Source organism: Chanos chanos, chromosome 2, assembly GCF_902362185.1.
Source record: "Chanos chanos chromosome 2, fChaCha1.1, whole genome shotgun sequence".
Classification (NCBI taxonomy): domain Eukaryota; kingdom Metazoa; phylum Chordata; class Actinopteri; order Gonorynchiformes; family Chanidae; genus Chanos; species Chanos chanos.
In genome coordinates, this window is record NC_044496.1 from 32,315,638 (window position 1) to 32,387,726 (window position 72,089).

General features: G+C 39.5%; 1 protein-coding gene and 1 pseudogene across 1 annotated transcript; both read left to right on the plus strand.

Annotated features, from left to right (window-relative positions):
- The first annotated feature begins 2,521 nt into the window (after positions 1-2,521).
- LOC115804747 (uncharacterized) lies at positions 2,522-9,090 on the plus strand (annotated as a pseudogene).
- Positions 9,091-19,589: 10,499 nt separating this feature from the next.
- Positions 19,590-59,046, plus strand: lipia (lipase, member Ia). The gene is made up of 12 exons (XM_030766404.1): positions 19,590-19,679; positions 33,756-33,923; positions 35,475-35,538; positions 36,587-36,957; positions 37,317-37,425; positions 37,582-37,683; positions 43,426-43,515; positions 44,743-44,910; positions 46,797-46,886; positions 47,149-47,257; positions 58,154-58,327; positions 58,614-59,046. Exons 2-12 carry the CDS (start codon positions 33,864-33,866, stop codon positions 58,696-58,698), a joined length of 1,422 nt encoding a protein of 473 aa, XP_030622264.1. The 5' UTR covers positions 19,590-19,679; positions 33,756-33,863; the 3' UTR covers positions 58,699-59,046.
- The last annotated feature ends 13,043 nt before the right edge of the window (positions 59,047-72,089 follow it).

Sequence of the window (72,089 nt, forward strand, 5' to 3'; positions counted from 1 at the left end):
CTACATCTCTCTCGTTTACCGTATACATGTGTATGTGCATACACATAAACTACGTCCTTGTTCGCATTTGTATATGTACTTTCTATGTAACCAATTGCCGTTATTATCTCTGTCTTGCAGAACCATACATACGTAAACAAACATCTCTATATACACATTATTTGTACATATCTGTACACATAAACACATTTACACACACACCAATTCTATACAGATATCTTTATTCAACAAAAAAATGTTAAACGAACATCTTGCCTTGTGTTCTGACGGTGATGTGCCCTTGGGGCCACACACTGTTTTGAATTTATACAGTCCTGTCTACACACACCATAACACAAACTGTCACCATAATCTGGTTATTCAGAGTAATTGCATTACTGTGTGCATGTTAACATACAGATTGTAGATAATGTGATTAAGTAGTTTATTAGGATTGTCTTAACCTGTATTGTTACAGAACCATGAATAATAAATTCAGAAAATTTGTAAGTTAAAGGAAATTCAGCCTGTTTTCACACTGCACACTTTCACACTGACAATTTTGATTTCAGATCTTAACTTTAGGATCGATTGTCTGTGCTGTATTTGTAGGTTATCAAATTGAAGCTGTATATTCAGATAGAAAATTCATTTTGTGGTAGCCTATATCTACATTTGTTGCTACAGTAATGATGTAGGTGTGCATCTGCTGCTACATTTTCTGGCAATGGCTGTAAGCTGGCAGTATAGGGAGAGCTGGCTGAGAGCTGGAGATGTGATCTTTTGGGGATATACATTATAGCAGTGTCTAGCTGGGGGCCTGAATGGTGCCTAGGTAGTGTCAGTGACACAGGAAAGTGGTATGTCCTACTCTTTCTTGCTTCATCACCATTGGTATTATTTTCCAGCAAAGATGAATTCTTCTAACAACTAGACCAATTTTTAATTTTTGTTTTCTTTCATTTAATTTTTTAATGAATAGCAAAGCATTTTCTGGTTAATAAAAAGCTGATGATTATAAGATGCAAGTACTTTCTAATCCTTGCTAAGAAACAATAATTGTGTAATGTGATAGAAAAAAAGTCTGATTTGTCAGATTGAAATGCATGTCCAGAAATTTTATTTGAATCGCATTTCAAACCACATACAAATGTACATTGGATTGTATTCATACAAATTGGATTTTATGTGGTTTTTCCTGTTAGGAGCTGCAGACCTAAAGATAATCAGACTCCAATATATGCAAAAAGCCTAAAATAGATTTGGGCTGTCAATGTGAGCATAGAGTAGGCCTATGCTGACATTGAATACTATAAAACAAGACTGTCGGTGGTCAACTTGGTTCAGTATGAATAGAAATAGCATTGTTGTTTTGATGTTTTGTAAGAAAAGTTAACACAAATCTGATTGTTAGTATGTTCTAAAAGATTTTTTATTTTTTTGCCTCTCGTATGTCCTGTCTCAAATTTCACCTACCTGCACTTCCAGCTGCACTTCCAAGTGACTAACAAGGTAAGCAAACACACAAGCAAAGTGTTTTTATTTTTTTAGTATAAAATAATTTGCTATCTCAGTTCAACAAATATTAGTGTTGTATACAAACTGAAGCAATGCAAATCCTTTAGGTTGTTTCAGCGACTGACTTCAGTATTCTTGATATTAATTTTTCTAACCATGATGATGCATCCTTTTTAAGAAGAATAGTTAAAGCAATAATGACATTTTAACAAATATTATTTATATATCCAGATGGTTACAAGAAAGACATTATTAGGTATCACTTTCTGAAAGTAGTCCAACTATTGGAATTTAAATAGTTCTGAAACCATGAAGGAGACTGCCCCCTCACTGAATGTGGTATTTGTTCAATTGCTAACAAATCTCCGTAATATGGAGTCATTGTTAGAACATGTTAAAGTTCTTTTTGTATAAAGTTGGATAAACGTTTATTCTGTCATACACTGAACATTGATTTAGTTGAGTAGTGTAATCTAAACAATGTGTTGTCAGTCAACTCGCACAACACTTTGAGTTAGATGTAAGCAGTTTTAAAAATTATGCAATGATGCATAGAAGATTACTAGTTATACTGTGCAATAATTGCATAACATTTCTTAATATATAAAATTCCTGAATTTCTATTGCACTGTATGTACATACATTTAACTGTTTTTTCAGTGTAATTGACTAAAAGATTTTAGAAGAGCTAATTCTGTGTAAATGAAGCCTGTACAAACTTTTTATTACCCAAGAAAAACATTGTTTACCAAAGTATTCCAAATATAATACGTTCAGTCAAGGCTGAATGAGCTATTTGGACATAATTTAAAAAGACACTCAAATTGCTGATAAAGCACTAAACCAGAGAAATGTCTTCAGATGTGCACTATGACTAAGCGTGTCGTTGGTTGCATTTAGACTAATTGATCATTTTTTTCTTAAACAGCACTTGACGTGATTTTATGTCACTGTTTTAACCATAGCAGTTGATTAATAGTAAGGGATGTCTATTGTTCTGTCTGTGTGTGTTTGCATTCCATAGATGCCCCGTACGAAGTCTTTCCGGCGCTCCCAGGTAGCCAAGAGGAGGTGGATAGAGCAGGGGGTCCCGCCCTTGCTGCCGGTGCCGTTGACCGAGGAGGTCAAGAGGGAGGAGTTGCCTCCTCCCAAGAAGCTAAACTTGACTGACAAGGACTCATGGCCTATGGCCCCTGACATGACTGACAATGACCCAACTATGAACCTGTCAAATGACCAGCCAAATAACCTGTCAAATGACCAACCAAATCAGCAGCCTATTGGCCTCTCACGAGGCGCAAACAGCATCAAACAAAGCATAAACAGCATCAAACAAAGCGTAAACAGCGTCAAAACAGCTCCCACATCTGCCAAAAACTCTGCCAATGACTCTGTCGAAAACTGTGCAAATCCTTCTAAAAACGAATACTTAAATACGTCTGTAATGTCATGTCTTAAATTTCCTGAGACTTGTGTCATTCTAGGCTCCTTTCATCAAGGCGATGTTTGCTTTGGAAGGAACAGCAACAGACAATGTGCAGCCAACAGTCTGATGGCAATATTAAAGTGTAAGTTGAAGAACGTGTTGACCTGGACAGTGGCAGACCTGGATGATGTCCTGCTTTGTGGAGACCACTTGTACAGCAGCATGAGGCGTGACGGCAAGATTCGTGATCAGACAGGTCGTGGTTTCGTCTCTGTCAGCGAATTACCTGATGCATATGCACTGTCTTCTCATAACTTGACAAGAAAATACAGTGAATCCTTAAATGGCTTATTTGGTGTTGATTCATATGAGGGTGGTTGGGAGGACATTCTGATGTCAGTCAAGACAGCTATCACAAGAGCACTTGCTGAGTGTGATGCATGTTTATTGAACATTAACCTTAATGTATGTGCAATTGTCAAAGAGGGCTCATGGTATGCACTGATTGACTCTCATTCATGAAGCAACAATGGTACATGTGATGGTGCAGGTAAAAGCTTATTGGCTTACCACTGTAACACTGAGTCGTTGTTAGAACACATTACACATTTAGGACTGTCATTACAGGCACAATGACAGGAGTTTGAAGTCACTAGAGTCAAAGCAAGTGTAAGTAGCAGTATCACATTGCTGCAGCAACTTGAAGAAAGAGGTGAGACAAGTGTAATCCTTCCATGTGACACAACATCACCACAAGCTGGCGCTGCTAGTCAACCAGCTCATAGCGTAGCGCTGCAAGGTAAGCGTAAAGTATGCACAAAGTATGCCGAAGCTGTTGAGGTGCAAATGAGTATGAGCGTAAAGAACAGACAACTTGAAGATAGCAATGTACGTAAGAAGACAAGCGATGGCAACGTAAGAGACGACGTCATAGTTGGAGATCTCATCAATCCAGGGTTACATTTTAACCCTTTAACTCATACGGAGCAAACTAATTTATGCTCACGTTTACAGTTGATTAATGAAAACGGTGATGTTGATCGAACCACACGATTTGGTCCAATGGGATATCCCTGTAAGAGTATTCAACCGGATGGCAATTGCTTTTTCAGATCATTGGCTCATGCAATTTGTGGAAATGAACAAAAGCATTTGAAATTTCGACGCACTGTAGTGCAATATCTCATAAAGAACAGCACAAGATTTGAGACGTATTTGAGAGATGGTTATACATCAGTGCAGCAGTACGTAACATCGTCAAAAATGAAATTCGTAGGATCATGGGCAACAGAGGTTGAAATCTGGGAAGCTGCTGACCTGCTACAGACGATTATTATGACTTTCAATGGTGACAGATGGAATGCATACTCGTGTTATCGTATACCAGGTAATGCACAGGCACCTGAAAAGATGAATCCTGCAATTTACTTAAACCACTGCAATTCCAACCACTATGAAGTTGTAACATATGTTAGAAAAAGAGGCCACGACGTTTGCGCAGGAACATGTGATACAATATGTGATGACGACATAAAAATGCACTTGAGGAAAAAATGCAAAGTTAGCGATAAATTGGAGAACTTAAAGAAGGTTAAAGCCGACAAAAGGAGAGAGAAATATTACAATGACAGCAATTACCAGAAACAGCAACAAAGTATTGCACTGAAGTTCTTTAAAGGTAAATATGAGTCAGATCTGGAATTTCGCCGATCTGTGCGTGAATATTCCAAGACCAAATATCATGAAGATGCAACGTTTCAGCGATCTGTGTGTGAATATTCCAAGACCAAATATCAAGCAGATCAAGAATTTCAGCAGTCTGTGCGTGAATATTCCAAGACCAAATATCATGAAGATGCAGCGTTTCAGCGATCTGTGTGTGACTATTCTAAAACCAAATATCAGACAGATCAAGAATTTCAGCAGTCTGTGCGTGAATATTCTAAAACCAAATATCATGAAAATGCAGCGTTTCAGCGATCTGTGCGTGAAAATTCCAAGACAAAATTTAAAACAGATCCAGAGTTTCGGAAATGTTTGCGTGAATATACTAATCAGAAATACAAAAATAATGCAGTGTTTCGGGAATCTACTCGTCAGCGCAAATCAAAAAGATACCACGAATATGTAGAAGTTAAAGCTGCAAAAAACCAAAACAATTGTGAGGCCTATGTAACAAAACAGAAAAGAAGGGAAAATACTGATTTTGCAATTGATTGTTTTCGTAGAGAAATAAGTGCTGGTCCTGAATATGTTTGTGCTGTGTGTCATCCTTTACTATTCAGAAAGCAAGTTATTGAATGTAAAACGAGTTGCTATGAAACCAAAGGAAACAATATTGCTGTCCTGGCCAAAAAATGTATTACATTTACATACTTGCATAAATGTGATAGTGTTTTGTGTGAACGTGTATGCCATTTATCCGAAACACCATCATCCAAGTTATGGATTTGCTTCTCTTGTCATAGGAATGCCAGAGGAGAGTGTTACAAATAACATGCATTTAGAAAAAAATCCTGAACAACTTAAATGTCTCAATTCTTTAGAACAACATTTCATTGCCCTCCATATTCCATTCATGAAATTGCTATGTCTTCCACATGGTAAACAAACTGGCTGTCATGGACCTGTTGTGTGCGTTCCAGTAAACACCAGAGATGTTACATCTGTTCTTCCCAGAAATTAATCTGATGATAAGATGTTAAAAATGAAACTGAAACGAAAGCTCACTTACAAAGGTCATTACGAATATCAGTATGTTCAAACTGATCATGTTAGAAATGCACTTAATTATCTGATGAAGCATAATAGTTGGTATAAAGATGTTCACTTCAATGAAGAGTGGGTCAACACTTTAAATGAAACAAACAAAATGAACGAAGACTCAGACAACGCTGATGCAATGCAGGAGCAAGATATCACTGAAGTGAATTTAACACACAATGATGACAACGAAGACAAAACAGAAGAAGATTTAACATACATCAAAGAAAAGCATAGTTTGTTTTTGGACACAGCATTACAACCTGTTAACATTGCTTCAGAAATACTGAATCAACATTTTGACAGCATAATTTCTGTTGCCCCAGCCGAAGGTAATAGTCCTGTTACAATGCTGTCAGATAAAACGAACGAAGCCAAATGTTTTCCTGTACTATATCCTGCTGGTGTCCCAACCTTTCATGATAACAGAAAAGAAAAAATAATACTGTCACGCTATTTAAATGTACGAATACTCAATGCCGATGGAAGATTTGCCAAAAATACCGATTTTATATTTTATGCTCAGTACATATCAGAGCTTGATCAAATTGTATCTAATGTTTCAATTGCATTGCGAAAAGGATCTGACAAAACATCGCTTAAAGAAGTAACATCTGACATGTTGACAGACTCTGAGTCCTTGCAGAAGATATTAAATTATGATAAAGGTTACAAGTTTTTAAAACCTATTCGTGGAACACCACCGTTTTGGCAATCTGCACAGAAAGATCTTTTTGCACTTATTAGACAGCTATCAATACCAACATTTTTAGCATCATTTAGTTCTGCAGACCTCACATGGCCAGAAATGATCAAATCTGTAATAAGACAAGAGACAAAACATGTTAACGTGGATGAACTTGACTGGTCTGAAAGGTGTGGCCTTCTCAAGCAAAATCCTGTCACAGCAGCAAGAATGTTTGATCATAGGTGGCATTGTTTTTTGAAAGAGGTAATCATGTCTCCAGCTGAACCTATTGGGAAAATAAAAGACTACTTATCGTGTTGAGTTTCAACATGGTGGTTCGCCGCATGTCCACTGCCTTTTCTGGGTTGAGAATGCCCCACAGATTGATAAGCAAAGTGATGAAGAAGTTGCTGATTTCATTGACACCTACATTACATGTGAGTTACCATCAGAAAATGATGAGGAACTTCATGAAATTGTCAGTAGTGTTCAAAAGCACAGCACCAGATATTCAAAGACATGCAGGAAGAAGAAAACTGTTTGTCGATTTAATTTCCCATGACCGCCATCCAGTCGTACTTTTGTGACAAGAGCTTGTAGTTCAGAAGACTTGAGTGGCAAAGATGACAATACCACTGCAACGGTAATTCTGGAGAAAGTCAAACAAGCATTATCAAAGTCTGAAGAGAATTTTGATTCAACTGATGCATTTTTTGCCTCTATTGGGTTATCACAAGATTTTTTTGAAAAAGCTTACAACAGATGTTCTAGGAAAAAAAGCATTGTTTTAAAGAAAAATCCAAACGCCATTTGGGTCAACCAATACAATAAAGATTTACTGCGTGCATGACAGGCAAATATGGACATTCAGTTTGTTACTGATGCCTTTTCTGTAGTAGTGTACATCCTCACTTATATCACAAAAGCAGAGCAAGAAATGGGATTGTTGCTTGAGCGTGCGCAAAAGGAAGGCATGAATGGAAATCTTGAAGCAAAAAAAGCTTTTAAAAAGCTTGGGAGTATTTATCTACACAACAGAGAAGTCTCAGCTCAAGAGGCAGTATATCGACTAACAAATATGCACCTGAAAGAATGGTCTCGTAAAGTTCAGTTTATCCCCATTGGACAAAATCCAGTTAAGATGAGTTTACCTTTGAATGTACTGCAAAAGAAAGCTCAGTATGATGAAACTGCAGACGAAGCAAATTTTTTGGATGACTAGTATAGTTGACAGGTGCAAGAGTCCACCAAAAACAAAGGAATTTCAAAATGTATGTCTTGCAAGCTTTTGTTCTCAGTACAGAGTACTGTCAAAGTCAAACATCTTCACAAAAACAGATCTTTCCAAAAATGGAATAATAAAATTGAACAACAACTGTGGCTTTGTAAAACGAAGGACACGAACACAACCTGCTGTGCTGAGATATCCAAGATTTTCACCCACAAAAGACCCAGAAAAGTACCATCACTCATTGCTTCAGCTTTTCCTGCCCTATTATGAAGACAGTCAACTAAAGCCTTTGCAGTTTGAGTCATATGAGGATTTTTACAAGTATGGTGTAGTGAGATGTGGTGTGGATGATGTAGAAACTGTGAAATCAATTGTTAATTCCAACAGAGCGATATGTGAAAGAGAAAGTGAAGAAATAGACAAGGCTCAAAAAATTTTGGAAGACAATATTGAATTGGAGGATGCCTGGGCTAAAATTTGTCCTGAGTCAGAAAAAGAACGCCTTGAATGTGTAGAATTGATGAAAGAGAACATTGTGACAAATGAAGATGACACTGTGGAAAATATTCCCGATCTCATAGCAAAACCTCAGACTGCTCACACTATTGAAAGTAATAATGTTTTAATGCCAAGAGAAGAAGCATTACATTTACTGAGGTCATGAATGAAAAACAATCAGCAGTATTCTATAAAGTGCATAACTGGTGTCTGGGAAAACTTCTTGAAGAAAACCCTGAACCATTCAGATTATTTGTGACTGGTGGAGCAGGTACAGGGAAAACTCATTTAATTAAAGCAATACATTATGAATCAACCAGGCTTTTATCTCAAATATCAAGCAATCCTGATGAAATAACCGTGCTTTTGACAGCTCCAACTGGAGCTGCAACAATTCACAACACATTTTCAATCAAAGCAAATGCCAAATTGCCGTATCAACCTCTCAGTGAAGAGAGAATCAATACCCTAAGAGCAAAAATGAGCAATTTACAGATACTAATCATAGATGAAATATCCATGGTTGATCATCGCCTTTTAGCTTACATTCATGGAAGACTGAGACAAATTAAACAGACCGGTGACTATTCACTATTTGGAAAAGTGAGCATTCTTGCAGTTGGAGATTTCTATCAATTGCCACCTGTCAAAGGGACACCTCTATATGCTAATGCAAAAGGAGTGAATTTATGGCAGGATCATTTTGCAATTGCAGAATTAACTGAAATTGTCAGACAACAAAATGCAACCTTTGCCGAAATATTGAATCACTTGAGGGTTCGTAAAAAAGATGAGAATATCTGTGCAAGTGATATTGAAATGTTAAAAAAGTGTGAAACGGGAGAAAAAGCTGCAGCAATTCACATATTTGCTACTAACAGTGAAGTTGACCAACATAATATAATAATTTTTGGTCTGTCTCCAGTCGATTTTGTAGCACCGCACAAAGGGCAGACAACTCTGTGCTACGGGCTGGAGGCCGGATGACCCACACTGGCCTCCCATCCAAGACGGCGTCCTCCTCTTCAGACATCAATTCTACTGTTGCTGTCTTCCATGTGGCAGCCTCTTCCTCAGTTTGAATAACACTGGCTCTGGCCTTGTGCAGCTGCAAAACAGGGAAAACAGAAATTAGACCACTGAAAACATCTAATGTGGAAAAAGTCCAAGAACTACCGGGGAAATTATTATGCTTTGACTTACTCTCCTCCTCCTTTGCTTCAAGCGAGCAGTGATTCTGCCCTCCTCTTTCTTGTCTAAATTCTCATCTTGATTTGTCTTATAACTTTTTCGAATAGTTTCATAGTAGGTCTTGCAGGATGCTAGAGAGAGCAAAAAAGTTGTTTATTACTAAATGCAACCTATACAGTGGAACAGTACATTGTAAATTTATTGTTCTAAGGACATTAGACATCCTGCCTAACAAGGATAGGACTAACTATCTGGACATTGTGACTCACCATTTACAACTTCAGGATCCATGTCTGGAAAAGCCATTGACACCTCTTTCAAAAGATATGTTGTTACCTCCTGGTTGTGTGGGGAAGATACACTGTGTAGAAGAAAGGAAGGTTGATTAAAGGCTCATTTCGAATTCCAGGTACTATTATGAAACAATGAAACTGTGATGATACACCAACAAAACACGTTAGTATACCTTGTCTGTGGATCATATTTGTGTGTGTTGCTTTCCGCATTGTGCATTCTCCGCACAGCTTCCTGTAAGATGAAGAATTTGTACAAGGGTTAAATTCAACCACACCAAGGCATAAAGCAGAAAAAGAAATATGAACACATCAGAATGTGCGGCAGTCATACAAAAACCGGCACACTACAGAAAAAAGCTTACCGCAACAGAGTTATTTCCCGCTCTTCTTTTCTTTTTTGGGGCGCACTCCTCTTGTACGTCTCTGAGCTCTCCGCAGAGTCATATCCTCCATGAACGTTTCCATCTTCTTAAAAAATGCGTTTAACATGAACACCACTTGCTTGCTTTCGTTCAGAGTCGGACTCGGTGTTGGAATAATTGGATATTCCCGGCGAATAGGGGTAGCCTCCCTAGTCCGCTGTTCGTTTGAAAACTGGACCGTTCTTTTGCAAGCCATCTTCAAACTATACAGTACAAGCCAGTACAAGCCACTACAAACAGGATATGGTGTAAAACTTCTGCAGCTGTAGCTTGCTTGATATAAAGGTTACCCCCCCAGCAAATTTCGCGCCGCAGTTGTGTACGCAATGCTATTGGTTGCTTTCACATACATCATGCACGCACACAAGACTGATTGGATAGGACTCAACCTTACATTCTGAGTGGGCGGTTTGAAAACTGGGGCGCATCTTTAAGTTCAAAACAAACAAGCAAAAAAACCCTCCTGTATCTTGTAAACTTTTATGGTTTGCAGAAGCAAAACAAAGAGAGAAGCCGCCGTTCGCGTTTCAGTAGCCATGGAAGGAACAAGGAAAAGGAAAAGACGCTTTTGTGGTCATTGCGACGACGTTGTTTCACATACTCTGTTTTATTTACACATGAAAACGTATTTTCGCAATTGAATTTGGATGAAAGATACTGCCGATGCTCCGCAGTTTCCAGCAAGTGTGTTTTGCGCGCAACCAAGGGACAAAGAGCATCAGCGACAACACCCAGAGAATGATGAGGACAATGCTCTGCAAGGTGAGACAAGGTGAGAAGGTGAGTCTGATATTATGTTACGAAGTTTTAAAAAACGCTCGTGCCTTGATAACTAGGCTACCAGACTGGTTTATAGACCGTGTAGTGATGATTAAGCTCCCGGAGAAATTTGCTAGAAACGTATCTAACATAATTATGACATAATCATAGGCCAGTAGTTCCCAAATTTTTCATACAGGCTCCCATTGACTATAGAAAAAATGAGCTGAAAACCCACCTCTTTAGAACCCACCTGTCCCCCACTGCCTAACCTCCCTTTCCTTAAAAAAAAATAAAAAACCTTGTCTTGTATCTGTGTTGGTCAAAGTATTCCAGGGTCACAATACGAAGAGGTAAATTGACGCTCAGTCTTATTGTGATCTCTGCTTATGAGGTATTAGAAATCCGACTGATGCACTGATTGTAAGTCGCTTTGGCTAAAAGCGTCTGCCAAATAACAAAATTGTAAATCGTAAAACTGTAAGCATTGCAGCCCCCACACCCCACCCCACTCCTCTCTGGTGACCTAATACTGCTAACCAAAGGTGGGGGCTACTTCATGACTGCTCCCAAAATAGTTTATTATTTTATATATGTTGTGGTTGTGTTTTCGTGTGAGAGTAAAATGGATCTTGTATTTGTGTTACAGATAACAGTGATGATGACAATCTCAAGCTTTATGTGGGTGCCACAGAGTCTTCAGATACTGCCAATGCTCTGCAGTTTCCATCAAGTCTGTTTTGTACTCAACAAGGGGACAAAGAGCATGAGCAACAACACCAAGAAAATTATGAGGACGGCACTCTGCAAGGTAAGATTGTCAGCCTGGTATTATGTTACAAAGTTTTTAAAAAGCTTATAGCTTTCTTACTACTAGACTAGTTTAGAAACTGTTGTGGTGCTAAAGCTCCCAGAGAAAGATGTGGGCAACTTCATGAGTTTTTCCACTTTAGTTTGACTTTAAGATTACTTTATATTCTCGTTATTTTGGGTGTTCTGTTTGTGTTACAGATAACACTGATGACGAAGTTTCTCTGAAACTTTCTGTGAGTGCCAGTGACACAGAGTCTTCAGATGATGATAGCTACTATGATCAGGAGGAATATTTTGTGGAAGAGGATCTGCTTGAAGATACTGACATTGTAGGAGAGGAATATACAGATGCAGATGGGGTCACTGAAGACAACTCTGGACATTTGATGGTGAAACTGCTTGCAGTTATGCTTTTGGCATGGCAAGCTGCTTTAAAATATCAGATTGTGCAGTCTTTGCACTCTTGCATTGTATTAGACAATTCATTTGGCTCATGGAACAGATTCTGTGCGTGAACACACTCAGTGAGCTGGCTGGGAGGATCCCCAAGACTTTATATTCACCCAGGAAATGGACTGACATCAGCAGAGACAGCTTTTGTCAGTATGTAGTATGCCCCAAGTGTATGGCAACATACACACTTGAAGAATCGTACACCATCACCAGAACTGGCTCAAAAATCAGCAGCACATGTGGTTTTATTCCTTGCCACAAACACACACAGAAGAAATTAAGAAAAAAATATGGGACTCCTTTGATGAAGAAGCTAATTTCCTCAAGTGGTAAAGAATACCTGTATCCCCTACGAGTCTACTGTTACAAGAAGGTCACTCAGTCTTTGGGGACTTTTGTGAGAAGGTCTGGATTTTTGGAGAAGTGTGAGCAATGGAGACACCGGAACATGCCCGACTCTGTTATGGGGGATGTGTATGACGGGAAAATCTGGCAGGACTTTCAGTATGTTAATGGACAACCGTTTCTTGCAGAACCTAATAATTTTGCACTGATGATGAATGTTGACTGGTACCAACCCTTAAAACATTCCCCATATTCAGTCGGTGTCATATATCTTGTTGTTTTAAATTTGTCAAGAGAGGAATGGTTCAAAGATGAAAATATGATTTTAGTTGGAGTGATACCAGGACCTAAAGAACCAAGAATCCACATTAATGCATACCTTGAGCCCTTGGTTGATGACCTCCGAGAACTGTGGGAAGGAGTTCTCATGATGGACTCTTCACCCTTGGGGTGCCAGGTTTACAGAGCAGCTCTACTCTGCCTCTCATCTGATATCCAAGCTTCCCGCAAGTGTGGTGGTTTTGTTGGCCATGGAGCACTAAGAGGTAAGCTGTGATCTATTATGTTATTTTTCATACTCATATTGTTCAGAGTTTCCTATTATATGAAATGAATCAACCATTCAAGCCCACCTGATTTTCTTCTCAGGATGTAACAAGTGTCTGAAGACATTTAAGAAGACATCATTTGGGGGGAAAACAGACTTCTCTGGATTTGATAGATCAACCTGGACTTTTCGTACCTCTGAAGAACACAAAAGATTTGCTAAGATGACAGAGAAGGCTACAACAAAGGCAGCCCAGAAGAAACTGGAAGTGCAGTATGGTGCCAGATGGTCTGAACTTTTCTACCTGCCATACTGTGATGCCATCCGATTTGTTGTCATAGATCCCATGCACAATTTACTCCTCGGAACCGCTAAACATGTTTTCAAACTGTGGATTGAGCTTGGTGTATTGAGTATCCAGAAGCTTGAGGAACTCCAAAGAAGAATGGACTCTCTCAAGGTGCCACAGGATGTTGGAAGGATTCCCCACAGAAGTGTTCCAACCCTTAATTCAAGCTTTGAAGAGCCTGTCCTTGATCCAACTGCAGAGTTGCGTCCTGGAATTGTGAAGCAATTTCTTGTCATTTCTGTAAAAACGCATGCCTCTATAATTCAACATGTAGTTGCAAAAATGATGTGGCTGCACCCTCACCGAGACAAGCATTTCTTTGGAAAGCCTGTGGAGGTTTGGGGTATTCAGGGGATAGAAACTGACACTGCACCATCATACCTGCCTGTTGAACGCATTGCAAGCAGGTGTGTACTCAGTACCACAACTGTGCAGTTAAGCCATACTAAGGAGAGGGTATCTGTGGTAATTCCACTGTGCACAGTGGTAGAGATTTAAGAAGTCTACTTAATGTTATCTTTATATTTTCCTTTGTTAAGGCTACATTTGCTTCACTGTGTTTATTTTTGTAGATTGTATATCTTTTCAGTTCATTTTGCAATAAACTGTTTAATAACATATTAACTAGTGTTTCTCCTTTGTTGTAAAAAAAAAAGCCAGAGAACACCCAGATGTCTCTGCTGTCAGAGTTTTTTTGCTAGGCCATTCACATTCTCTTTAACTTGACTTGACTTTAACTGTCACTTCTGGTCAACAACATACAGTGTGTGCAAAAGCAGTTCATGTGATACTACTTTTAAACAATTGTACTGATTCAAAATAAAGAAGTGTCAGTCAGATACAAGAATAGAAGTAGTTCTAAAGCACATTTTGATCATCAACACCTACTTCCCTGAACTACTAATGGTGGTGGGACAATGGAAGGGGGGCAGGCCTCAGTACCCAGACAATGGACTGTCATTAGCATTTGAAAGGCCAAGCCATCAGCTAACGACTGTGTTTAGGCGGATTCCCGAAAACCTCTGTCTAACAGCTGTATTCGGACATTTGCGGCTGTTTTCAGGTCCGCATAACAAAGTTCTGTCCTTTGAGAGTGGCAAAATCCACCTAGGGCTTCTCTGGCCTGCCATACACAATAGAAACAATGATACTAAGATGATTGAAAAATAAAATGGCCTACATATAGAGCTCATAACTTCTCAGCAAAGATTCTTCACTGTGACAACGCACAAGATGTTTGGCAGAAATATCTGCTTTCTTCCTGAAATAACAGGCATTTCAATACATTTTTTTGTATTTTTCTGGTACAGTGCCCCCATGTAACTAAATTTCATAAAACTTGGTATGTGCCCAAGATTATCAATGTCTATCAAGTGTACCAAGCTAGGCATCAGTCCAACCAAGGATTGCTGTAATATGCTCACTTGCTGTTTTGAAGCCATTGAAATTCATTGGACAACAAAGACTATATCTTTAGACCTAGCAGAAATCTTTTGGCACCATGTAGACAAACAATCAGAACCACACTGGAACAAGACACCAGCCCATCACAGTGTAGGCAAACTGAACCCCACTCTTGGGGCATTCCCATTGGCTGCCATAGAAAACCTGGGGAAGAAAGAATAATACCAGGATGGCTATAGAACAAAATGGAAAACACAGAGTTCATAATTTCTCAACTAGGGTCCTTTACTGTGATAACTCAGCAGAATATCTATATATATATATATATATATATATATATATATATATATATATCGAGAGTTATAAGAGTCATAAATTAATATTACATAATGTGCAAAATGACGATAATTTAATAACTATGAAGCGCATTTTTGTTTCATGTAGGCCTACATGGGCGTATCAGTTGTCACTGATTTTTGCACTAGCTAACTTGAACCGTGCGTAATTAGTCATCACATGACTGATAGTTCGTGTGTAGACTATGGTAAGCGTTATTCTCATGTCATGACATTACATTATTTTAGAGCTGCAAAAATAATTTACAGTATTAAAATGCAAATGTTTTGTAAAGCGGATAAACGTATAATAAACGCATTTTTGTTTCACGTACAGGGACGTAACTAATTATTATATGACTTAGATAGTGAGCAGGAATTTTGCAAATGCTAATTCATTCAATATAATAACACCCTATGCAAGAGAAGGCACAGTATGGGTTGAACAAACTGCTGGCAACCCTCGGGGTAGAGCGCGAGAGTGCAATATCATGAGAGAAACCCCAGGGCCCATGTGTTATGCCAAGGACAATATTACAGGTCCATTGAGCAGTTTAGTGTGTTTGACTGAGACAGAAATGTGGCCAAAGATTCAGAAATCCTCTGAAGCAGAAACTGATCGAAATGATGCTGATAAGTTCAAACTGCGGGTCTCCTTTATTTGGGAGGGATTACGGGCGGTAAAAGCATGAGCCCGGACGACTACTGGTCCACTGACGTGGGAAATCCCATTTTCAGAGATGGATGTCTCAACAGAGATTCCACGATATCATGTGCTATCTGCGCTTTGATGACAAGAATGCAAGGGCTGCCCACCTTGTGACAGATAAATTAGATTTTCGATAAAGTATTGCTTCTTACACACCTAGTGAGAACATAACTGTAGATGAACAACTGTTTTCTATCAAGTTGTTACTGTGTCGTTTCACTTAGAACATGGCCATTAAACTAATTTGCTATTAAATTCTGGGTGGCCGCTGACGTTGAAACAAAATACATGTTGAACGCAATTCTCTATCTAGAGAAAGATGACAGTAGGCCGGCAGTAGGCCGAAAATTTCTTCACCTCGTTGGCACTGGCAAACAATCTTTTGGTTTACGTTGAAGGGAACTTCTGAGTTGGTTGACCAAGTGATTCATGACGCGGTCGTTAGAAGGGGGTTGGGATCACACCTAGGCTATTGTTCTATCTAGGCTGTCGGTCGAATATCTGTCCACTTGAATTGGGAACACAAAACAGCGAGGTACAACATTCCCTACTTTGACAGGCTGTGTAAAAGTGGTTACAGCATCCCGACACACAGGATACTAAATAGCTCGAAAAAGTACTTTATCTATTTCTAGTACTTTATCATTTCACTGTATACACTATCGTGTGTATCTATTGTGTGAAATGTATATTTCATTCTCTCTTAAGTATTTACTGTAAATAAACTACACAGCTGTCGATTTACCAAAAAGAAGGGCTTTTTTTCGTGCTGTAATTTAGTTTCAATAAATGGTAAAAATTCGGCCATCTTATGCTACGTTATTTACTCTAAAAGCCTACACACCTGACACAGCTTTGTTTACAAAAATCCATTGCGACATACATATTTTGTAAAAACAACATCCATGCATATTTATTCATTTCCAAGCGGTGCCTACATTTTCTATTACATGTGTGGAATTAGATTTAGCTGAGACTCATGATAGACAGTGGTAGGCTACTCGTGGTATGAACAAGTTTTGGCCAAATCATTCTAGTGCAGGAGACTAACAATAGACCATGGCACTTTATTGGGAGGGGGTTGGGAGGTGTTACTCGTAGGTTACTTGGCAGGCTAGGTGTTAGGCTACTCATAGCCCACTGAATGCCTTGAAAAGTCGTAGCGTTTGCTTCTATCATGACATAAAATGATCTGTTAGTTGTGGTAGATAATTAATTTATTAAAATGCAAGTGTAAAGCTTGATATGCTCGGCCGGGCTTACTATGTGGTATAAGTGATAATTTCACGGAGACAGATGAGTTCGGAACTGAAACGCTTTTGTCTACTCCTCCAGCGCCACGCAAAGCAGTCTCACACTCTAAAGTTTTGATTTACGCGCATTCTAATTCTCAACCAATTACTGCCTGTCTTGTCATTCCGATAGGTTGTTCTACTGAGTAAGCATAAAGTCCAGTTTATAGCTTACTCCGTCACCCGACATGTCACCCGACAATTAGAATGTTCAAATCTGTAATCGCTCCCTACAATAGTTAATTTACAATCACAATTGTCTCTGATTTTTGCACTATCTGGACCCTGCCATTACAATAAAATTAATCACTAGGGGCGACGATGTGATCATTGTCAGTCGACAACTGAATGTTGATAAAGTCGGGCTACGCATTTACAGACCAACCGCAGTCTAACTCGCAACGTGTGTGACGTCCCTTATAATAAACTAATTCTCCAAGGTAGAAGATTAAATGTTAAAAAACAAATACTATGAAAAAGTTGCCAGAACTAGTCTTGTTCAGATGGTTTTCTCAGTCAAATTTGATCAAGACTTCTTCCGGAATTTATGCCTTTGAAAACACGGTTGCCACAAATAAATAATCAAAACATTATGTTGAATGATGGAAGGGCTGGACAACAAACGTTCGAATGAAATAATAACCGACTATTAACACTGAAATGAATGATACATTGGCCGAACGCGAGTTGATCTTGTAAGCAAACTATTTGCTTCGTGCAAGAAGCACCATCTAGCGATCATTATGTGTCAGTAACAGTGTCCTTGTCTAATGACTTGGTGGTCTTTTGACCGCCTAGCCGCGCTTTAAGTAGGTAAAACCAGCACGGCGCTCCTAGTAGGTAGTCACAGCGGTCAAATGACCGGCATTCGGCGCTTCTAGGTATAAGTAGGTCAAACCGGCATAGCGTTTCTAGTGTTAATAGTGGAATAATAGTGGAACTTACTAACAATTACAATAGGATTCCAGCAGCCTCAATTGCTTGGACCCTAATAATAATAGTGGAACTTAATAAAAATTACAACAGGTGCCTGCAGCTTTGCTGCTTGAACCCCTAATAATAGTGAAGAATGCTAACAATTAGAGTAGGGTTCCCTTAATAATGTAACAGTATTAGACAGTGCTGTTAGGTCTCACAACAACGTAATAGTACTAGACAAAAATTTTATATTACTATACAATACTGTAATACTGTTAGGTCTCTGAAGCTCTGCTCTAATTGAGGAGTCAGACTGTAACATGAGCCATGTAATTTCTGCCGAGAAGGTTCTTCAGGCTGTTAGAGAAGTCCATTGCCAGGAGCGTGTTAACAGAACCAGGAATGGGCAGAAAATACACCAAATAAAAACAGAAAAAAAAAACAGTAAGCCAGCCTTGTTCACCACTTTCATGGCATGAGGCCTACTGATGCAACCACCACAAGTGTAGTTCTGACTGTAATGGTACTCTCAGGGTGTCTACAATTTCACACCCCACTTCAGATGCAACAGGGGCTGTTTCTGCCCAGAATTAGAAAAGAGTTCCCCAGACACATGGCAGATCCCACTGACAAACTGTGTGTGAATAATGGTCAATGTGACACTGGAATGGCTGCACGGGACAGAGCATGATCACTGTGGTGACAGCGGCAGTCAGTTTTTTCTTCCGGTCATTCACTGTGTGCCATTACAGTACGGGTTTTGTCATATTACATTAGCTCTCATTCCACACAGTAGAGCCCTTTTCCTCACAACCCAAGGGCAGTGGATTTACCATGTAGAAGGACAGTCTATGACACTGATAAGCGTCCACTTTCATGGGAAACAGCTTAGACACCACAGGAATTTTTTACTTTTTCTTGTTTCTTTTTCTAAAATATTTCCTTATCTAATTCTGACCTGATTAACATTTGAAAGAAAGTGTGCACATTTACAGCGAGTATCCTAAACCACAAGAGAACATACATACAAAACATAAAAACATGTAGGTAGCATGGTGGCACACTGGGTAGTGCTGTCACCTGTGTGCACAAATATGTAGATGACTGCAGATGACCCCTAAAATGTTGGATTTTCCCTTGTTGAATCAACATTGTGATGTGTTCTTTTGTAAATAATGAGATGTGATATTGGAATGACAATGGGATCCTGGATGATTCTTTTGCTGTAGAATGAGTTATTATTTTAGGGTTTAGCTGTCATTAGCATTACCACTAACACTACAGCTGTGACACAGATGTGTAATGACAGACAAGATGGTGCCATGCCTGTAAGGAAGCAGTGATTTTTAATTTTTAAGTTAGTTTGGTTTCAGTAAGTTTAAGTGAAGGTTCTCTTTAATATTAAAAATATGTACAAATTCTTTAACTTGAATTATTATTAAAATCAGCAGTTTGCTTTCCTAATCGACACTGAAAAGTTAGTTGATTGTTTATCCGATCCAGATGAAATGAATATAATTGTTCGGGCACTGGCAATTATTGTTTCGGTTGTTTTGGTGACCCCTGCTGGTTCTTTCCAAAAATGTCACTGTGACACAAAGTGTGTAATAGGAAGGTTGTGTCAGGAAGTGAGAGTGTCCAGGAAGTGAGTGCAGTAGGAGCAGTGGTAGAGCATGTTATGGTCTGTATCCAGGGAAAATCCTTTGAAGTCCTCAATTGTTATTCCTTTAGAAGGCATTCCCTGTGAGTAAATCATTTTCTTATTATCCATCTTTAGTTTGAGTACATCTTAATAGTGAAATGATTAGTTGTGTTGTTATATTTGATAGCAATCGGTCGGGCTCTGTTGAATGCATGTATATTGCTTTATGCTTTTACAGTATTTTCAAGTTGTTTTTACAAACAGTTAATTTCCAAATACTTACCTGTATACTCACCTTTATAGAATGCCATTTCACTGTGCTTTGTCCTCTTGACCTATAAGGTAGTTACAGCAGTAGCTGTACCTGTAATGTTACCATACTTAACTGGCATGTATGTATGCGGTACTCAGTGTATGTATTTGCATTTTCAGTTTCACACCATTCATATGATAAAAACACACTCAACATTGCATTGTGGACCCAAGAGTCATTGTATGGAGGTGTTTAGCTTGTGGGATAAGTGAATAGGAGATTCATTGAGGCCAGTACAATAATACTGCCCTCGGTGGTCTTACTAATGCTAATCTCAGTAACCTACAGCTTACAGTAACAAAGCAATCTGCTCAAAGCAGTACCACCAACAGGTGGGCTTTTTTAGATTAACCATTTCCTCTGTACACAACGCAGGCATAAATGCTCAGGCTTAAATGCATAGTGCAAACCCTTGCTTATAAAAGTGGCTAAATTATTATGTAGAATTATTTTACATTTCCCACCTACACCAAAAAAAAAAACAAAACAAAATATGACGAACCCACTGGCTGAGGTATTGGCGAACAAACGCAAATTTTACTGTTAAATTAATGTTCACGTGTGTCTTTAGACAATACAGACATCAGTGCCATGACTATAAATACAACTATAAAAAAAGAAAAACCGTTTCACATTTAAATGTCATTATGCTCAGTGACTGCATAAACTAACATCTTCACACAACACCTGTTTTTGCAACCTGCACTAGTACCACGACCCCTTTTGTGTGCAGTGTAAATATGCATCTCACAAATTTTCTTTAGTTCCATGAGTGATCCTGAATTGCATGTAATATCTCATTTTCAGAAATTGCCTTTACTTAACATGTGTGTGTTAAAAAAAGAGTTTTTAGCATTGGAAGTATCAATTTTTGTATATGAAGTACAAGGACAGTTTTGGCAAGTAAGTAATAATGCTGAAACTGTAAACATTTTGTGCAGTTTAACCTTCATGAGCAAGTGTGTAATGAACTACCACACCCTTCTTGTGCTCCATGTCACACTACATGCAACATTTAAGATTGTAAAGTTCTGGGCACGTTTGCAATATGGTCAAAATCACTGTGAATAACAGGCTTTTATTTGCTGCACTGTATGTTCAACGTCATCAAAAATTAATTGATCAAGAGAAAATTGAAAATGAACATTGTAAATGCATAGGCTTAAACGCATAGTGAAATGCATTGGCAGAGATAACTCCACTATCTGAACTGTCTTGGGACAGTTCATTAACCTTCATACCTGACAATCACAAAATTAACATAACACCACAGTTAACCGAGGTAACAAAATACGATGTCTGCTTCTCTTAAAAGCCCATTCTGAGCTCGTTCCTAGTAAGCATGTGAAATGCCTCCCGACATGGGTTAGTTTGCAACACTGTGTCTCGAAGCTCAGTTTGCTTATGTCTCATCAAATATTTTCATATCGGGACTGCTCGTCAACCGTCATCCCTGTCTTAATCACCAAATTAGCACAACACCACAATTAAAAGAGTTTGTTTATCACTAAGTATGCAAAATGCCTCCTGATATCAGTGAATTAGCAACACCGCTACCATGCTCTAAACACATAAACAAACATGTCGCCGACCCGTGACCTCTAGACCAACCCCCACTCTACAACTCATTCATTTGATTGGTTAAACATCCTGTCACTCATCAGACTGGCAAAGCAACCCAAAAATCTGTTCAGAGGAGCCCAAATTCAACCTTTCCCCATGGCTACACTGTTCAACATATCAAAAATTCCTTCAGAATACATAAAATCAGGACACCCGTGATTGCATGTACACCAAATCTGACATGAATCCGATGAACCATCTAGAAGCACTATAGCCAAGATGGGTCAAATAGCCACTCTCTCTGTTGCTAGATGGTGGTGCTATACCAGAGTGTCACTCTGGGCATGTGGATATCATCATAACCATCATAACCAAGATGTGCAACATCTTGACATCATATATAGCAAATCGGACCTGAATCCAATGAGCTGTATAGGAGGAGAAAGTCAAAATGTAACACGTGTCAAAATGCACAAAATCCAAAATAACTCACTTCCTGTTGGGAATGGCTAATACAATGGAATTGCAAATTTGCTCATCTTGGGGAGACCCACATGGCTACAAAATCTGGTGTGTGTAGGTGAAACTACATATCAGGCACAAGACTCAGTGCCACATTGGGGGGGGGGGGGGGGGGGGGGGTTATGAAAAAATAAAATAGTAATAAAAAGACCATGTGATAAAAACAAAGATAAACCACACAATCCAAGGGGCATAAAACAGGGAAGATCATCTAAGTTAAAGAATAAAGCAGTTATAGGAAAGATAATCCAAAGAATGGATAAAAAGAAGAAAAAACAATGAACAAAGAGAGCACCCAGATAGCAAACTGACTCCGCACCGGATCCGTCCCGGAGGTTTCATAGGCTCTGGAACAGATCCACAAAACAGTACCATATCGGTCCACTTGCACGGCGGGACGGATCCAGAACAGATGAGGATCACAGATCCAGACCAGATTTGGCCCAGACCCTACCCGTATCCGCTCGTGAAGCAGCGGTCCGGCCCAGATCCGATTTGGACCTGCTCACAAAGTGGCTCATTAGATTCGGACCCATTCCGGATCCCTTATTCAAATGGAATATCTGGTCAAAACTAGCAAAACTGCCCGTTACATATACACATAGCTCAGGTTTTAAACTAGATAACTTTACGTAACTATTAGCTACGACACCAAAAAGAAATAAAAGTCAGGCAGGGAGCAGGCCAGACTCCTGCAGCAGTACGCAAAAGAGGCATGACACACAGTTACCACGTATGTGAACCGCAAGAAGTACTTATCAAGAATTGAATTTATATCAAGCAAATACAGAAAACGTGGCATATAAATATTTACTAATATATTAGTATATTAATAATATATTAGTGCACAACACTCATGCTGGTTAGTTAGCATTTGCAATGTTGCACCAGCTAATTAGTATCCCACCGCACCTGCTGCACTGCTAGTAACGCAACGTGTGAAAGAAAAAAAGATTAAAAAGAAACATTAAAAATATACAGCTGTGCAGTTAGTGAAACATACATTAACCAGTGATACAGAAGATTAAAATATAAATCAGGGGGATTACTGTCACTCAAGCATATGACATGAACACTAAAAAGGTTTAAAAACGGGAGCATTCCTCAGCGTGACAGTCGCAAAAGAGGTAGAGCAGTGGGTATCAAGACTTAGGGGGTCCCTAGCGTGGGAACTAAATTATGCCACGTCCCCTGCCCCCTATTACTGTACCTCAGATATACAGGGGTGTGTGAAAACATGAGTACAAACAAAAGTTGCAGGAACTTAGGGGGGAAATATATTTCAGTACTCAAATCTGGGTTAGCTAATGCTAATGTGCTGTAATGATGCTAATATGCTGTATGAGCAAGCTTGCCACAACCGCACATTTCAGAATTAAATCAGCAAACAGAGCAGTTAACTAACTTACGTTATGACCATAATTTTACTGGCTAGGCAAATAAATAAATACATACGAATTTGTACAAATAAAGTATATTTTTACATACTTACCGTGTTCATGTCCTCAGACGTGACGCTCTTCCACTCCAAATACTCTCTGATCATCAGCGACGTTTAACTGAAAAAATCTGCGCCTTCGATGTGCGAATCCACTGATGTCTGCACAGAGTCCGCTGTATCCTGCGCCATAGACGAAATGAGTGAGACAGTTGGGCGGATCTGCCGACTTGAGGACGGATCCGCCCCTGAGTGCACAGCTATCTGGGCATGCAATCCAAGGGGCATAAAACAGGGAAGATCATATAAGTTAAAGAATAAAACAATTTAAAGAAAAATAATCAAAAGAATGCATAAAATGAATAAAAAACAATAAAAACAGAGAAAACTGCTGATCATAAGCTAGACTGAAAAGGTATGTTTTTAGTTGCCATTTAAAAATGTCCACTGAGCCCGCCTCTATAATACTTTTTGGCAGGGTGTTCCACAGTTTAGGTGCATAGTGGATGAAAGCAGCTTCCCCAGTTTTATTTTTGGGGACTTTTGGAATGTTTAAAAGGCCTGTTATAGAGGACCTAAGGGCTCGTGAAGGGACATAAAACATCAGAAAATTGTGGTAAAAAAAAACGGTGATGTAAGAGGGCACTTAACCATTAAGGGCTTTGTAAACAAGTAGAAGGACTTTAAAATAGGGATGTCCTGATCCAGTCTCAAAGATCGGTATCGGCAGATCAAGGCATGTTTAACTGATCGGTATCGGCTTTACTGAGCACCACCCTAAGCCCGATCCTTTGTTTTATGTCAGCTGTCACGCAGGTGTCGAGAGCATAATATGTGGCAGGACACGGCTAAAAATGTCTGCAGTGTGGAAATGTTTTAAATTTGGAAACGAAAGCAGTCCAACAGCCACTTGTAATGTTTGCAATGAGACAATTTTGTGAGGCGGTAGTAACACAGAGCTGTGTTCCGTAGGCTACTACCACTTTAATAGGCTCCTAAAAAATAAACACTCAGCGGAATACAATGAGTTCACTCAGGTAACACAGGCAAAGGCTGCTCGGAAGCAACACACATTGGAGGATATACCTTTAAAAAGAAAGAGAAGTTTGGTCGAGACAGCGACAAGGCCAAAAAGATTACCAACATATATTTTCTGATACAACTCCCACAGTATGCCTTAACCCTCTCCACACTTCATTTCAGACACTGCATTACAAGAAGGTTTACTTTTTTATTTTGTAGAATAAAAAAAGTAATAACATTTCTTTTCTTAATTCATTTGCAACTCAGTTGTCAAGCATATACGTTGTATTGATTTTAATAAATTTTAATGTACTTGAAATGTGCACTGTTCAACTGTATTACCTAGGAAAATACAAATATTGGATCGGGACTTGGTATCGGCAGATACTCAATATTAAATGACTCGGGTCGGGATCGGGGCAGAAAAAATTGATTGGGACATCCCTACTTTAAAATCAATTCTAAAAGATACTGGGAGCCAATGCAGTGTAGCCAAAAGAGGAGTAATATGCTCTCTCTTCCTTGTTTTTGTTAAAAGTCTAGCATCAGAGATCTGAATTAGCTATAGTTTCTCAAGTGACTTTTTTGGAAGACCAGTAAAGAGAGCATTACAGTAGTCCAGTCTACTTGAAATAAAAGCATGAATGAGCTTCTCAGCTGCTGAGAAGCTCATCCTGTTGAGTTAAAAATGGGTATACTTTGGCAATATTTCTTAGGTGGAAGACAGCTGTTTTGATTACCTTGCTTATGTGGGATTTGAAACTTAAATCTTAATCTAAAATTATGCTTATTCTTGAAATTTACAGTTTATTTTGATGACCTAAATATCCTAGCCTGGTAGAACTAGCCTGCATCTCTTTTGGCTTTGGGGCCAGCTCATAGTATTCCTGTCTCATCTTCGTTCAACTTTAAAAAATTATTACTCATCCATTGAGTGATTGCGGACAGGCAGGTAGTCAGGGAACATAATGCATTTATGTCATTTGGCTCGACGGAAATACGTAATTACGTATCATCAGCATAGTTATGAAGGTTAACATTTCGTTCCCTGATGTTGTTATCTAGCGGTAGCATATTTAAAGAAGAAAGAAGGGGACCAAGACAGCTTCCTTGTGCAACACCAAAACATATGTCATATTTCTTCGATAAATGATCTGCAAGACTAACATAAAATTGACTCGCTGTAATGTATGTTCGAAACCAGTTAAGAGCACATTCAGAGAGACCAACTTAGTTTTTAAGATGATTGATTAGAATGCAGTTGTCAATCGTGTCAAATGCAGAGGTGCGTTCAAATTTGGCGAACAGAGGCGAACGTTCGAGGTGAACGGGTTTTCTTTAAACTTTTAAATTTGAACGGTTTTGTGTGAACATTCCAAACTGTTAGGGTTAAACCATTAAAGATGGCGACGAACAAGGTAATTGTATTAGCTGCAGCCTCTGTTATTACTGATGATTTAACGGAGGAAAACACGCTAGATATCGTCGATTTGATGCAGAGTGTACTGAAACGGAAACCAATAGATGCAAGGAGAATAGAGGGCTACGGAACCGAAGACGTACCGACCTACGACGATTTCACATTCAGGTCGCACTTTCGGATGCGTAGGACTACAGTTGAAGTAAGGATTTAGACATAGGCCTGTATTAAAATGTTTAAAATCTTTAAGCCTAATTGTAGATGCTGAAGTTAAGAACAGGTGACTGATAGTTGAAAATACTGTTACTCTTTTTGAGTTACTTTACTTCAGTGCAATATAATACAAGGATGCATTAAAATGCATTACGCTAGCTACAGCCTTTGGTTTATTTCAGAAACTTTATCAAGAGATAGCACCACATCTCAACCAACACACTGAACCCACCATTGAAATGCGAATTCTTTCAACACTCTGGTTGCTGGCAAACAAAAAGTCCTTTCGAGGGGTGGCTGATCGGTTTGGGGTCAGAAAAGGCAGTTTGCACCACTATTTCATTCAGATAGTTGAAAACCTTACTGCACTGATCCCAAAATACATCTGCTGGCCATCACCTGAGCAGTACCCACTTGTAGCAGAGAGGTTTGAAAGAAAGGGCGGCTTCCCAGGCGTCATTGGATGTATTGATGGCACCTATATACCCATCAAAGGTCCACCAGCACACAGGGATGCTTTTATTAACAGAAAGGGACATGCGAGTATTCAACTGCAGGCAGTGTGCGACAGCCAGTTGTGCTTCACACACATTCATACTGGCACCACTGGATCAGTGCATGACTTGCGCGTGTACAGAAACAGCGACCTAAAGGCAATGCTGAATGCCTACCCTCTCCCTGCCCAGTGCCATCTATTAGGTGATTCAGCCTACCCTCTAGAGACCAACCTGCTTGTCCCTTACGGGGACAATGGTCATCTGACAGAGCGCCAAAAGAGATTAAACAATGTACATAGCTCAACAAGAGTCCACATTGAGTGTGCATTTGGGCTCTTAAAATGCAAGTGGAGACGACTGCACTTCCTTGATATGGCACTACTAAAAACTATTCCAAAAGTCATAGCCAGAACGTGCGTCCTACACAGTTTTATTCTGATCAGTGAGGGAGATGAAGATAATGTCGACCTAACAGCTGATGTGAGCGCTGACCCTGCAGATGTTGCCGTTCCCACTGAAGATAACACTAGGGTAGCACAGAGGAGAGCAGCAGAGCAAAAGAGAGAAGAAATTGCTGCAGTTGTATAAAATAAACGTTGTAATGCCAAGAATACTCACTAGTTACAACAATGCATAAATAAATAAATAATAAATATATAATAACTGTTACTATGAATTTATAAAAATAGCTCAGCCTATTAATACATTAATAGATGATACATTTAACTAAACTAAATGATTGCAATAAAACGTTTTATTTTTCAGCCATGCATGCAAGTGCAGCAGTGAACTGTCTTAAAATGTCATTTCTTTCTTTTTGAATCTCTGTTGTTTGTTTCTGAAGTTTTATAATTTCATCTAATCTTTCAGTGTTTTTTTCACAGCATCTTCTTTGAGCCCTGTCCTTATCAACTTCCATTATGTGACTTGTTGGGTCAGAGGGTGACTGCACCCAGGGCTGGATTAACATGGTCAGGGGCCCCTAGGCTACAAGCTGCTGTGGGCCCCCAACCCCCCCCCCCCCAACACCCCCGTTCCCGGTCCCCCGTCTGCCCGTCCCTCGTCCGCCCACCTTAGGCTACATCTATTTCATCTAGCTAGATAGATAGATAGATAGATAGATAGATAGATAGATAGCCCTAGATAGATAGATAGGCCTAGATAGATAGATAGATAGATAGATATTTTTTGTTTTGTTTTTTGTTGTTTTTGTGTGTTTTTTTGTTGTTTTTATTTTATTTTATTTTTTTTTATATTATTATTTTTTTTTTTTCAAACTATTTTAAACTATTAAACTCTGGTCTTTTGGGCCAGTGAAACAGAACAGCTAAAACTCAAGGAATTGACAACTTATCACACCTAATGCAACTGAATATTTGAATGTACATGTATGATATATGTAGGCCAGATATAATGAAAGATATTGAAGACAGGGTAAAGAAAACTAATGATCAACAACAACCAGTGAGCCTATAATTCTTAAAAGTTTGCCCTCCTAGCTTTTCTTGCAGAAAAGTCATCAATTAGACTTGAAAAATCTAATGAACGCAGAATGTCACTCTCAAGAGACATGAGTGTCAGGTGATTCAATCTGCATTGGCCCATGGTGGATCTCAGTCTACTTTTAACCAACCCCAGTTTAGAAAAAGACCGCTCTCCACTGGCATTAGTCACGGGCAAAGTGAGATAGAGCCGTAGGGCAATGTCAACATTTGGGAACACCGGCAGCAAGTTCCTTGCTCTCAAAACCTGGAGTAGAGCTCGAGCTGAGGTACCCTGGTTTGGCATGTCAGTAACTAACATTCTGAACTGCACAAGCTCTTCCACCAGATCTGCTTCAAGATCACCAGAATATAGTTTCTGGAGCTCACAGGCATCCCTGCGAAGATCTGCCAAGGGCATCGACACGATATTATTCAAAAACCCGAATGTTTGGTTCATGGCTTTGTATGCCGCATATCTCCGATCTAATTCTGCAACAAGACGGTCTACTATTGCAAGGAACACCCTTGTTCTGAACGCGTCACGACCCGATATCTCTTGCTCGGGCTCAGTGGATTCGTCGTATTGTCTCTTCCTTTTTCTCTGCCTATGTGTTTTGTAATCTTGAGAGACGGTTGGAGACATGTTTTTTGCATCCCTCTCCAATTGATCAAAATCATCTCGTAGGCTGGCCACATAACCTCTCAATGAGCAGACCAGCTCAACAGCATTGCATAAATCCAATTCCACTGACTGCAAAGCAACACTCGTTTTGTTGAAACGTTGCAAAATGTTGTTCCACAGATTACACAGAAACGCATTCTCCAATTCATCCATCTTCGAATTGTATGTTGCAGCTTCACGCTGTGTTGTTACATTTTGACAAGGGTCTGTACTCAATTTCAACAGGGACTCCTGAATGTTGCCGTAATTTTGGTGAAGCGCTTTGGTTGCCGATGCGTGTGCAGACCATCTCGTATCGGAGAGACTTTTAAGAGTCTTGATCCGAGCGTTGTCATTAGGTGCCAGACCAGCTGTTATTGTCTGCCAACGAGATGTGGATTTGGACGCAAAGTTAAAAAGTGTCTGAACTAAAGAGAAAAAAGCATCTGTCTCAAAGCAGCTGTTGACACTGTTGATCCCAACTAAATTCAAAGTGTGGGCGGCACAAGGTACCCATTCAGCCAGAGGGTTAATCTGTCGGATTCGTGCTTGGAGGCCACTGTATGTGCCAGACATATTTGCAGCATTGTCATAACACTGGCCTCTACAGTTATTAATGTCAAGCTGCATGTCAGTCAACACGCCAAGAACAGCTTGGAAAAGTGATTCTCCGGAGTGAGACTGAATTGGAAGAAATTTCACGAATCGCTCTGCAATACGCCCATCCGTTGACACATAGCATATAATGAATGTCAGCTGATCTGTGTGCGCAACATCTGGAGTTGAATCAACACTGATCGAGAAGTACTTAGCCCCTTTTATTTGGCTGATAATTTCCTTAAGAACTCTCTCTCCCATCAGTTCGATAAACTCCAGACACGTTGTTGACGAAAGGTAAGATGGTACACCCCTGCCAGCATTGCCATATTTTTCGATGTGCATTTTCAGAAAGGGGTCGAATTCGCTAACCACTTCCAGCGTTCCCATAAAGTTGCCATTGTCCAACCTGCCAAAGATTTCACTATCCCCTCTGAAAGGCAGTCCACGCTCCGCTAAATGTCTGACAACCACGACCACTCTCCTCAAAACTTCCCTCCAGTACTCGCACTCACTGTCGAACTGGGTTCTCAGCTCATGGTCAATGCACCCAACATTAGCAGACCGTTTAAGATAAACCATCATTGCGTCTCTGTGGCACTTTGACCCTTCATGTTCAGACAAGCGCAAGTAAGCATTTTTCCAATCGCTGTACCCATACGTCAGCGGACAGTTTGTACCGAATAACTTGCACGCAAAACAGAAAATTGTACCCTTTGACGGAGAGTAGAGGAGCCACTCTCTCTGCACAAATTCCCCATTGCTAAGCTTACGTGAGAATAACGATTTGGAAAAATACCTCTTCTGCTGTTTGTGGATCCTCTCTGATGCAGCATTATTAGCGTCTTTGTTACGGCACTTATCAGGTCCCATTCGTAACCAGTATTTCCTAGCACACTCATCTATTTCACCCCAAAAGCCAGGATCTGAATTTAAGTTAGCATCAACTTGGCTCTGTCCCGCCGGCACATCACAGGCAGCCGCCTGATCAGATACGCTAGCGTTGCACGAGTTCGAATCAAAGGGGGGATCCACATGTTGCATTTCGGTGGAATTAGATGCTTGAGTGATACTTTCGGGATCGGGAATATCAGTGTCGTCGTCTCTGTGTGTGTGTGTGCTTGTGTTTGGGTAACTAGTTGCTGGGGCATCCAGGAATAGGACGGGGTGGTCAGAAAGGGATGGTCCCTCGCCCTCATCAGAGCTAGCCTCAGCTGCTAAAGATGAGCATGGCTCCAGTGCATCCACGCTAGCTAGCGTGGATGCACTGGAGCCATGCTCACTTGCCGACTGGCATTTACTCGGTTTAAAAAATCCGGTCAGTTTCGGCATATTGCTCAAGAGAGCTTGGCCTCGTTGGGCTTTTTGCCGCTGCGCTTTGCGCTTTTGGGCACCGCTTTCGTATTTTCTTTCGCTCATAAGTACTGTCGCTGTTCAACTACAGACTGACACAGTACGTGACGCCTAACGTTTATATATGAAAGGCGGATTCCCCATAACCAATCAGTGTCCGGTTATTTAAATATTCATTTTGCGTCAATGAATAATACGTTTTTGTTTCTTTTGACCAATTGGGGGCCCCCTATGCGGCGGGGGCGTGATTTTGAGCTAATGAATATGATATATATTTTTTTCTTTTGACCAATCGGGGGCCCCCTCCGAGGCGCGGGGGCGTGGGGGCCCCTAGGCTTAAGCCATATGAAGCCTGTGCGGTGATCCGGGCGTGACTGCACCACACTTAAAACAGGTGTGCATGACACTGGTCGTTGCTGCGGATTCACAACACCAGATTGATTGGCAATGCCATGGGATGTTGCTGAGGGGGTCACGGATGGGGTTGCCAGGGAAGTGTGGCTAGATGTAGTTGCCTGATTTTGGGGGGCTGTGAGTGGTGGCAGTGAGGAGACAACAGCAATGGGTGTCATGGCTGGATCCCCTGCAAAAAGTTCATCCAGGAGCTGGAAGAACTCCCACTTCTGCCGACCCTGTCCCGTCCTCTGGTGACCATCAAGGATGGTTTTATATCTATACATTAACAAAAAAATGCACACAAAACAATGCAGGGGCATAACTAAGAATCATTCCCAATTAAGCTTATGACCAATCCACTCAATTTTAATTACACACATCCTATTATGAAATTGGACAGCTCCATGTGTTGTACAGAACTTGCATTCATCTGCTTACCTGTGCTTGAGATTCCTCCACTTATTGTCACACATCTGCCAAGTAATGTTGTAACCCTTGCCCCTCAGGATCTCAGCCACCATCTATCAGATTTGCTTCCGCCTTATGACCGGGCTCTCAAATTTCTCTCTTAGAGATCTCCAAGATTCAGTTAAAAGTAGCACTGCAGCATGGGACCAATTATCTACATTACACAGTAAACAAATGATAAGGCAGCATAATGGATAACTTACAACTTATTGATGATCTCGAATAGGCTGACATTAATAAGAGCTAGCAAATGTTTACTTACTAATAGCATTTGACTCATCTACTGCAACTATGTTGCCCATCACCACGTCCTCTGGCTGGCTGAAGTCCTCTAAAGTTACAGGGAAAAAAATTAGTAACTGTGATGTGTACTGTGTAGTTATCCTGTTGCTGTATGTTGTTACAGTATAACGTTAACTTGTACTGAGTTGCTAGCGAGCGTTGTGTAGGTCAGCATATATGGGTATACACAGACGACATTAATCATCTAGGTTACTAATAACAACCATTTCAAAATCATTTCAAAATTTATATACTTAACGCTTTAGCTGTATGTGAGTTAGCCTAAATTAACAACCAGAGAGAGCAATCGCTTGGCTAATGCTAAGGATTGATAACGATAGCATACAATCATTGATCGCTGTTTAGGTACATTAAGCCACGTTAAGCGTTTTTCATGTTAGAATGTCCCCAAAAAAGAGGCTTTCAGAAAGAGTATCAACGTAACTGACAGTTAGACAAGTTAACCACTTGTATTATTGTAAGAGGATTAAATAAAATCGAACACTTACGGATATTTTCCGTGATAACTCCCATCTGGGCACACATCTCTCTTAGTCCAGCGTCCATTTCTATTCGCCGAGAACTACCTCTTCAAACTGTTTGTGTGTGTTCGCAAACGTTCACAGTGAACTCAAAGTAAACGGAAAACCGTTCAAAAATGTTCACAATCATTTGCCTCTGTTTGCCGAATTTGAAAGCACCTCAGGTCTCAAATCTAAGAGAATAAGAACTGAGACCTTGTTTGCAGCAGCACTGAGTCTAAGATCATTGACTATTTTTGTTAGAGTGGTCTCTGCACTGTAATTAGATCTAAAAGCTGACTGGAACTTCCCTAAAATATTGTTATTTAAAAACAGCTTTAAGTGATTAAAAACGACTTTTTTTAAAAGTATCTTCCTCATGAAGGTTAAGTTGGATATAGGCATGTAATTACTTAGTACACTATGGTCTAGATTTGGTTTCTTCAACAGCGGTTTCACAACATAAGTTTTAAATGTGTTGGGAAATATACCAAGATAGAGATACTATTAAAGACATTTTTTAAGAATTTAGTGGGAACAGGGTCAAGACAGCAAGTTGATGGTTTACACTATCTTACAGACTTCTGCTTCATCTGCTTCAGTGATGCTACTAAAGTTCCTCATAATTGCTTATTGCAGAGCAGATCATATGGGTAGAAGTAGTGTCAGTAGTAGCGGTAGTAGTATTAGAACACTTTTTGTCAAAGTTTCTGCATAGATAGATAGATAGATAGATATAGATATTATAACTATGAGAGTATAGTATACTGTGTCATAGATATCGCCCCAAAAGCTTTGGCCTTGTGTCCCAAAGCAATGTCATTTAATGTCAGTTAATTATTAAGATTTAAATGAATACACCAGGGAACACATTTTATTTTGTGGAAATGACATGAACATTGTGGGGAAATTGGTAACTTACGAGATGTGAGTACAATGATTTGTCGCTAGATGGCACCAGTTCTCTGAGGACTGACAGGTTGCCTCACAACAGGAAAAAGAGAACTATACACGTTCTCTCTCGACAGCGCTGGATATAACAATTGCTTTCAAACTTCCAGTTGTCCTGTGTCTGAGCAAAAGACAGGTGTGCCAGAAAGTACAAAATAAATCTAAAGAAGGACAGTGCTAAAGAAAATACAGGGCAGATCCTCTCTGGCATTGCTATCACTCCAGCTACACCCCTCTAATTTTACTGAGTGCAGATGAAATTTGCACCTTCTTTCTGTAGAATTCTTTTCTGAGAAATTAGGTAATGTCACCCTGTTACAGATCAGTAATGACACAAGCAACATGCCGGGCCAGGATTTCAGCAGCATGACAGCCAGAGATACTTGTCCAAGTGACAAGACTAGGACCTGTTAAATTTCTGTCAGTAACAGGTAATGGAGTAAAGATCAGATTACGTGTGTTTGCTCACTCACAGGTTGGCCCTGAGGGAAAGAGGAGTGGCTGGACTCACCACAAACAAGGAGGTGCTCTGCTGGACGATCCATTGTCGTTCCTCCATCCACTTCCTGAAGTTTTTTCAAGCATGAACTTTGTACGTAGCAGAGATTTTCACAGCTGGAAATCTGTATGTGCAACCATGATGGTAAGACGCCATTTGTCTGTTTCTGTCTCCCTTGTTCTCTGTTCTCTGCTTCTCACTGTATCTTCCTAATTCATATATTTCAGATGTTCCTTTCTGTCACCGTTCATGCTTTTCTGATGTGAACTACTGCTGGTGGAGTATGGTGGGGGAATTTTGCTGGGTCTAGTTTAAAAATAATGCAGCTTGAAAGGGTTTCATTTAGGTTTATTTTTTTAAACATATTTACTTGTTTATTTTTTGGGTGATGGCTAGATTGAGATATTGACAGAGGTATGTGTGTGGCGTTACTGAGTGTATGCAGCTGGCCTTTGCTACACGCAATTCACATTACAGTTTCTGTTGTTGTGGGTGGAATGCTGCTGGGAATCATGTTCTGCTAAATAGAGAGATCAAGCCCAGGAACCAGTCTGTCCTCCTGCAGTGTCAGTCATGCACCAACCTGTCAAAACACTTCACACTTCACACTTCAATGTTTCTGCCAACCCATTCTCACATACACACACTGAAATTAGTATAACGAAGAGGGTTAATAGTACGGAAAAGAAGGTTTAAAACACTGAGTAAAATAAATTTAAATTGCATATCCACAAAAGTAATTTCTGCATATTAATAATTTTTGTTATACAGGACTTAAATGCAATTTTTGCAAGGTATTTGGTATCAGGAAGACTGGTGGGCCAACTGTGCACTGACATCAAATGGGCCACTGTATTTTTAACACATTTGCCTCAAATTAATTGGTGTTGTGGTTTTAAAACACAGATGACATTTCTTTTTCATATTCAATTCCAGTTGAGCTCTTTATTATAAGGTCATTTTATGTCATTAATTACAAACCTCCACATTTTTTGTTCAACAAAAATGCCCCATCAAAAGAAAAAAATTGTGCAATGCAGTATGAGTTGTATATGCTCTACGTCATTAAGGTAAAGTCACATATTATATATATATGAATATGAAAGTACAATTACATTTCCGACTATTTTTTAAGTTTTAGTTGTTAGCTTCGCTACTCAGTGATATTTTTTTGTCAGTTCCTTCATTTTCATACATGGCTTTGGTGCGGCAGTTCTCTTTTTGTGCTTCATGAAAGCATCTGCTAAAACAATTTTAAGAACAAAATAAGAACAAAGGATAAGTTTTAGTGTAGTGCAGGAACTTGAACAAAAACATGAAATGATGTTGTTGGTCATGGAACCAACATTTCCAAACTTGACAACTGCCAAATTGTTCATTGTATGCAGGAGACTTACTGACGTTGGTACACAGGGGCACTCTAGGTTCTCTCTCAAAGGGATATAGGGTTTGTTTGGAGTCATGCGATACTGAATGGCTTTAGGTTCTCTCTCAAGGGGATATAGGATTTGTTTGGGATTATGTGATATTGAATGACTTTGTTCCTGTCAGTGATACCACTGGACATTTGGAGAATTTGATTTTTTTTTTTTTTTTTGAGTTTTCAGGTGGTATTATGACATAGTTTTCATAGAAAACTACTTCACTCATTTTCTCTTTTAGTGTGTGTGATTTAGTCCTGTTATTTCATTGCAGGAATGTGGGCAATTGCTATGGTGGCTCCTTGGTACGACGCTTCTGTCTTTGGAACTATGCAGAGGTAAAGGTGGCCATACAACCATCTCTCTCACTCTCTCTCTCTCTCTCTCTCTCTCTCTCTCACTCTCTCTCTCTTCTGCATTATGGGGTGTATAATGTTCTTCTTTTTTTTTTTAATCGCTTTGTGTATAATGTGGTACAAAGATGATCTGTGACTATGGCTAAAACAAGTCTACCTAGAATTCAAATCCACAGCAGCAGCGCTGCAGCACTGGCTCAGTAATAGCAGGAACACTGCAGTTCCCATCATTTGAGTTTGATTCTTGAATGTGATGTTTGACACATGGTGTTACCTTGAACAAGACTGTAGAGGCAGATATGAATGTTTTGGGTATGACCGTTAAGTAACCACAGAAACATAAACTAACTCAGGTGATAAAAGAGGGGAAGAACTTAACTACTCTGCATTGCAGCCCATCGTAATGTTGGAAATTCTTATTATTTCTGCTTTTCATGAGTCAGACTTTTCCTCAGAAGTTTCATTTCTCTGTGTGTGTATATGTGTGTGTGTGTGTGTGTGTGTGTGTATGTGTGCGCATTTGATTAACATTGCAAGTCATCATATAAAACCCCCACATGATCACAAGATGAACGTTAAATATTACTTTCCCAGAGCCCAAACCACTGTCTTCCTCTTTTTGTACAGTTTCCACCGTCTGAAGACAAAAAAAAACATTTCCACTGAGGAAAGTTTATAAGATGAAGGGTATAATAAAGGGAATGGACTGTTATAAGGTGATAAGAGAGAATCTGGTGACATACACAACCAGCATGTTGCAGGCATGTTGTCATCAGTGCCAAAATGGCTTTTTCAGTCTGTCTGAATATTGCTTTGCAGCTTGTTTCATAAAAGCTATGCTTAGCTAACACTGGCAAACTTGCATAGTGAACATGATGACTGGAAGCCTTCAGTTAGATCACATTTAATTTGTTTGGTATGTTACAGTCTTAGCTGACTGTACTCATGAAATCCTTCACAAAAACATTGACTTTCTCTCTCTCCCTCTCTTTCTCTTTCTCTTTTGTCTTATTCTGCTTCTTTCCCACAGCTCAGATGTGTGATGACTTCACAGAGCTGAGCATCCATCACTCCATCATAGGGACGAAACTACAGGTGAAGTTGCTGCTGTATACACGTGCTAATGGGAGCTGTGGTCAAGCCCTTTCCCACAATGATCCATCAATCCACCACCAGCTCAACACGAGCAGGCCAACCACTTTCATTGTCCACGGATATCGACCCACCGGGTCCCCTCCTGTGTGGATGACTGAATTTGTAGAACTACTGCTAGCACGTGGGGACATGAATGTTATTGTTGTGGACTGGAACCATGGAGCTACAACCATCAACTACCTTAAAGCTGTGGAAAACACACGTTTAGCTGCTAAAAACATCACGGCTTTCATCCAAAAATTGCAGGTATGAACACTATATAGCTCACCTGACCCCATCTGTATGGCACTACTGGACATGGATGTGGACAACAGAGGGTCTACACTGTTGTCTGGAGAGAGGGTATATGTTGTTGTCTGGAGAGAGTGTGTATGTTGTTTTCTAGAAAAATTCTTTACCACATTACAATTATTCTTTGCTGCTTTGAACAGTCTTATAAAATTTTGGCAGCTGTAATGCTAGTTTCATGTTTAACAGGACACAGGGAGATTGTAGCCCAGAGACATAATTGTCTTCTCATTTCCATCTTGTTGTTTGTTGTTTGTCTTCTGTTTGACCCTCTATGTCATAATGTCATAATGTGTGTGTGTGTGTCTCCAATGTAGAAGCTTGGGGCTTCTCTCAGCTCCATTCATATGATTGGAATCAGCCTTGGAGCTCACATTTCTGGTTTTGTAGGAGCCAGTCTTAACGGAGACATTGGCAGAATTACTGGTAGAGTTCATTCAGCTACTCCTTTAAACATAACAATGAACCATTTCTGGATGGGTTATTGTGGATATTACTGTTGTATATGTGAAATGGAATGAACAAACGTACCTTTTCTCTGATGAATATAAATATTAAGAAGTTGTTGCTCTTATGATTTAGCACTGGACCCAGCGGGACCCCAGTTCAGAGATGCGCCTATTGATGAGCGACTGGACTCTGGTGATGCTCAATTTGTGGATGTCCTACACACTGATGTGGATGGTAAGTGCTGATTGGTCACAATTGGATTCTATGAAACATTGTGATTTTCTGCATGTGACAATGGGCCTCATCCACCAATATCTTCCTAAGTTTTTTCTTAAATTTGTTCTTGAAAGAGGTCCTAAGAAAAAGTCTATGTCAGATTCACGACATGTTCCTAAACCACAGAATTGTTTGCACCTTTGTTCTTATAATGATTAATCCCATTGTCCTCGTAAGTTGAAAGCACATGCAAGTTGTTCCTAATTAGCATGGGTAAACACCCCATCAATCCCCATAAAAGGGCATAAGACTGCAGGACCGTGTGCACACACAGAATTCTATGGAGGCCCATTTCAGCAACATTAAAAAAAAAAAAAAAGTTTGCTTAATTGCGACTTTATTTCTCAAAACTCCGACTTTTTATCGCAATTTCGAATTTTTATCTATAAATTCCGACATTATTTCTCACAATTCTGACTTTTTTTCTGTGAATTCTGGCTTTATCTCTTGTGATTCTAAGTTCTTTTCTAACAACCGACAAGTACCTGGAGTTATCATTTCTGCTCCTGCTTTAATGGTTCAATGCAATGCACATACAACAGCAGACAGGAGCAAAGGCTCCAATGGCTGCGTCCATTCTGTCCATGAATTTTAATATTTATCTATATGAATAAAAGTAAAACTGACTGATTGTCACACACCCGCTTTTCAACCTGTCTGGTTTCAGATGGGATAACCCATAAGTAGTGTATGTAAAACTGTTCACTTATAAGTCTCCATCAACTGTTATATTCTCATATTGCTTTTTTGTTCATTGCACAAAAGTATGAATAACTAGAAGGGCACTCGTAGAGCGCAGACCTCCACCAAGACCAACAGTCCAGTCTTTTAGTTGTGGCTCGGCACACCATTCTTTGTAATTACAAAGGGTTCGCCCATGCGCGACAATCTCAGTTCATTTTGCCATAACACCCTTGTTACGAAAGTGGAAAATAATATGTGGACCCACCCTGTGACTCGGATCCGCTCCAAAATTTATTGGGTTCTTTCATGGCCCACGCTACATCATTCCACCCAGTTTCATGAAAATCGGCTGACAGTTTTTCCGTAATCCTGCTGACAAATGGACAGACAAACCAACAAACCAACTACCTGCACAGAAAACATCCTTGGCAGAGGTAAATATGCACTACATTCTGGAGTGTTGCATGACGTATTAGTGTTCATTTATTTTAAAAGACTGCTTTTTAAAATAATGAAAATAATAACTGAAAATATTATAAATGATAAATATTATTGTAATTTAAATCCTATAACATATATAACAAGTAGAACTGAAGAAAACGCAATAAACAATTATTTTGCACAAACATGTCAGCACGCAAATGTGCATAAGAGTGCTCTTCAGTATGCGTAGATTCTGTTCTTACCTAAGAACAAATCCCAGATAAGAGAACATTGGTGAATGTCAGAAAACTGCATAAGTAGTGTAGGTTCCAATGAATGTAGCCTTAGTTTGACGCTCTACCGTCTCCGTTCGTCCATGTGAACATCCAATAATTTATCCACTAGACCACTCAGTATTGTTTAACTGTTTACTTCGACATACACACAAAAAAAAAAATATTTTACAGACCATTGTTCATTGCAAGGTTATCGAAACCAATGGACAAGATTCAAAAGAGCAAAATTAATGAGAAAAAGAGACCGAGAGAGGTCAAAAAACTGTGTGGCTCCATTCTGTCTTGCCTGACGCCCCCCCTCTCTCGAGAGTAACAAACCGCAATTAAAGGTACATGTGATTACCACAACGAAGGGATCAATAGCCTATTCCCCAAATATCACAAATGAAGTCTTGTGCATTTGAATCAGTCATATGCCTGTTAAGTGCAAAAAATCAAACAATTAACTTATTGGACTGCTGTAAATATAAAATGTAAATAAATCAGCTTGTAAATAATGCCAATATTGTAAATAGCCCTTCCAATTTCTACTAAATCAATGAACTAAATAAATCATTACTGTCTCAAATATTAACTTAAATTATTGTATGCTAATTAATCAGATATTCATATTTTGTCCAAAAACTGCATTTAGGCTCCTACAAGTAGGTTTGAAGAACAAATTTCTTCGTAAGAATGGTTTGTGAATGAGGCCCAATGTTCTTTTAAAGGGTTTAAGTGATGGGGTCAATGTCTAGGTCTTGTTTTCCTTTCTTCATTTTTTTCATGGCACTGACTACTAACCAAGAAAATATATGAATGGAGAGAACTGGCTGTGAATGCAGAGAGATGGGTAGTATATTAATGCTGGGAAAATATGTTGGATTGGTTGCTGTAATGCAAAGATATGGGTTGTACATTAACCATACAATAGATGAATTGGTCATAATAATGCAGAGAGATGGGTAATATGTCAATGCCAGTATAGGCTTTTGGATATGTTGCTATAATGCACAGAGATAGGTACTATGCTGATCCTGTGAAAGCTGTTAAGTCAGTTGTCGACATGTAGCACGATGAGTAATATGTTAATATGCCAAAATGCTGCTGAACTGGTAATTGTGGGATTGGTTGCTATTATCTAGACAGATGATATGTCCATGTTGATAAAAACTGTGTTATGGGATTGGATTGGACTGGACTGCAGTGCAAAAAGATGGTTAATATGGTAATGATAGTAAAAGCGCCCAGGTGCATTAAATTAATTCAGGAAAATGGGTAATATATTAAAGGTTGTAAAAACATCTGGATTGGTGGTTAATACAATGCAGAAATATGGGTAATAATGGTATAAGCTATTAGACTGTTTAGTACAAAGCAGAGAGATAGGTGAGATACTAAAGGTGGTGAAAGGTGCTGGACTGGTTGATACTTGGTTGGTTTTTATGATGTTGAGAGATTGGTAATATGTTAATGATGGTGGAGGTTATTGAGAGGAACAAAACATTAATGTGGGAAAAAGCTATAGGATTGGTTTATATTGGACGTGTGAGGTTTTGACAGACCAAGACCCAATTACAGACCCACTGGGTAGAATTAAGTTTATTCAAAAGAATCAAGAGGCAATCTCAAAACAGTGTCCAGTCCAAGGTCTAATCCAGAAAGCAAACAAATCCAAATCATTAGGCAAATGATTGGTCAAAAACAGGGTACAAACAAGGTCAAAGCCAGAGATCTACAGGGCAACCAAATGCAAAACGTTAGGCAAAACAGGTCCAGGTAAACACGGTCAAACTTACGAATCACAGAAGGCAAAACTCACACAGACAGGCAGAAGGAACAAAAGGTCACAATCTGACAAGGAACAGGTACAAACACAGGACTTAAATGCACAGAACAATTAACGGCAGAGACAGACTATTGGAGGAAACAAACCAGGTAATAATAGGGATCAGGTGGGGGGGCGGGGACAGGAGTACACAGGGACAAACAGAAGCACATGGCAATACCAAAATAAACAAAAGCACAAGGCATGACAATACACAGAATGGCCAGCAGAGCGGCCAAATTCCCCAATCCTGGCAGATGTACTGACAGACGTAGTACTTGTAGTACATAAAGCTGGATAATATGGTAATGATGGTAAAAGTTCTTGGATTGGCTAATGTTAGGTTGGGTTCTGTAATGCCTGTACTATGTTAATAATGGTCCAGACTACTGGACTGTGTAGCGACCTCGCCTCGTCCCTCGCCGGTTTCAGCCATTCCACGCTCAGCATTGCCGGTTTACTAAACACCGGTCTGATCACCCTCATTTTGCACACCTGCAGGCACTTTAGTTCTCTCTGATGCCTTTCACTATTTAAACCCCTCCACTGGATCAGTCAATGTGAAGTCTACACTTCCCATGTGTTTTCTGAGCCATGGTTTTGAGTAGTCGTGGTCCATAGTGTTTTGGCTGTCTGTTACCCTATTTTGTCAATCCTTCCTTGGACCCCTGATAACCTAGTTTTTGTTCTGCCTGCTGTTATTGTAATTTCTACATTTGTCATTAAAACGCCTGTGCAACCGCACTTGTGTCCAGCAATGTGATTCTCTCTGACAGACTGGTTGTGGAGATGCAGAGATTTTGGTAACATTGTAATGACAGAGTGAGTTATTGGATTTTTCTGCTGTACTACCCTGGAAAAAAAAAATTGAGCTTGCTCTACTAAAAAAAAATGAGGCAACTATTTGCATCAGCTTTGTAAGTAATCCTGATTTTTTTGTTGTTTTTGTTTGTGATATACTCAAATTTTTCTGTTTATCATTTAACCAGATCAGTAGAGCCAACTTGATTTGATCCTTTATCAACTGGCCATACTTGAAACTACTTGATTTTCCTATTCCAGGAATTTAATTCTTAAGTGTGGTTTACTTAATTCTAATTGTCAGTGACATATTCTATACAAGTTTGCTCTAGGCATGTTATTCAAGTTTAAAAATTATTTATTCAGTTAAAGCCTACTTAGATAAAATCGGAATGCAACTAGTTGCTTAACTTACATTTAATACACCTGGCTCAATACTGTGGTGAGCTGGGTTTTCTTTTGCAGTGATCACACTGCTTTTGCTCTCTTTAGCAATAACCCTTCCATTTAGCAACCGGGAAGTAACACATGTAACTTCCTGACAGGGGACTACCTCACTCATGAAGACAATTACATTCATGATACACAGACAAAATGAAACTATCACAAGAATTAACACAACACAAAGACTACTTCATGAACAATGCACATACACTTCTAAAAGACATAAAGGGAAACACAAACTGAACAATAAAGAGCTGGGGCAGAACAACAGTCCATCGCTCCAAGGCGTGCTAGGAAGCTCTGGCCATCCACCCCCCAACACGCTACAATACTTTCTTCCATACATCAGCTATTAAAAAGTACACAGTATGAAATCCACAAATTTATGCTTTATTGTGTACCATCATTGTTTTACATCAACCAGAGATGGTGCAACAGAAAACATTCTAATTTTACTGAGTACTTTTTGCTTTCAACAAAGACACTTCATCAACAACAAAAAAATCTATAATCTGCCTTGTATATAATTAAAACAAAAAAAAAAAGACAACATATTTATTTCTCAAATAACTGCTCAGGATTTTAACAGGCTACATGAATGGGCACCATTGAATGCACTCAAGATTAAACTTCAGTCCTCCTCACAAAGGTGGCTGTTCTGTTGAGTGCTCTGAGCATCACAGTTATATTTAAGTAAATGCAACATAATGGATATGAGTGGAAGAATACAACAATATAATTATGCTGAATTTATGTAGCTTCGTTTGTTCAGAGCAATATTCTCTAAATCATGTAAGGTAAACAAATGAAATTCACCCTTGATAATACAATAATAATGTAGAGTAGGAAATATAGATTTTTTTGTTCAAATCGAAGGGTTTTCTTTTTTGAATTTACTAACCCTTTGCATCATTTTTGTCAGTGTACAGAGAGAAAGGCGATATGTTAATGTTGGTAAAAGCTGCTGGATTGGTTGATGTTGGATTGGCTGATGTTGGATTGGTTAATGTTGGATTGGCTGATGTTGGATTAGTTAATGTTGGATTGGTTACTGTAATGTTCAGAGATGGGTAATATGTTACTGTTGGTAAAAGCTGTTGGATTTGTATGCAGAATCTCATTTCCCAGCTCAGTATTACATGTTAACTGAGTAGGACTGGCACCATCCTGTGACATTTGTATAATTTGGTCCAAGATGTGGGATGATACGGACAAACTTTTCTCACTGACTCTTTTCTGTCACAGCCCTGGGATATAGGGAGCCCATTGGTCACATTGATTTCTATGCCAATGGAGGAGCTGACCAGCCTGGCTGTCCACAGACGATCTTATCGGGTCAGTCACTTTTATCTCACCATCTTATTAAGAAACAGAGGGGTTTTGTCAACTTTTGATGGTTGCACACTTGCAACGTGCATGTAGAAGTTTAATTTGTCTGGTACAAACAATGAAGAAAAATTATAAATAAGTATGTATATCATTTTTCTTCATTGTTTGTACCAGACAAATTAAACTTATACATGGCCAACACAGAAATCTCAAGTTCACAGCTTTGCACAATGATGTGATTTATTGTTTTACTCAAAGTCAAAGTGATGGGCACCTTTTCCAAAAATACAGTGCACATGCAATTCACTGCCCATACTCATGATCATGATCCACAGAAACTGACTGATTGTAGACAACATAAAACAAAATAGAAATATGTTGGTCACCTTATATAAATATAAAATGGATATTAAATATGGTTTTCACAAGATGAAATGTTGACCTCTTGAATTGTTGATGCATAAATATACACGTATAGAAGTGTTTATATGCATGTATATACATATATGCACACACACAAAATATATATGCAAATTATATGTTCTACCAGTGACTGTCAGTTTCTTGGGTATGGTGCTCAAGGCTTAAGACTTGAAGGCTTGTCAGTAACTCTCAGTAGTAAAGGTTTGTCATGTACTCCTATAATTCACGTGCCATGAGTGATTACTCAGCTATTCCAACAAATGGTTTCATATTTTTTCCTGTGCCATTGTCATACTGTAAACTCAGTGCTCCATAGGAAACAGGCATGCAGCATATTACCTAATGATTGCATACATGACCTATAGATCAGTATCATAACTGTAGTTATCATTTGATTCTGTAATGTGTTTTCACTTTAAATAATTTAGAATGGACCAATTGTAATAAGGTGACCACTGTTAGTGATTTTTTTTTTGGCAATTTTTGTGATACAATTTTAGGCTGATGGTACAAAGTATGATATTTTTCAAACATGTTTCTGTTTAGATTGCTTTATTAACTGCTTTAAAAATGTCTGTTGTGAGAGATGCATTCCAGCAATGGAGAAAAACTGTCAACTTCTTCAAGCAACTTCAACTCATTAAGCTATTAAGGACTTTGCAGGCAAACTAACATTATAGCTTTTGAAAGTAATGTAAAAAATCAAGTTAATGAATGTGATGTACACATATGTAGTGACAAACTATCAATTCATTCCTCAGTGACCTGTCTTTTAATGTTTGCCTCATTCTTACATCTTGGCAATTGCAGGGACAGAATATTTTAAGTGTGACCACCAGAGGTCAGTGTTTCTTTATCTCAGCTCCTTGAACAAGACTTGCCCACTCATTTCCTACCCCTGTTCATCATATGTGGATTTTCTGAATGCCAAGTGCTTGGCCTGTGAGCACTTTAAACCATCTGGATGTCCTGTATTTGGTAAGTCCACACAGCCTACAAGGAGAGTCAGCTGCAGTTCTCCTTTCTCAGGGGCCCCCATGCCATTGATGCAAGGCAGCCCCATGCTAGTCAATATTCTGTTGTATGTCTGTAAGTGCCTGCATTCCTGGAATGCAAAGAGACTTTTCAGGGTGGTGCAGAGGGCCAAGACAGTTGTTGGCTACCCTCTGGACTGACAGTAAGGACGGATCCTGAATGGAGGACTGGCAGTAACGATAGAGGCAGATACTAAAATGGATGACTGGCAGTAATGACAGATACTAGAATGGATGACTGGCAGCAATGAGGACTGGCAGTATTGACTGGTTATCAGCTCTCTGAGACATCGGCACCTCATTGAAACATGACCAGTTATTTAACAAAGATGGTGCACCAGCACTGACCCTACAATTTACCATATTCCATTGGATTAGATAATCTAAAATTTGTAATACAGCATAGTAAACCTGCAAGGACTAATGTTTCATATGTTAATCTGGGATTCTACTTAAATGGAATACAGCCTCTCCCCTACTTACCACCTATGCGACTTACAACCATCCGTACATACGATCGGGAAAAAAGCCTGTATAAATTTTAAAAAAGAAAAGAAAGAAAAAACATATGTAAATATAAAAATTACGCTTAGTTGTATGTCCGCCAGTGCTAATGGCTGAGTGCGTATGATAGTGACTGTCAGACGATATCACGGCATTGTGTACATCACAGCTGTAAATTATTGCGATGGAGGCTTTATTTAGCTTTTGCTGGATTTAATGAATCACCATTAGGCAGCACACCAACATACATGTACCCCTCCCCAGAACTCCTGAGGTCATGTTGCCCCTATGTTTTCTGTCTTACTGTATATCACACAGTATATGTGCATTAGACTACCATATATGACAACAGCATCTCTCTCAGTTGCCATATGTATACGACTTCTATATGCCATGCTAACATATGTCCGACTTGCGTCTATTTTGAGATCCGACTGGTTGGTCCGAACTTAACTCGGACGCATGTCGGGGAATGGCTGTATTTATAATTTGTATAAAGTGAACTGTGTTACGCTCAGCCTAGGGGTTACTGAGCATAACATAAATGTGACTCCCCTCTTCCTACTCCCAATGATGACCTGTGCCAACGAATACAGTCCAAAATCTAAAGTGATTTATTTACAGAAGGTGGTAGGGATTAGCGTTGGGTGAGCGTGGCAAAAATAACAAACAAAACAATCTATAATATACAAACTAAATAACCAACTTCTTAAAAATAAAAGAAAAAGAAAATACAGAATTCTTCCCCAACATAAAAACAAGGGGAAAAAAAAGAACCAACAAAAACAGCCTCACACCCCTACAACTACCCGGACTGCTCACACAAAGACTATTTACAATATACACAATGAAAAATCAGCCAGATACTATGTACGACGAATATCAACCAAACAAACACACAGACTTACAACAGACTTAACATTGAATGTTAATCGGAAAATACATACAACGAGTTATCAAAAACACAGCAAGAGAGCACAATTAAATTGGGCCAAGAAAAACGGGGGCAACTGGCATTTGGAGCAGCGTCTTTTTAAAAACAACACCATCAGGCTCTGGGCCAATCCCTGACTGCCACCTGCAATTGAACACATAAAAGGAATAGAGAGACACACAGGGAAAACACACCAGACAGGAGAGGAAACCACATGCAGGCAGGGGGATACAAACAGCAGCACACAAAAAAGTAACACACACTTATGATTCAGGGTCATAACAACTGACATTGGTGTTGGGTTTATAATCTATTGAATTTGATTTGAGAATTTTTTTTACTGAGACAGGCAAGGAGAATCAGACACTGCCTCACTGCACTGCTTTCCGCAGGTTATGATGTCATCGCTTGGAAAGACACACTACCAAAACTTGGGCAGACAAAGGCATTTTTTACAACAAACGAAGCGTCTCCGTTCTGCAGTGAGTTGGATGTTAATTTTGTCAAGTTAAATTGCACATGACACTAAATACACTCTTAGTCTTGTTAGACTGGTCTTGTGTCTGGTTGACTACTCAAAAATGAAAGTTGATTAGAATGAGAACAAATAAGTTACCTCTGATTCAAGATGAAGCACTTCCCTAAACATTTCATGGAGTAATGATAATTACAGTCTAATTAATGTATAAATGATGTCCATGTTATAACAGTGTCATTAATAAGTGAGCCTCTCTCTTCATATAGAATTCATGTACAAAGTTGACATTTTGACCTGGAACCAGGAAACATGCTGGGGTTACATCACAGTCAAACTACACAGCAATGGACGACACACTGAAGCAAAAATTAACCAGTGAGTCTGTGAAATTTCTCTCCTCTTCTCTCACTCATCACTATAGACAAGTGGGATTGTTCTCCTGACGGTGAATGCAATAAGACAGGGGTTTTCAACTAGGGGTTTGTGAACCTCTGTGGGGGTCTTGGCGGAATCAAAGGGGGTTTGTGAAATTTGGAAACATCAATATCCAATTGAATACACTTATTTAAAATCTCAAGGGGGAGCTTGAGAAAAATCAGTGGAGTTGAAGCGACTCAGTTGAAAAAAAAGGTCAGGAACCCCCGCAATAAGTTATGGCCTTGTCCGTCGAGGTCATGTGGTTTTGTAGAGGTTTATTGAGCGGCTTTTGGTGGAAATCGTGTGGTTTAGTAGAGGTTTATTGAGAGGCTGTTGGTAGAAATTGTGGGGTTTAGTAGGAGATTATCGAGTGGCTGATGGTGGAAATCGTATGGTTTAGTGGAGGCTTATTGAGAGGCTGTTGGTAGGTCATTTGACATAGAAGAAATGATGAAGAAGATATGGGCTATAGGATTTCCTCAGGTTGCTGATACTCCATGATTCAAGAGATGATGATTTTACTTACATGCTTTAACCTGTCAACTATAACAGATTTTGCACAGGTTTTATACTGTCATGTGTTCTGTATAGGTTTTAGACAGTAATTAGTTCCACACAGGTTTTAGATCATTTGCGGCATTGAAAAGATTGGGTGCAAGGTTGCCACCATGTTCGACTGTGATTGGAAGTCCCACTTTGTGGTATAGTGTAACTGTCAAAGTGTTCTGATGAACATGTCAGTACTGTAGAGTGTGGGGTTTACAATGAAATACTGGCAGCTGTGGTTGCCAGTACTTCACCATGTTTTTACAGTGTCACTACCGTGATTTATTTCCACAGTTCATTATTCCATTCATTTTCTAAGCCGCTTGTCCTATTTGGGGTCGCGGGGGTGCTGGAGCCTATCCCAGCGCTCATTGGGCGAAAGGCGGTGAAACACCCTGGACAGATTGCCAGTGCATTGCAGGGCGGACACACAGACAAACACACTCACCCCTAGGGACAATTTAGTATCTCTAATTCACCTGACTTACATGTCTTTGCACTATGGGAGGAAACTGAAGCTCCCAGAGGAATCGAACCCAGGACAACTTACTTCCAGAGCTCTGCTCTAGTAGTGAGCAGTTTGATTCATTTTAGTGAACTGATTCTTTCAAACAGCTCGAGAAACTGAACCGGGTTTTTCTGGGTTTTCGAGTTTTGGTTCTTTTGCACTTCGGTATGTTTTTTCACTCGTTTCTTCAGCTTATGGCACTTGCTGAAGCTTTATGTGAATGCAAATTCCGGGTACAAATCTAGTGTTGTTAAAATAATTACTCAAACTCAATCTTCTTTGATAATGTTCCCTTTATATTTAAATTCATGTAAATTTACATACTCACATATATTTATTCAACAAGTCAGTTCAATGTACATGTCCTTAAAACTCTTTTTATTTATTTATTTTGAACGAACAGTGCTATTGTTTAATTGTTGAAAAAAAGTTTCTAATATCAAATTTTTAATATGGTAACATAAACCAATACGTTGCATTTATTAACTACACAAAAGTCTCTATTTCATTGCACAAAAGCCAGTCCCTCCAGGATGTCGCGATCACAACAATTAACGCAAATTCAACCAATCCCTGTGAATTCTGCGCGCCCCTGCAATTTTGTCCAACCACTGCAACTTCTCTGCAAATTTGACCAATCATTGTAGTTTTCCGTGAATTTCACCAACCATAGCAGTCCCTCGCGCAAAATGCTGAGCCATACATTACTTAACTCACTTACTTGTTTTATGTTGTGAAGATGCAGACAGGTGTGACAGGAACGTTTCACATTTACCAACAAAAATAAATGCTAAAGATACAGTGACCACATGCCCCTGGTTTATCCGGGATCGTCCCGGTTTCAAGCTGGGTGTCCCGAGGGCCAGCAAATATTTTCAAAACACAAAAAGGTCCCGGATTTCAACGTTCACTACCAAATTGTCCTGGTTTTCACCACAATTAAGATAAAGATTATAATACAAAACTTGTTTTCAGCGCTTACATAGACATTTATCATGTTCTGTCCCACTCCTTATTACCTGACCCAAATAAAAACACAAACAACAATGCACCATGTGTCTGAATTCAGCAGTAATTTGTCTGTATGTGTGTCAGTCAATCAATGTGTCGTTGTCAAAGTTGTTATTATGACACTTGTGGCTCTGTCTGACAGAATCTAGTGGTGGGCAAAGCGAACACACTGAAGCGTTCGAAGCAATTGTGCCGGAAATTTTGAAACAGTTTTGAAACAATTTGACACCCATCTCCATGGCCACTTTTGCTGTTGTCACATCTTGACAATGCTACTCTGTGAAACAATGCCTCAGACAAGCGTTGAAGTTCTAAACTACTTGTTGTTGTGTTGGGTTATGCCAGGCTATCAATACAAATGATCAATGCATATTTCAGAGAAATCACCATACAACAAAATCAAGAGCTTTAAGATTGTCAGAAACAGCACATTGGGACTGTTATGAATAGCGTTTAAATAATTCTTTTCTGTTATGTTTATTAACAATCGATACGCATTTTATAGCCAAAAATGGTTCAACAGACTCAGTGGACTTCCATTTGCTTAGATTTAAATTGTTTAGCCTATGTGCTACACCTTGTAAACGGAGCTGGAGAAGGAAGCGGGACAAAAGAGCTGGAGCACTGGTCAGGCAGAGACAACAGAAACAACGAGAAAACCGTCGCCCTCCTTGAAGTATCCTTCTAACAAATAATGTTCATCGTAATGAATATCATCATGTTAAGACTAACATGACTATGTATATAGCTAGTAGTGACATTTTTCCCATTAGTGTACTTTCATACCCACGTAGCTCATGTCGGTCTAGAGTCAAACAGACCATATTTCGTAGCAATTTAGTTCCAATTCCACTGACTCCCTCCTCCGATATGATTACTGTAAGCCCGGTCACGCTGAAGTTTTATCAATATCAGATCGCTTTCACCTAAGGCGTTGCTTGTTAGCGACCTGATCAGTGATCTTAGCCTTGGCATGATGGGTTTGTATGAAACTTGGTTAAAGCCAGACGTTTTTCTCCCTTTAAATGAAGCTTCACCCCCTAATTATTCCTTTTCCTGTACTGCTAGGTCAGCAAAGAAAGGTGGGGGTGTAGCTGTAATCTATAATGCTAAATTTACTCCTAACACCCTTAGTTTAATTTTGACTCCTTTGAGTTGCTCTCCGTGAAGCAATATGGTACTGCCTCAACTTTTCTCATAGCAGTGCTCTATCGTCCCCCGGGGCCCTATAGTCAATTTCTAGATGAGTTTTCTGAATTTATCTCTGTTATTCTTACTAGAGTGGATAAAATCCTGATCCTGGGGGACTTTAATATTCACATCAATAACAATTCTGATTCACTTAATAAAGCTTTTACAGCTATCATAGACACATTTTGCTTTAACCAATATGTCCATGAACCAACTCATTTCAGTGGCAACACTTTAGCTCGCAGACTAGATATCTCTCACGTTGTCGTCTCTCCTTACTCCGCTGCCCTCTCAGACCTCAGCCCTCTCTTATTACTTTCCAAGTAACTCTTCCGTTCACGCCAGTTGTCTCTACCGCGGTTCGTCGCTGCGGTCGCGTTAATGCTTCCACCACTGCTGCGTTCGCTGATCTGCTTCCGACTGCTCTCAACTCTTTCAGTGATCAGCAAAGATCTTTGAACGACTTGATGGACAGCATAAATTCTACCCTTAGTAATGTACTAGATGGTAGCACCATTAACTATAAAAAATAGACGTAAACACTTAACACCTTGGTTTAATGATGAAACCCGCGCGCTGAAGCAGGTGTGTAGGAATTTGGAACGAAACTGGCGGGCAACCAAACCAGAGGTTTTCCGCCTTGCATGGCACGACAGCCTGATAGATTATAAAGGTGCTCTCTACACAGCCAAATTCGCGTATTACTCGAAAATAATTAATGTTACCAAAAATAACCCCTGGTTCCTTTTTGATACAATATCTAAACTTACCCAGAATCACTCCCCTCAATCTAGCCCTTTTACTGCAAACGAATTTGTTGAATTTTTCTCGCAAAAAATAGACTTAATTCGTTGCAATATTCAAATTAATTTATCAGATCAGACTGCCTGCAAGCTCTCTGTTACTGCGCCTAAGATTAGTCAGGATGTGCACTCTTTAACTCAGTTTAACCATATCTCTCTAGACACGCTGTCCAAATTGGTGCACTCTGCTAAACCAGCTTCTTGCCTCCTTGATCCCCTACCTGCTAAACTTTACATAGAGCTTTTCTCGGTTCTCAGCCCAATAATCGTAAACACTCCAAATATGTCACTTAAATCTGGTATTGTACCCTCCGCTTTTAAAACAGCCGTGATCAGGCCTTTACTTAAAAAAACGAACCTTGACCCTGAAGCCTTAAATAATCATAGGCCGATCTCTAATCTCCCGTTTCTTTCAAAAATACTTCAAAAAATTGTAGCTGCTCAGCTGATAGCCCATATGTCCTCCAACAGTCTGTTTGAAATATTTCAGTCAGGCTTCAGGTGTTTTCACTCTACTGAAACCGCGCTTACTAGAGTAACTAATGATCTTTTATTAGCCATGGACGCTGGTGCTACTTTAAAGCGCCTGGAAAACCAAATTGGCATTCGTGGCCTGGCGCTCTTTTGGTTTAAGAGAGAAAGCAGTGTGTCCACTGTAATAATGTGACCTCTGAATACCCTAAGCTTAACTATGGTGTTCCTCAGGGATCAGTCCTTGGCCCTCTTCTATTCTGTATTTACATGCTCCCTTTGGGTGACATTATTTGTAATTACAACATTAATTTCCATTGTTATGCTGACAATACTCCGATTTTCTTACCTATCCAGCACAATGATCGCTCTGAATTGGCTAACTTTGAGGCATGTCTTTGAGCTATTAAGGGTTGGATGTCTTCAAATTTCCTGATGCTTAATGCAGGCAAGACTGAAATGCTGGTCATTGGTCCCCTTACGCATAAGCATCTTTTTAGTGATCTTTCCCTAAATTTTGACAACTGCAACATCTCTCAAAACCCTTCAGCTAAAAACCTTCGTGTGATTTTTGACTCAAGTCTCTCGCTAGTCACTCATACCAAGAACACAACCAAAACTGCCTTTTATCACCTCCTTAACATTGCTAAACCTAGGCCCTTTCTAAGTATGGCTGATGCAGAAACCATTGTTCACGCATTCGTCACGTCTCGCCTCGATTACTGCAATGTTCTTTACTCTGGCCTGCCTGCCTCTAGTACCAATAGTCTTCAGCTGGTCCAGAATGCTGCTGCTAGAATTCTGACCAGAACGAAGAAGTCTGATCACATTAGCCCTGTCCTGGCTTCCCTTCATTGGCTCCCAATTCATGCAAGGGCAGATTTTAAGGTCCTCTTATTAACATATAAAATTTTACATTGGCTTGCACCTTCCTACCTGTCTGACTTAATTACACGCTATAACCCACCTCGCACCCTGCGCTCTCAAGATTCTGGACTATTAGTCATTCCAAGAGTTAGAAAGAAGTCCGTTGGCAACCGAGCCTTTTCCTACCATTCTCCCTTCCTCTGGAATGGTTTACCTAAAGAAGTTAGAGATGCAAACTCTCTCAATGCCTTTAAACGAAACTAAAGACTTATATATTTTCTCGATTTTATGCATGATATAGTTTTGATTTGACTTTGTTATAGACATGTAAAGCCCTTTGAGACTATAAATAGTGATGTTGGGCTCTAAATAAATATTATTATTATTATTATTATTATTATTATTATTATTATTATTATTATTATTAACATCTGTGAGGCTATTTCAATTTCTTCATATTTCAGTTTCATGTGTAAGACATGACATTTAGGAAGACAATCTGTTGACAAAAGGCTGCTATTTTATTGGGATAAATAACCACATGGGTTTTGTGGGTTTGAGTGTACTTTGCAGCCTATGAAGTCAAGGCCACTTTAATGTGCTTTCTTTGTGGAACATGTTTTTTAGTGTTCCCGTGCCGTGTGTCGAAACACCAAGTTAAACCGTTGCCAATGAAGAGTCATAGTAAGATTGACCGGTTGCTTTGACATTTCCTTGTACACGCTGCATACAGTAAAAACTGTACATAATAATAAAAACAATACAAAAATATACAATTTTCTTAACTAAACATTACTGTAAAATGAACATAGCTGTAAAATGAATATACATTGCCGTTTTGTACCGTAGGTAGCAGTTACTGTGGCTACTAACATGTCATTTACTTATGTAGCAAACAGGTTTCTACTAAGATAACTTATCAAACATCGTTTTGAACTAAATTGTTATTATACGTTCAGACAACATGTCAGATCAACTTACGGCATTGCCTCTAAGATGCTTCACAGTAACTTATATTTCAATTGCTTATCTGCCGAAATGGTAACGGCTTAACAGCCAGTGACTGAACCAAGTGACATTTTCAGAAACACAAGCAAGTAATGAATATCAACGCTTACAAATGAACTCACAAAACTGCAAAGCAATTATCATCTTCTTATATTCAATTAGAAAAAATGAACTTATTATTATTATTATTATTATTATTATTGTTGTTATTATTATTATCATTATTATTTTAAAGTAGAAATTTGAAACAAATAAGATAAATAAATGCCTTAATGGCAACACATGTTTTATCTACTGCGGAATGAAGTTTGAGTGAATATAGCTAATGATGCTTATGGAAAATGAAGATCAGTAAGGGAAGATTAAGGAACAGTGTCTCACATTTTTTATATGTCAAGAATTTTATTCAAAACTATTAGTTCTGCTGTTTTTGGGCTGTGTTGGCTTGGCTTTTTTTTTTTTTTTTTTACAAATTACCTCCCCAGCCTTGGAAAAAAATTGTTTGGGAGTTTGCGGTTGAGACAGATGTGTAATCAGCAATCAAACATAGGAGGAGCCTGGAGGCTATGCCACCTTTCTAAACAGGGGTGAAACGCACCGAAGCATCACTTAGCCATTGTCATGTGACATGGGCGTTTTGAACCACACTTCGGAGCAGTGTTTCGCAACGCCCGCGCCTCGGAAGCCCAACACAGCGTCGAAACATTAGTATCGAGCGTCCTGTCCCCAACAGAATCTGTCAGTATGCTAACAGTTAGCATCAGGCCGAAGAGAAAGGCAGTCTTTTCCAAAGACCTCCAGAAGGATACCTGTTTCTTCATGAAGTAGCTGGCAATGAAAATGCTGCGTTTTGCACACACTGTAGGAGTACATCCTCACGGTAGAAAGGCCAACATAAAAGATGGCCAAACATGGTCGCTACAAGCGGGAAGTAGCACTTGCAAGCTACTTCAGTGGGGCAAACTCCAGTGACGGATTCAATTATAATTCAAAAGAAAAAAATCGCAAATAGTTTTTCAATTTTCACTTGCTCCCGCAATGTCTTTGCAAAAAAACTCCTAAGAGCATCACAACATACATTGCAATTCTTTATTAAAGCTGCTGTGAAATCAGGCATTTTAAGCCACAACAATCCCATAAAAGGCCTTTGAAATCCTGGAGGGACTGAAAAGCGAGCCTGCGTATCTTTCAGCTTCTTACTTCCTTGTATCCAAACTGTCAGAGAAGTATCTGCTAGCTAGGCCTTATGGGATACTGGAATGGCGTATCCACTGAATTGACAGATAGAACCAGAACATGAGTTAAGTCTTCTGGTTGATTTGTCTGCTCTGCAGGATCCATCGAATGTGAGAGCCGCCATGAAGTGGGTAGACTTGTTTATGGCATGAACTGTCGAACTCGAGCTTTTGAACTCCAGCTGTCTGAGTTCAAACTCGTGATTTCGAACTTGAGCGGTACAAGTTTGAACTTGTGCTTTAAAAGTCAGGTTTTCAAACTTGAGCAGACCGAGTTTGAGCTCATGCTTTCAAACTGGAGGTTCCTGGCTATGGAGCTGCAGAAGGCTGATGGTTGAAACACCAGAGCGGTTTAACTCAATTCAGATCCTTTTGTTTGTAATACAAAGATTAAAAATAATTACTTCACTGGGATAAATGTAAGCACTTGTCAGATTAGTAAGATAATAAGTCTATTTTCTTAAGATGCAGACTTGAATGTGGTGATCCAGGAACTTAGTTAGCTAGAAGTATTGAATTCGAAGAGTGTTATTGTACCTGCTACATTAATGCTGTTATTTATTATATGTACGGCTAATGAAGAGGTATTCAGAATAATTTCAAGGTTCAGAGCGCTGAGCTATTAATAGAGTTTTCTGAATATCTGTAATTTCACTGGGGTCAGGTTCCAAAATAAGGTTATATTTACAGCTAAGTGATATTAGTATTAAGTCTAATATTCACAGTGAACCATTAACCAGATTTTCCTCATATCATTGGCACGACAAGGCAAATGTATTTTCTAACCTAAATGTATGTCTAACCAATTCATTGGCAATGCAATTTTTGTGCCTTAAAAGCATCAAATTAATTTAATATTGGCGTATAATTAGTTATGAAATATATGTCCATATCCTCATATTGTACTTTTCATCTCTCTCTGTCTTTTTTTTTGTATTTTTAACTAAACTAAAGGTTTATAAGCTGTCTGAACCAACCCCCTGACTAGTTAGTGAAATCAAAGGCCTATGTTGCAAACAGAATGGGCATTTTTATCTTGTGGCTGTCCACAATGATATGAATCAATTTGAGCAAACATAACAGCTGACACACAGACATTTTTTTCCGGAATAATAACAAGCAACTACGGATAGAAGAAATATCTGTTTCCATTGCATTATTCGTGCTTTCCCGAATAACATATTCGGATTCGGGTACACCCCTACCATGGTTCAAATTACAGGGAGGATTGAGGGGGTAAAAAAGAGGTAAAAAACAACAGTTCGGGGGGATTGAAACATTTATATATCCTATGCTATATAGCCCTGGAGAAAAAGTTGACCCTCCCAATTGTCATTGTATAATTCACACTCTGACCCCCTACTATATATAGTACTACATACTTGTGTATGGGTACGTATTGTAGCAGTTGTATCCGGGGTACCAGTGTTTCCTTATTCTGACTTACACTCAGTAAGGACATGTTTTTCCCAAGGCTTTCATTGCTAGTGCTTGCAAACACTTTATTAATGTGGTCACACATTGACATGTTTGATTTTAATTTGTTTGGAGACTTTATATCATGTTTATTTTTTATTTCATTTTTTAAATTTTATTTATTTCATGTTTATTAATTTAACTTTTTATTAATACATTTTATTTGATATCATTTTTATTTTTTGTTCCATTTAAAATATTTATGCAGCGTTTATGTCATGTTTTAATTGCATTTGTTAATGGACTTTATTTTATGAAGGTGATCTGAAATTATAAACATGTTATATACATGCTCCTGCCCTGTCTGCTTTGCCTGGGAAAGGTCCTCAAGGACAATCTATTTTCACCTCTCCAAGCATAGCTGGAGCATAGCTGGAGAGGTGGAAAAAAAAAAAGTACTGAAGTAACTGAAGTAAATTTTGACTAAGTTACTTTTTACTTCTGTTTGAGTAGAGTTTTACAAAATTAATTTTACTCCTGCTTAAGTACAGTTTCACCATAGTAACAGTACTTTTACTTGAGTAAAATATTGTAGTATTCTTCGCACCTGTGGGCCTATCTCACAAATTGGGTAACCAGATTTACAAATGTAATTTTAACTTCTCAGTATGATGTTACAGACCTTTGTGTTGGTTTCTAGAAAGGAGGATGATTGATGATTGAAAGTCGATTCTTGCATGTAGCTCACTGCTGTGCTGCTGCAAAAAAGAAAATATTGCATTGTTCCATCAAATTTTACAGTAACCTGCTGTTAGAAGTAAATCATGTTTTTGGCTCCAAGAAATCATTAGACTTTACAGTATTTCACGGTATTTTGGAAAAACAGTACATCACTGTTAGAATTTGGCTATACTTTTACAGCAATTTCTTAGAGTGTATGTACTCAGGCTATGCTATTCCACCTCGGGCGATTTGGAGAGTCATCTGTGACTCAGCAGTGCTACTGTGGTTCAGTAGTTCTTAGAAGTGCTAGCATTTGGGTTTTCATTTCCCCATTGATGCTCCATAGTCCAATCCTGAAGTACAAGGGGTTTAGTTTTTGGTAGCTCTGGTAGGAGATGATTTTGGTGGCACTGAAAAGCCACTAGTGTTACTGATCTCATTTTCTATGTAGGGTGAACGAGCTGCTACAGTTCAAAGCAATTAGACTCTCTTCCTTTGGAGTACATTACAATATCCTGTCCAAGCTGGCAGAGAAGTCTTGGCCTGTAACAGTGAATCCTGGGTAGGGGTGGAAAACTCACAGTCATTCCTGTCTCGGCAGCTGGATGCTGATGGGGTGCTCACTGACTCACACAGGATCAGGTCACTGACTCACACAGGATCGGGTCACTGGTTCACATTGGATCAGGTCACTGACTCACACTGGATCAGGTTACTGACACACACTGGATCAGATGCTCACGGACTCAGACAGGATCCCTAGAAAGATGACAATTGAGATTTTTTGGTGGAAATTGAGTTTTTGGTGGCGAAACAAAAATCTTATGGATCTTGGGTTTATCAACTTGTTTTCTGTAACAGTTGTAGAGGTTTCACATTCTTCACTTAACCTGTCTGGTAGCTGGGTCTCTAAGAGGACAGTTAGAGACATCTGTCATCTCCACAGGTCTGTGTGTCTGATCACAGTTCAAACTATTCCATATTACACCCCCCCCCCCCAGAACATGCTGACATCCTCTGGAATAATGCTGTATTTTCACTCCTGTCTTGTGTGTCTCTGTTTTAAATCTCTCAGTAATTCCTCTAAATTTGAGCAGTATACAGACACCAGTCTACTAGCCCAGTTTGGAGAAGACCTTCAGCCAGTCCATAAAATCTCTGTGAAGTTTTGCACAGGAAATGTGCTCAGGCCAGCATATAAACTACGCCTTCTCCGCATTCGCCTCACTCCGCTGCAGAGCAACTCCAGGTCTGTATACTCCCTTGTCTTTGTGTGCCAGTCATTCCTGTGTGGCCCCTGTGCCAGATGATGTCACACTGACATACAAATCCCTTTATGCAGCTTGTCATACTCCAAAACGAATTTCCCCTGATGCAAATATATTTACAGTCTGGACCATGAACCTGGCAGGGAGAAATAAAAGTCTAAACTAAGATCTATTCTGTACAAGAAACCCGGATAAAGTTTCAAATACGCTGACAATGTAATAAATACATAAGAGGAAAATCTTACCGCCATCTTTCCTCCATCACAGGTCCTTGTGCCGTTATGATCTGCTTTTAGAGGAGAACAGAGACATAACGTTTAGACCAATTCCCTGTCAGGGGACCAATTTCTGAAACACTCTCCATACCTGGATACAGAGAGCCTTTCCACCAGTGGCTCAAACAGTAACTTTAGCAAAGTATAGGCAGTAATAACACACTGCTCATTAAGGTTGTCATTTTTAATTTTAAATGTAGCTTTTGTGGCATTTTTGTGTAACTCTAGACTTCAGTTATGTGCTTAACTTCAATTTCAAAGCCTTCACAGCTTGAGTAACAAAAGAAGAAGAAAAGTAAAATGGGAATTAATAAAGGGAATTCAGAATGCAAACACAGGGATACAGTGGCATGGCCAAACGTGGAGAGGAGCACACAAGATAAAAACCGCGAAGATAGAATCATAAACCATTTTACACATTTTACATTACACATTTTTTAATACATAGTTTATCCTATGTTTTGTTTGTATTTGTATTTTTGGTTAGTTACAGGAACTTTTTTTATTGGAAATTTCATTTGTTATTTTTTTCTCTGTATTGTGTTGTGGTAGAGTATTGATGTTTTCAAGTCCTTTCTGTCATTATTTCGGACCGGCTCACTCCTAATAGCTTAGTCCTTCCTTCTACTGTTGCTTCTTCCTTTAATGAATATGCACAACTTTAATTCAGTGTATTTTACTTTTCAATATCATTTCATGATTTTTTGTACAGTGTTTTTTTTAAAAATAGATAATGTTACAACATAGTTTTATAGGATAATTAGGGTGACTGAGTGACAGTATATTCTTTCCTGACTTGTATTTAACATCAAGCTACTCAGCTATTTACAGGATACATAAAGAACACAATGCCTATGGTTTTAAATGTCTATTATCAACAGTCAGAGTGTTGACTGAAAGAAGCCATATCCAAGGAAAAATGTACATTAAAGGAATATTATTATTATTTTTTTAGAACACAGAAGGCTAGCTATTATTCCCATGCTGTCATGTCAATGACTCCATATATATTTATACTGTCACAACAACGACAACAACAACAGCAACAACAGCAATAATAATAATGTAACATCATCATAGAAGTAATGATTACATTTACCATATCAGTTATCCATTGTGTTTCGCCTTGAACCCCCTGTCTAAATGTTTAAGGTTAATGTTAAATATCATCAAGGTAAACATGACATTAAGGTTAAAACATCATTAAAATCATATTAGGATTAAAACAAGATTAAGGTTAAAATAAGATCAATAAGGTTAAAGGTTATATGGTTAAAATAAATAAGGTTGAAATGGTTAAAATAACATTCTGTGTCACATAAGATTCAGGTTGAAATCATATTCTGTTTAACACAAGATTTAGAAGTTAACAGTTGACTGATGATGCCAGTGAGATGACCACCCTGTGTGTGTATACAGGCAGATCCCTGCATGTGCATACAGGCAGATCATTCTTGTTTTATTTTCACTTTTAGTTAAATTGCGATTTAAATATGTGCAACCTTATCCATTATGAATTAAGTGAAAAATAAATTTGACTTATTTCTTAATTGTGATGAATCATTGTTAATAAAGTCCATTTTTGCAGTTTTTCTGATCATTTTTCATCACTTTACGTCATAGTTTTTATGTATCCCTAAAAGCCTGCATGTTACTTATGCAACTGTATGCAAATGCAGTTGCTGCAAAAGTGTTGACATTTCCTTGGAGTTATCTTGACTTCACTGGACACAACTTATATTTCAAATCAAAATTAAATGCCACAGCAATAGGTATTGAGTACAGAGTAAATTAAACACCAAACCGGAAATTTGATCTGCATTGGCTCCAATAGTCCCCTGGCCAATGCAGTCCACATAATATTATATCCTGAGCAGGTTTTAAATTCTGAATTCCAGAGGCCAGAACTTTTGGCCACAGATTGACACCATGGTGAGTACAAATTTTAATACAAACCCTATGTACCTTTAATCTCAGCCTAAAATATCATTAAAACAGAATAAAAGCCATTGCTGAAGGTTACAGTCTATTTAAGAGCAGGTCTCTCTGTTTTGAATCAGGCAGCTAAGGTAATGCAGGTCCATAGATGGCCCATAGGTTAGGAGCTAATCTAGGCTTCAGGACCTTGAGTAAAAGATGTGATGCAACATCTCAAGGACAGAAATCAGTCCAAAGAGTAGTTGAACCAATGTTTGTATGCTCCAATTGTTTGCCATGAGATGTTGATAGTATCTCATTAGTGCAGGCTCTCTGAGGCTGTGTCACTGGTCATAGATTCGGTTGCATGTCCCAGCCTCAGCAACAATACTTGTCATGGTAATGACATGCACCAATCAGTAGCGTGGTGTAAATATTAGACGTTCCACAGTGAGTGTTGTGCTAGCAGTTAACTTCGTAGTCTTAGCATATTGTTGGGTAAAAAACGTTCTTACTTCATTGCTGTTTTTAGCACCCTGGCAATTTCTGGTGTTGATCTCCTTTCTCTTTAATATGAAGTTGTTGTTCAAATGGCAACTTAAATCATTTTTGCAACAAAAAATCCAAGTGAACATCAACATCTTACTACTACAATGATCTCTGACCAACTACTCACTAGTGATGTATCATTCATGAACATTTCGTTCATTTTGAACTAATCTTCTGTATGACTCGGGAGTAACAAGTTGTCCAAGTGAGTGATTCGTTCATTTTTTCCCTAGGCTGCACATGCGCGCCACTCAGGCACAGCTTTGTTCACAAACGGGTCTTTCGGGTCTGTGTCTTCCAATCACTTGTCACATGGCCATTGCACAGGCTCAGTGTAGGAATGAGTGATTCGAGTGAAGCTGACTCACAACTATGGGTCTTCAGGTCCTGAGTCTCTCGTTCACTTGTCACATGGCCGTTACACAGGCTCAGTGCTGGAACAACTGATTCGTTCACGAATCATAACTATGGGTCTTCGGGTCTTTCGTTCATTATTCACAGCAGTAACATGACCAATGCTATTATTACTGGTGAGGAGAGCTAGCTATCGTTAGCTTGATAACTAATGTCAGCTATGTAGCTACTGAATGGATGTTTAATTTGCCTTCCCACTGGAATGAGTTCATACACTACGGGTCTTCAGTGACCGGATAGGCGAAAGTGAATAGCTATCATGGAATGATCATTTTTTTTATTGATAGGCGCAGCGCTCTCGTACAGGAAAATTAAGTAATCAGTCATTTCAACTGAATAACTCGGTAAGCTATGGTCCAAAAGCAGGGGCGGACAGTAACGAAGTACATTTACTTGAGTACTGTACTTAAGCACATTTTTCAAGTATCTGTACTTTACTTGAGTGTTATGTTTTTTGGACACTTACAACTTTTACTTCACTACATTTGAGAAACAAATATTGAACTTTTCACTCCACTACATTTCTATGAAGGTTCTCGCTACTCATTACTTTGAAGCTTAGCTTTGAAGTCAGCAGATGAATTTTCTTTTCTAAAGTGCAATAGGCCATATTGTGTTCGCCACAGGAAAGAAAAACAATCACAGTAAAGTTCTCCAATGCTGCCAGTCAAGTGCATGCTGCATTTTTTTCAACAATTTAACTTGGCTGTTTTACTGATGGCCGCTGCTACGGCAGATAAAGAAGATAAAGATTCCTCACCAGAGCACTCATAGCCATATCTTAAGTCCATGTTTGAGATTTTTGAAATCAACTGGTTTTCAAGCTAACTGCTTCCCGTATGCGTTTACGCGTTGTGTTTGGCTAACTTTAGTGGTAGGTGGCTGTGATGTAGCGCTCACTGCTCACTTACAATCATATTCGCCGCAGTAGATATGAGATGCGATTAATATGTTCGTGAATGTGTGAAGAATCTGGTAACAGAGGCAGACCACAACTGCTACTGTGGACACGTACGGAAACCAGTTAGCTTGTAAACCATTTGGGACATAACTCTGGGTTCTGTGTGAATCCACTGCTGATGCATACTAATAGTTGGTTAGCGAAAATGCAGAGTTAACGTTACTGACAAAAGTCCTTTCAGAAATATATGTTTTAATCTTGTCGTATATACACAGTACTATTAGTAAGGTCACACGAAGGCAGTGGATTCACATGGAACCCGGTCCCAATAAGACGAGGACGGGGGGCGGGAATCAAGCTGCAACAAGGGTCATCCAGCTGTTTCACATTTCAGGCACTGCTATGCACTCACTCACTCATTAGGGTCGCAGGGGGTGCTGGAGCCTATCCCAGCACAAAAGGTGGGGAAACACCCTGGACAGGTCGCCAGTCCATCGCAGGGCAGACTCACAGATAAACACACTCACATTCATCTAACATGTCTTTGGACTGTGGGAGGAAACCCACGCAGACACAGGGCGAACATGCAAACTCCACACAGAAAGGACCCTGGCCGCCCAGCCAGGAATCAAACCCAAGACCTTCTTGCTGTGAGGTGACAGTGCTACCCACTATGCCACCAACCAGATTTTTCAGAGCTCAAATGGCAGTCAAAACGGTCACAACAGAATCTGTCACAGCATATCTTTGTCATATCTTCAACAAACCTTAGCAAGCAAAACAAAGATACACACTCATATATACACACACTCAAACACACACACTCACACATATACACTCACACAAACACACTGACACATACAAACTTACACACACACAGTCACACAACCACACTCAAAAATATACTCATGCACACACACTCATATATACACACACTCACACAACCACGCTTAAATGTACACAATTACACAACACTCACACAACCACACTCATGCACACACACTCATATATACACACACTCACAACACATAACACATTACACTTAGACACTTCGACATACACACTCGCACATACATACTTGTGTTGAGTTCTCAGAAGCTCAGGTTCATCTCTCAGCTCCCTAAGTTCCAATGTCAGCTGTTCCATGGTGTGTGGTCTGTGGTGTGCAGATCTGAACTCAGACGCTGACATGGAGGGGCCTTGCCACCCTGCGGCCCTGGGGAGCAGAGAACCAGGTGTGATAGCTGTTGAGGGAGGAGTAGCTGCGTTTACAGGGTCCTGGGGAAACAGGTAAGGTTGAGCATCTTAGACTGTCTGTCATATTTGGTCTTTGTCATTTGAAATTGTGCCATTTCTCTTGCCCCCAGTGCTGTGAATAGTGAAAGAATACCTGATACTGAGGAAGTGAAGGCTTACTCTGCTTTCTCTATGTGTGTCTGGGCTGTGGTGTAGGAATTTGAAAAAAGTCATGTAAGGTATCTCGTTCTCCTTCTCAGTTCTGAGTTTTTCTTGCTTCTATCATGGGCTCTATGTGTGGAGAGAGTGAGAGGGTGTAAGATTAATGTTGAAGAGTAAAGGATAAAGAAAGAGAAGAAAGAGGAAGAAATATTTCACAAGCTCATAAAATGAAAAGTTAAAAGAAAAATGTAAAATGGATGTGTTATGCAATGGAAAGGTCATGTTTTCTACATAAATGAGGAATCTGTGTAATACAAGCCATATGTACAGTAGCACAAGATATTTGAAAGTGTGTGTGTGTGTGTGTGTGTGTGTGTGTATGTGTGTGTGTGTGTGTGTTCTTGTGGCTAAATGTTCACATGAGGATAGAAATATCTTAAAAACCCAAAACAAACCAGTCTACATTTGTGGATGTGCTTTGACCTGTCAGTAATTTTATGGTTCAAGAACATACACAACTGTTTAAAATATATTGGTCTGGTAGCATGGAAAACATTCTTGAAGCTTATTTATGGACTTTATACAGGTTGTAAAGCCATATACTGGTTTGCACACATTTCTGTGATGTGCAAACTAGAACATGTATTGATTGTTTGCATAATTATCATTATAAGTATTTCTTTGCTTTTTAATAAAGTGAATAAAGTGTCAGCTGTTTTGGTAGCAGTGTATGCTGTCTATTTCTTAGTAACACATGCTTTGAACTATATCAATTTGGTTGAATTACCACATATTTTCTTATGTGATTAAATACATGCTAGCTTGCTTGAATAGAAACGAGTTGGTGGAATGTCACAATTGACAAGCTAATTTTAAGAAGAAACTGTTATGGTAACACACCGTCAAGATGGCTGTCATTCTCTGAGCTCTTCCTTATATTTAACTTTTTTGTTAATTTATTCACACTATTTTATGCATCAGTACATTTTTGAAAGTCATTGTTACCCCTATGAAGTGCTACTAAGATTTTTGGTTCAGAACTCCATAAGTACAAAGTTGGGCCTTAAGGAAAACTCTAGGTGTCGAGAGAGGCAGTGAACAGAGAAGCGTACACTTCTGAGGTTTTTTATTTTATAGAAAAGGGTAGAAGAATTTAGAACTTAAGACAACATTTACCCAAATGCAAAAGACAAACACAAAAATTACATTTCCCCTTCAGATATTAACAAAATGAAATCAGTCTGGTTAAACTGGTCCCAGTTACCAGAATCCCCTGTAACTCACTAAATTTGTTCTACTTATTAAATCTAAATTTATTTACTAATTAAAGTTTGTTAAATTCTCTCTAATCTTTTATAAATCCCTGTTTGCTCAGCAACGTAACGGAGGGTTATTTTGGGAATGATTTTTCTCCAATCATACTTGTTTAATACCTACATTTGTTTCTTCTACATTTAGGTGTTTCAGTTTGCCGCAGTTTGTGTTTCCCGGTAAGTACCATGAAATTTTAAACCCAACTAAAACATGTTAAACCTTACAACTTTGTCTAGACATTCAAATTCTAACACATCACATTCATAACAAAATTTCAAGTCCATCAGCTGATTTTAAATGTTAGTGCGCACACTCAATCTTTCAGTTCTTTTTCAGAGTCAAGTCCTTCATCCAACCGTGCCGACTAATCCGTGCTGCAAAGCAGTCCGCTCCCGCGTTCGTCCGTTCTCTTGGGTGGGCTCGCCATCTTAGTTCGCTGTCACTCCAGTAATGTGGTGGTTCCTCCGAAGAAAGTCCGTTCAAAATAACACATACAAAAAAACCCGACCTGTACATAACATGATTTAAATCCATCAGTACTTAACTCAACATATCTTCCGAGGTCAAAATTAACTTAGCTTTACACTGTCTTTTCCAAACACATGCAAATTCAGCCACGGTAACTCATTACAACATCCCATATATTGTATAGTATTAGGGTTTTACTCACCAATCCCTTCGTGTCTCTAAATCACAACTAAATTGCGTCAAAATCTTCAAACAAAGCTTTTAATCTGTCTCTCTCTTTTTTGCCTTCTAGGAATCAAATTCTGGATGTACATCCCGTTCGTGTCAATCTTTTCACTCGTTCTGGTAAGTTCTCTGATTAATCCCTCTAGTTCCATTTCCACTTACCCAGTAGGCGGAGCTAAAAGGTTAATTCTCTGAATACAATTAGTCATTCTTTTTTTCTTGATAATTGTTTTAATACCGGTGGCACAGTGGGTAGCGCTGTTGCCTCACAGCAAGAAGGTCTTGGGTTCGATTCCTGGCGGGGCAGCCAGGGTCCTTTCTGTGTGGAGTTTGCATGTTCTCCTCATGTCTGCGTGGGTTTCTTCCGGGAGCTCCGGTTTCCTCCCTGGTGACCTGTCCAGGGTGTTTCCCTGCCTTTTGCCCTATGAGCACTGGGATAGGCTCCAGCACCCCAGTGACTCTAATCAGGATAAGCTTAGATAATGAGTGAGTGTATTCATGCCCACATAGCTCATTTCAGTCTAGAGTCAGACAGACCATATTTCATAGCAATTTAGTTCCAATTCAGCTGACTCCCACCCCCAGTATGATCACTGTAAGCCTAGTAACACTGAAGTTAGGTTATCAATATCAGATCGCTTTCACATAAGGTGTTGCTGCTTAGCAACCTGATCAGTGATCTTAGCCTTGACATGACTGGTTTGTCTGAAACTTGTGTAACCCAGCAACAGGCCAAACTAAACTCCCAAATATAGTCTTTATGGTTAAATGAAACCCAGCAGTCAAGATGGTCAGTTACACAAAACAGATTTATTAAATAACAATAAAAAATCTCTATTGTAATCACAATAAAATACCTTTATAAGGAAAAAATGGAAAACAAAACAAAACAAAAAAAACCACAACCAAGCATGGAAGGAACAAGGAGACAGACAGGCCAGGCAGCACACTAGGACACAGTAGGGGAATGATAAGTGAGGGTGAGAGGTAGAGAAAGGAAACAAAAAGCAACTAACTTACCACACCACCACACACGATCAAACACGATACCTTGTGACTCACTACAAACCACTGCACCCAGATCAGTGAGGTAGTAAAGTGTGACACACGTGCGCCCTAACTGCGCCCCGCGACGCTGCCTGGAGGGAAGAAATAAAAGACAGACTCCGACACACAGGGGGAACCAAACATTAATAATAACAGTCGTCAAAACCAAACATTTACACACCATAATTTTTGTGTATCAACAAGATGAACTAAAATCAACTAAAGCAGACAATCAGTGCTATGACGACCTTAAATTTAAACAAAGGCCAGTCACAATCACTACTTAAAACCAAAAGCAAAATGATCTAATGGAATGCTATGCACCTGCTGCGATGGTCCATAGACTCAGTGACATGCTGACCATGCGGGACCATCCATCCAGCTGACCACGAGCTCCGCCAACAATCGTCAAACCAGGCGCACAAGAATCGAGTTAATAACTCTGGTCACTGCTTACTTCCTGCTACCGCATTCCTACAAAACAGCACCTACATATTAACCATGCGTCACAACAAGAGTCAGAGTATTAATACACGTACGCACATGTACACGTAGTTTCCAAAACACCACTCACCTCACTCAGCCCAAACTCCAAACTAAAACCACAGCAACGATGTAAAAGGAAACCTGAAGTGGGTGCCTTCCACATTTCTCTTATAGAGTTGACCAAATTAATCTAAATTGGAAGTGTCATGTTATTTTTCCCCTGGGTCCTAATGACCCCTGGTTACACTTGGTTAAAGCCAGACATTTTTCTCCCTTTAACTCAGGGGTGGGCAAATCCGGTCCTGGAGGGCCATGGTCCTGCTGTTTTTCTTGTCGGCTAACTAAATACAGTCTCTGATTGGCTGACGAGCATGCACACCTGTTTTCAAAGTGAAAATCAACAGGTAGCTAAGAGGTGAAAACAAAAACCAGCAGGACACCGGCCCTCCAGGACTGGATTTGCCCACCCCTGCTTTAACTGTAGCTTCACCCCCTAATTATTACTGTTCCTATACTGCTAGGACAGCAAAGGAAAGTTGGGGGTGTAGCTCTAGTCTATAATACTACATTTTCTCCCAACACCCTTAGTTTACCTAATTTTGCCTCCTTTGAGCTGCTCTCTGTGAAGAAATCCGTTACTACCTCATTTTTCTCACAGTAGTGCTCTAGATGGTTCTAGATGGCTTTTCTGAATTTCTCTCTGTTATTCTTACTAGAGTGGATAAAATCCTGATCCTAGGGGACTTTAATATCCACATCAATAACAATTCTGATTCTCTTAGTAAAGCTTTTACAGCTATCATAGACAATTTTGGCTTTAACCAGTATGTCCACAAACCAACTCATTTCAGTGGCAACACTTTAGATCTTATTCTAGCTCGAGGACTAGATATCTCTCACGTTGACATCTCTCCTTACTCCGCTGCCCTCACAGACCTTTTTTTCTATTACCTTCCAAGTAACCGTTCTGTTCACGCCAATTGTCTCTACCACGGTTCGTAGCTGCCATTCCATTAATACTTCCACCACTGCTGCGTTCGCTGATCTGCTTCCTACTGCTCTCAACTCTTTCAGTGATCAGCAAAGATTTTTGAACGACTTGATGGACAGCATAAATTCTACCCTTAGTAATGTACTAGATATGGTAGCACCATTAACTATAAAAAATAGACGTAAACACTTAACACCTTGGTTTAATAATGAAACCCACGCGCTGAAGCAGGTGTGTAGGAATTTGGAACGAAACTGGCGGGCAACCAAACCAGAGGTTTTCCGCCTCGCCTGGCACGACAGCCCGATAGATTATAAAGGTGCTCTCTACACAGCCAAATTCACGTATTACTCGAAAATAATTAATGTTAACAAAAACTAACCCCAGATTCCTTTTTGATACAGTATCTAAACTTCACTGTATCTAAAATCACTCCCCTCATTCTAGCCCTTTTACTGCAAACGAATTTGTTGAATTTTTCTTGCAAAAAATAGACTTAATTCATTGGAATATTCAAATTAATTTATCAAATCAGACTGCCTGCACACTCTCCATCAATACACCTCAGATTAATCATGACGTGCACCCTTCAACTCAATTTAACCTTATCTCTCCAGACGCGTGGTCCAAATTGATGCACTCTGCTAAACCAGCCTCTTGCCTCCTTGATTCCCTACCTGCTAAACTTTACATAGAGCTTATCTCGGTTCTCGGGCCAACAATGCTAAACCTCCTAAATACGTCACTTAAATCTGGTGTTTTACCCTCCGCTTTTAAAACAGCCGTGATTAGGCCTTTACCTAAAAAAAAACGAACTTTGACCCTGAGGCCCTAAATAATTATAAGCCGATCTCTAATCTCCCGTTTCTTTCAAAAATGAATTTCAATGGCGAAGCCTCCAAAACAGGAAGTGAGCATATCTCAGCAATGCTTGGTTGGACTGATACCAAATTTGGTCCACATCATTGGGAAGGGAAGGGATGGGGAACCACCAGATTTCATAACATTTGGCCACGTGGGGGCGCTAAACCAGAAAAACACACACAAATGTATGACGTCTCCCATTAATCTAGATGACAGCAAGCTATTTCAACCAAACTTCTTCAGCATTATGATAGTGGAGGAGCCTAGTGGAGAAATTTTGAACTCTGTGTTTACATTTTGTACTTAAGCCATCTTAATATCATTCTTTTTTCTATGCTTTAATATGGCAGGCTTAGACACCCTGTCTTGATTTTAGTGTTGATTTTTGTGTGTGGAGGAGTTCGTGTCAATTGGTCTGTTCACACTATGATAAACATGTGTCATGTTCACAAGTTCTTCTGATTACTTGTCTGCCTGGTGCCCACGAGCTGCTTGGCCCCTTCATTGCTGCTTGCAGCGATATTTAGGGGTCCAAGCAGCAAAGCTGCCAGAACCCTATTGTAATCGGTAGAATTTTTCACTATTATTGGGGGCCAAGCAGCGAAGCTGCAGGCACCTATTGTAATTGTTAATAAGTTCCACTATTATTAGGGGTCCAGCAGTGAAGCTGCTGGAACCCTTTTGTAATTGGTAGAATTTTTCACTATTATTATTGTTTCCGCCAAGGGAGTCTATGGCAGCCCCTAGAACCCCTTGGTGGATTTTTGTGAAATTTGGCACATTGATAGAAGACAGGCCAAGATATCCAGGCACCCAATTTGGGGTCAATCCATACATCCCTGTAGCGCCACCAATAGGCCAAAAATCAAGGTACTTTTTGGTACATATTTGCTCATAACTTTTGAACTGCTTGACCTACACTCATGATCCTTTTTTTTCCCTTAATCCTTGGGTCATGGCGAGTCGAGTGGACCCAACAGTGTCAATCCCGCCCCCTGGATTTTCCGCCATTTTGAATTTTTCCAAAAACCTACTTTTGCGAACTAGTCCTAGACCGTCGATCCAATCGCCACCAAATTCGGTACGCATCATCTACAGACCATGTTGAGCAAAAGTTGTATAAAGAATTTTGCTAGGCCAAAGGGTGCGGCCGCTGTCATCCAATGAACTTTGATGGAGTGGCCTCTAAAACAGGAAGTGAGCATATCTCAGCAACGCTTGGATGGATTGATGCCAAACTTGGTGCACTTCATTGACATGACATATACTGGGGCCCCACCAAGTTTCATGACTTTTGGCCTCTTGGTGGCGCTATAGCACACAAACATGAAAAATTGCATTCAAATACCCATAACTCCAAGACAAAAGCAGATATTTCAGCCAAACTTCTTGTGCATCATCACAGTATCAATCCCTACCAGGAATACTATGACCCTTAGCCGTCAGCCATTTTCTTTGTCGGCCATCTTGGAATAAGTCATTTTCAATGGCAGAGCATAGAAGCCCTTCATAGATCATGATGAAATTTAGCACCCTCATAGAGGGCAGTAAAAGGTATCCAGTCACCAAATTTGGTGTCATTCCACCATTGTCTCTTGCGCCACCAACAGGCCAAACTCCACAAAATATTTTTGCTTATAACTTTTGAACCTTGTGACCTAGAGTGGTGAGCTTTGTGTCATCTTATTCCCTGCGTCATGCTGAAGAGAACGGATCCATTTCTTGAAAATCTGCCACATTGGATTGTCCGCCATTTTGAATTTTTCAGAAACCTACTTTTGCAAACTAGTCCTAGACTGTCGATCCAATCACCACCAAATTTTATACACACCATCTACAGACCATCCTGACCAAAAGTTGTATAAAGAATTTTGCTAGGCCAAAGGGTGCGGCCGCTGTCATCCAATGAATTCTGATGGTGAAGGCTCCAAACAGGAAGTGAGCATATCTCAGCAATGCTTGCATGGATTGACGCCAAACTTGGTGCCGTTCATTGACATGATACACACTGGGTCCCCACCAAGTTTCATGACATTTGGCCTCTTGGTGGCGCTGAATGGATCCATTTCTTGAACATCTACCATATTGGATTGTCCGCCATTTTGAATTTTTTTGAAAGGTCTACTTTTGCGAACTAGTCCTAGACCGTACATCCAATCACCACCAAATTTGGTACATATCATCTACAGACCACCCTGATCAAAAGTTGTATAAAGAATTTTGCTAGGCCAAAGGATATGGCCACTGTTGTCCAATGAATTTTAATGGAGCGGCCTCTAAAACAGGAAGTGAGTTTCTCTCAGGAATGCTTGCATGGATGTGTGTCATTCCATGTGTTTCTGTGGCGCAATCGGTTAGGGCGTTTGATTATTAAAGGAAAGGTAGGTGGTTCGAGCCCACCCAGGGTCGACGCTGCTTTTTTCAGGGCAACCGTGGTCTAAAAGTTAGAGAACCGGGCTTGTGATCGGAGGGTTGCCGGCTCCATTCCCTGGCCCAACATCCACAGGCTGTGTGCCACTGAGCAAGGCACTTAACCCTAATGGTCCCCGGGCGCAGAGGAATGCTGCCCACTGCTCCTGCGTCTGTTGTGTGTTCACTGCTGGTGTGTTGGATGGGTTAAATGCAGAGACAAATTCACTGCTCACTGTTCACAGTGTGTTTGTGCAATCACGGAGACTTGACTTTACTTTACTTTACACATCATTGCCAGGGGGATTAGTAAGTACCCACCAAGTTTCATAAAATTTGGTCACATGGGGTCGCTATACCAGAAAAACAGAGGGTAATTCAAATGCCTATTACATAGTGACCAAAGCAGATGTTTCAACCAAATTCTTGTACATCACCAAAGTAAAGAAACCTAGCTGGAAAATTATGAACTCTCTGTGTGGGCC

Bases quoted from the DNA above. Each gene is read 5' to 3' on its own strand.
- lipia (XM_030766404.1), top strand. From the start codon at position 33,864: ATGAACTTTGTACGTAGCAGAGATTTTCACAGCTGGAAATCTGTATGT. The intron at 35,539-36,586 runs GTAAAGGTGGCC...TCTTTCCCACAG, and splicing joins GTCTTTGGAACTATGCAGAG to CTCAGATGTGTGATGACTTC. The intron at 43,516-44,742 runs GTCAGTCACTTT...TGGCAATTGCAG, and splicing joins TCCACAGACGATCTTATCGG to GGACAGAATATTTTAAGTGT.